Source organism: Bactrocera dorsalis, chromosome 6 (assembly GCF_023373825.1).
Source record: "Bactrocera dorsalis isolate Fly_Bdor chromosome 6, ASM2337382v1, whole genome shotgun sequence".
NCBI lineage: Eukaryota > Metazoa > Arthropoda > Insecta > Diptera > Tephritidae > Bactrocera > Bactrocera dorsalis.
In genome coordinates this window covers 20,878,402-20,938,451 of record NC_064308.1, presented here as the reverse complement: position 1 = coordinate 20,938,451, position 60,050 = coordinate 20,878,402, and the positions used below count along the sequence as shown (strand labels likewise).

Here is a 60,050-nt window from a genome sequence, read left to right as displayed (position 1 = left end):
ATAAAAATGGGGTGGGTTGGGGGACAATTTTACTTCGGTTTCGGATAGAAGAAGGTCCAAATTAAATTTCCGTACCAGAATTCTGGCGCGACAAATCCCGACAAATAATCAAAAACAATAATGTTATACTTTTTTTGTAAAAAATACTACATTCTTGCAAAGGCAACTAATAACATCAGTTTAAATGCTTAAATTTAAGAATAAATTGACTGTTATACGTCTTAATCATATGTACATACCTTTTACTTCCATATTCAATAAAAAATTTCCAAGTAAATCTCCACGCGCAGCCGTATCAACCAAGGGAAATTATGTAAATAATCGAGAACGCCGAGAACAGAGACACGCGTTACACTCAATGATTGGGTTCCGACTGGATCCGTGGCGAGAGAGAGGTAAAAAGCGGGTGGGGGAGGGGTGCGTAGGTTGGAGCGGTTATTGTAAATAGTAAAACATGCGGCGTAAATACCATTTGGCGAAATTTAGTAAAACCACTTATGACCGGTTTTTTGCGTCAAATACCCCTTAGTGTGACGGTGGAATTATTGACAATGTGTGTCGAAATCAATTGAACGAAAGGTGTGAACTTGAGCTTATAAATGGTGCGCATGTAGATTCTGCTTCAATGGTGGACTCATGTGACGTAGTGGGAAATATTGAAGCAGCTCTAGCGGATCTATTAGGTGATGGATCTCATAATGTAGAACAGCAGTTTTACGAGTATGTGAAATCAACCTGCCCACAGTCCATAAGCGCACAGACCACCAAGGAAAGTGCAAAAGGAAAACAACGACAGCTATCAGATGAAAATATTCCCATAGCGCCTCTATCCAGCAGGTTAAGAAGAGTAGAAGGTACCCCGTCTGAAAAACCTCTTCCGTTAGAAAATGAGGACACTGTGTTTAATTGATCGAAGGATTGTAGAAATGATCCAATACCTTTATTTCCGGAAGCAAACTACTTGTTTGAATTTTTTTTGATGACGATTTATTAGAGCATATCGTGCAATGTTCATCATTGTATGCCACAAAGAAATTTGAAAAGCCTGTGTTGAATATCAATATTCGTGGTGAGTTAGTAACTTTATTCACTTTTTCCTCTTGACTTTTAATACATATTTACATTTTTACAGAATTGCGTACATTCATTGGTATACTCTTAATAACCGGCTACAACACCGCTGCTAATGTGAAGATGCATTGGAACAGCTCAGAGGACTTACGCAACGAACTAATTGTACAAGCCATGCGTCGAGACCGTTTTAAAGAAATTTGTAGGTGCTTACATTTTGAACCTACCCTGGTTGCGCCTAATGATAATGAAGACAAATTTTGGAAGTTGAGACCTATGACAGACCATTTAATGGCCAATATATTGAAGCACTTCCATCCATGCCACCAACTGTCTTTCGATGAGAGTATGATTGAGTACTACGGGCGCCATGGATGCAAGCAGTTTCAAAAAGGCAAACCTATCCGTTTCGGCTACAAAGTTTGGTCTTTATGCACTCCGTCCGGATACCTAGTCAATTTCGACATATATGTACCAATGAAGAAATCTACGTTCAATACGAACGTATACGAACAGTGCTTTGGAAAGTGTGCAGCAACTCTCATAAACATTATAAATGATTTTGACGAAAACAACCTTTTTACAAGTTTTCCATTACTGACTTATCTGAAGACGATGGGGTACAATGGAACAGGAACGGTAAGAGAAAATCGAATTCCTTCCAGCTGCCCTTTGAAAACAAAAGTGGCAATGAAAAAGTTTAATAGATATTCATTCGAAACTGCTACAATAGAAAATATTGGAATAAAGCTCATTAAGTGGGTTGATAACTCTGTTGTGTGTGCCGCTTCAACTTGTTACGGTAGCTCGCCAATTTCATCAGCTTCGCGATACTGCAAAAAAGTTGGGAAAAAGATCGCCATTCCACGTCCATGCGTGAAACGGAGTATAATAAATACATGTGCGGTGTTGATAGCCTCGATCAAAACGTAAATATGTACCGAATAGCATACCGGGGAAAGATGTGGTGGTCTTCAATATTTACTTGGCTTATTGACGTTGCAGTATCCAATGCTTGGCATCTTCAATAGAGTTCGAAGAAGCTTTCGCAATTAGAGTTTAGACGTGAAATTGCAGTATTTTATTGCAAACATTACGGCGAACCGCCGGTTCAACCTGGTCCGAAACGACCCTGGCTGCACGATGGCGTATATAGAAACATCCGCTTTCATCACACTGATCATTTTATTGAACCAATCATAAATAGACGTAGCTGCTTAGGTGAAACTTGTAAAAGTGTTGTGAGAACTCGATGCATTAAACGCAATGTACTTATGTTTATGCGTCAAGTGCTTCGCTCAGTACCAGATTGACGACGAAAACCAAAAATAGATATGTTTTTTTTAACTATTTCAATAAAGTTCATTATTTTATTCACATTACTTGGCTTAATTAACTTATTTTCTTATAGCACATTACATTTTTAAGGTAAATGTAAACCTGTACCCTGTAGGTCCTAGCGTTACCATATGGTCACAGGTCATTGTACCGTTATCTGATAAAGTATGACCACAAAAATTAATTTTTTAATACTTTCTAACAACATTAACAAGCCCTCAAAATTTCATCTTCCTACTAAAAAAAAATAGTTATCGTCCCTGCTGGGTTAAGGGACAAATTGCAATTTTAGCATCAAAGTAAATCTTAGATATAATAACATTTGCTTATTGTCACACGACAGATTGTAAATAAAATGAAATAATAAAAAAAAATGTTTTCTTATATACAATATTCTGCTTAATTCTAGATATTATCTTACATTCTAGGAAGAGTATCTACAATCCACTTGAGATAGGACATACATATGTTACAAGTGGAAAAATTCACCTTACAATCTATGAATTACATTTTGGGGCCACCTAAGGCGGACAGTATTAGCAAAGTACATATAATGTTTCAATACGGACCATGTGGGTCGTAAGTGTCATGTTACATATTTATGACAGATAAAGAATATGTTCATGTAATTTGAACTGGTGGTATTAACTCCCCCACCTCAAAATTGAAGCGTCCCGATTCAAAGAGGAGTAGTGCTTGATCCTTTCCATCATTTGATCTATAGGTTGGGCTTGCTCTTGCATTGGAATTTGTTCAATGTTAATTTTAACCTGTGTGCTCCTATTTTTTTTATATTTACACATTATTAGTATTACTATTATGAGACTGGCAATTGTTATCAGGCTGTAATTTATCATTTTACTTTTTTTTGCTTCATATCTGAGTTTTGTTATTTCCTGAATAGTTTTAATGTTTTGAAAATGTATTTCTTCCATACTTAAATTCTTTGTGATTGTAATATTAATAACCTTAACTGGATTTAGTTATAATTTTATTGTGAGGGGCTTACGATGTCTATAGACTAATGCCGGTATTCTGCTTGTCACGATTGTCTCATGTCTCTAATTGAGACAATTGTAATTTAGTGACTCTGTTAGTCAGGATGTCTCATTTTGGTATTCTGGCAGATTCAGTCTCAAAAATATTCACCAAATTGTATGGTGAAAAGAAGGGCAGCAATCAGCTGTTTAGTTTAGCTGATTAGAGATGAGTGCAAGTGCAAAATCGTAATGCATTAAACGATTGCATGCAATTACTTTTTTTCATAAAATCAGCAGTAAAACTTCTTCTTAATAATTGCACAGTACAATTATTGAAAACTGATACTGAAATAGTTTATAATAAATGCTTATCATATGCATTTCATCTGAATCAATTGTTAAATAAATATGAAAAAATTTAACAACAGAGTTATCGATTAACACATGTGTTCATCCTTATATTTGATAATAATAGAAAAGGAAGGTAAGTAATTGTAAACAATATAAATTTCATTATTTTATGATAATTATAGTATAAGTATAATATATCTTTTTTAAAGATCAAAATAAAGTGTTGCGCACCGCGAAGGAGCAGATAGAGCTATCTCAACTTTGTGCGGGTTCACCCGGAGATAAAGCTGCATAAAAACGACCCATCGCGGCCGAAAAGAATGGAGCAGCTTTGGGCCGAACTCTCCGTGCAATCAAATGCCCGAAAAGGGCCCACTCGGAACCCCATAAAATGGAGAGAGGTAATTTTAACCATAGATATTGGCATATATATGTATTTATGTTCTTTGTTTTACAGAATCTGAGCCATTGGAAAAACCAAATAAGATCACTTTCAAGGAAAGTATCAACAATTGAGCTCTCTGAAACGGAGCAGAGAGCTTTCGATACGTTGGGGTCAATCGCTGTTGATGGGTTGGCTGATGTACCAGCCATTGGCACAGAGCTAAGAATAACAAGAAAGGCCAATACGAGTGTGCAGAATTTATAATTGTTTTTTCTTTTTCTAATTTAGGAAGAAGTAGTATTCACAGCTGCACCATCGCCCCTGAATACGACTTCGGATGCGTCCAATGACTGCACTACGTCATCGTCCCGTGGCAAAAAATTGACGACGGACGAAATGTTCCGAAATTATATGGATTTAATGAAAGGGAAAGCCGAGGAGGAAAGAGAGTTCCGGATTAAAACTTTAGATTCCATTAACAAACACACGGAGTCTATTAATAATTTAGGGGCAGCGATGGTGTCGCTTGCTCAGACTATTGTGAAAAACACAGAAGATTGTGCAAAAAAGTGAATATATATGTATTATTTTATTGTTATGTTTATTTATTTTTTAAATGAATTTTGAATTGAATTACATATTGGTACAATTTTAATTATCTAATGTGTTAATGCACCTTTGACGTGCTGCTCTGCCTCGAGTGTAGTACTCTCCCGAGTGGATTTCAGAGATTGCTCCCACATTTTCAGGAAGTGATCGATCTGGCAATATTTCGGTTTCATTTAGAAAAATGCCACGTTTTTGTAAGATATTGTACAAGTATAAACAAATAATGCAGCTTTGGATTGTTTGTACCGCAATGTACGTTCTATTGAAATGCAATGAAAGCGTGATTTTAAAACTCCAAATGCTTTTTCAATCGTGTTTCTTGCTCTTATGTGCCTAGTATTGAAATTTTGTTCATTTGGTGTTTCAGGGTTTGCCACCGGTGTAACAAGCCATGGCTCCAATGGATATTCCGAATCACCCAAAAGCCATTTAAAAGCTCCATCAGAGTGTTCTCTTATTAGATTTATCCCTGCTGGCGAAGTAGTCCATATACTAGAGTCATGACATGAGCCGGGAAATTTTGCATTCACGTGCCGGAAAATTAGTTCATCGTCACAAACCTATTGGAAAAATTAGTTATTAATTAGTTATTGAATATAATACTTACCGCTTCAACATTAATGCTATAATAACCTTTTCTGTTCATATAATCATGCGGTACAACTGTGTTTGACAAGGCAGAAGCAATTATGCCAACATGAGTGCAATCAATTGCTCCAATTACACCCTTTATTCCAAATTTCGAATAAAATATGGAATAAAATTGTTGTATATCGATTTATTTTCTTTTAAATTGGAATACAACTTAGCCAGTCTTAATTCTATTGTATTCTTCAACAGAATTAGGAAAACGCACTTCGCCGTGTTTACGCTCCACCACCATCACCGTGAAATATGGGGATGTTCGTGTCTCAATCACTGCGGCAATATTGCAGAGCATCATATTCGACGAAAAATTTGGCAACTTTTACAAATGTCAAGCGTTCGAACAACTCAAATATTGACATTTCAAAATGAGCTTGGTCAATATGGATGTTCCGCAATCAAAGGACCTTATGCAAAGAAAGTTTTTAAATTTATTTGCGACATACAAACGAATAAAGAAACGAAATGGGCAGACTGGGAGAGAGGCAACAAGCTGGGAGTTCTTTGAAGAGTTCGACGAGGTGTACGGTAGGCGGCATTCCATACAACCGCCAGCCAAAAACCTTCAAGGCTTCATAGTGGATAGCGCCGAAGTATGTGAATGGAGTGGGGACGAGAAGACTGTCGACTCTTACGAGAGTCAACTCGTAAACGAACGACGAAAGCGTTCGAAGACTGCCGCCAATGAAGCATTGGAATTTTGAAAGAATGAGGCTCTAAAAGAACAAGCACGTCATGAAGAAGTGCTACAATTTGAAAAAGAAAAATTGAATTTTGAAAAAGAAAAAATAAACGTAATGATGAAGCTGCGGGAAACTTTAGAAAAGTTAACCGAAAAGTAAAAAAAAAAACAATTTAATGTAAACCGGATCTCTAATTATAATTTTTTATTACTGTTGTGACCTGTACTTGAAGTAGTTGAAATGAAATAAAATATCACATGTACATATATTTATTTACTAACATTTTTATTTAAAAAATAAAAAATTTAAGAAACAAACAACATTTTTAAATTATTTCTTTTGATAATACCTTCGTTAGTATCATTTATGTTTTCATGCATTTCAGCATCGTTTTCATTAAATATTTCGAAATTTTCCAATGGATAATTGATTTCAGAATCATTAAAATTGTTCCGCATTATTAAATTATGCAAAATTACACAAGCTAATACTACTTTTGATACCTCTTCCATATTTTGAATATCAATATGATTTAAAATTTTGAACTTTCCCCTCAAAATCCCAAAAGCTTGTTCAATGAATACCCGAGTTGAACTTAAATAATAATTAAATTGTTTCTCCTCTCTCAACAGATGTCCATTATCTCTATAAGGCGCGATCAAATATTTTGAAAGAGGATAAGCTGAGTCAGCTAAAATTATAGCATCTTTTGCAAGTTGTATCTCTCCAGACGTAATTCCTTTGTATATCGGACAGTTTTTCCATACGTTGGCGTCATGGCAGCTCCCTGGGTAGCCGATAAAAACATCCAAGAAACGAAATGTGCTGTCGCATATGCCCTAAACATTGCAAATGTTTTATGTTTTTAAAATAGTTCTAGCTTAACCATCACCATATGTACATACCTGCATAATAATGGAATAGTTCCCCTTTCGGTCATAGTAGCTAATTGCATCCTTCTTCGGTGTGTTTATTTTAAAATGTGTCCCATCCAAACAGCCGACTACGAAAGGAAATGCATTCGGCCGGCTCGCTTGGAAACGCTCCATTATTGTTTGCTGTTGAGAAATTGATGGCCTACATATTTCATGCTTCAACTTACAAATTGCATTGATCGTTTTAAGAAAAATTTTGTGGGCATAATTCGCGATAAGTGACTCTGCTGTTACTAAGCTTCCACAAGGTAATATGCAAGGGCTGATCCATTGAATATTCCCCTCGTGACGTTATCCAAAAAGGCTCCAAGGCGCTCTTTAATTCCTACGAAGTATATACATATATATGTGTTTATTTAGGAGATTATTTAAATCAGAAAACTTACCGCAAATGTTTCACGAGACATCCGAAAATGTGACAAATATATGTCCGGAGGATAAAATGGAATTGTCTTGAGGAAGTTTTGCGATTTCCCTATCGTCCTCTTTTTTAAAATTTCAGTCAAAAGCCATTTCTTTTTACGCGCAAAACTTTCTTTCCTTTTTTGTTTGTATTTCAAAAGTAAAGCACTCTCACTCTCCACCATGCTATCAAGTGTTAAATTTATTAAAAAATTCATTTTTGAAACTTTTTAACTCCACTTGTTCAATTTACTTGCATGCCGCGCAAAATATTTGCAAAATATATGCATAAGTATCAGCTGAGCATCTGCAAAAAAACATCAGGGTTGCAATATTACCGCAGTTATTTGCTTGCTCGAACATCCCCTATGTCTTTCCCACGCAACACTGATGTGAGCCATTGCATAAAAAATATAAAACTGAAATAAACTAGAGAAATTTGATTGCATGAAAACATACTGTTTCTTTAAGGTTAAAATGTAACTCACCCGAATTTCAAATGGAATCGATGTTTGCTGCTGGTCATACGGCTTGAGTTGAATAATGAGATCCTAGCACAAAGATTTGGGAAATCGGAAGAACTTCCTGAATGTGTTCTTTTCGTATGAAAACGGATCTTTTTTGTTTCGCAAAACAGTCAGATTGCGCCTGCGAATGTAGTTAGAAGATATGCACCTTATTATCCATTATTGCAAAATTATAAATATTAATACATTACCTGTCCTCCCCCTCGCGTTTTTTCATCATAAGGTAAAATAGTCCAACTTCATCAGCCATTGTTTTGCTCTTGTTTTTCTATGATTTGCAAAGCATATAACAAGTTAGAGACTGATATTGCTCAATTAGAGATGAAACAAACTCGTCAGAATACCAAACAGTCACTAAATAGATTTCACCACAGATTCGTCTCTATTAGAGACTTGAGACTGCTTGCAGAATACCACCATAAGTTATCAATTTGAGCATTACAATTTTCAAATCGTATTAAATAATTACCGTTAATAGTAAAGTTGTTAAAATTACAGTTATGATAAATATGATTTGTATTCATTTCTTTGACTTTTGATTGGTAATTATACTTATATTTACAATTAATTTTATTGTGACTCCTAAATAAGTATTCGATGCATTCGTCTTTGTATTCTTCTATTTCTTTTTTTATGGCAGTCTTTTTATATGTGACATGATTTAGACATAAAATTTCTTTTTCTTGTATATTTAATTCTGCTTGATTTGTATTCGGTATAGGTTAAATGTATATTGATTGATATATCTCTTTGGTAAAACTAGGAATCTTCACTAAAATCACAATATTTTCGTTTTGAGTGATAATTACAGTTTTGATCTTACACAATTTTTCAAAAGTTATATTCAATTTTAAACTATCGTCATCTGAAATAATATCTCTACTTAAGAGATTATTTTGACTCGTCATTATGATCTCTTTTATTCTTACGATATTAGTCTCAATATACATTAAATTCCCTAACAGTTTGTTCGTCCACCGTTATTTTGCTATTTTATTTAATTCTGAGCTAACTGCGTTAATATTGTTACAAAAGTAGTATTAAGTTGTATTTGTATTGCTATATGCATCCCTTATTATGAACAATAGCTGTAGGTATATGGAATAGCATTTGTCTTGTTGTAGACATCTGGCGCCGCGGCTGTCTGCTTGTCGAAACAATAGACATCTGGCGCCGCAGCCGTCTGCTTGTCTACTTAAACAATTGCTGAGTCTGGCGCCACGGCTGTCTGCTTGTCTAAACAATAACTGCATTTGGCGCCGTATAACATTATGTTCTTGTAAGTTCCAGACGCAATATTCTAGAAGGACACGTCGGCATCAGCGAGAAGTGCGTGGCTATATAAGCCGTGGCAGCGCCAACGTAATAAACCAGTGCTAAGAGTAAACTGCTATAGTGTAGACGAGTTGTAAAATAAAGAGATTTTGTTGAAGTGAATTAAACGGTTTTATTTGTCAATCCAGAGATACGAACCTAGTAAAGTAAACTAGTAAGGAGTAAATTCGCAACAATATTCTGAAACAATTTCCTGTAGTGATTGTTAGTATTATCACTAATAGCTTTAATTTGGTAGTTAAATTTTTCATTAATGTTTTTCTGAACATTGATTTGTTCAATTGCATTGTGGGCATTGATTGTATTTATTTCTAATTTGCCTTCTATTTCTTGACGGTCTTCGTCGTCCATGACGCCATAAATATATTTACGACCTATTCCTATAATATAAACTTATCCCCTTTTCTCAATTCAATGATGCAGGGTGAGTGTATATATCTGAGTTCTAATATGCTTAATTTTAGCCATTACAAGCGGATTCGGTTCTTTTTCTTTGAGTGCCATCTAATCTAAATTGTCAACTATTTCTTTGTACATTGTTGTATTGATAAGATATGTAATTCTGTCGTATCTTTCTACTAACTTTACTTTTTCTAGGTTCAGAAGGGAATATCCATTCCCGTGATTGAGATCCATGATTTCGACTTGAGCTGTGATGAATGGAATCCCCGTATAAATTATGATGGTGTATAACATTGTGAACCTAAAGAAGTTTAAGATTTAATATTATCTTTATGAATTATTCTGTTTCTGTTTTGTATTTTAATTGTATTTCCTAAATCTTCTAGTACGACTTGATTTTTGTATTTGGGGTTTAATTTGTTTCTTTCCCCATAAATTTTTTCATATATAATATCTCCTTTTTGATAACTTTTTTGAAGCCTTTTCTTGTTATGATGCTCTAGCATTTTCTCTTGTGCATTTTGCAACACATTTCTCATATTTTCGTGGGGTTCTTTATTAAATGAAATGTTGCAAGGTTGTTTACCTGTTACGGAATGAATTGTTTTATTATACTGTTGAACTGCTCTCATAATTGATTCAAAGTTACTAATTAAGCTGTGTTCTTGCTTTAAACATCTGGAGATTTCAATAAGTGTTGAATGAACTCTTTCTATTTGGTGGTGTACAATAATAAATTTGTACTTTTATCCATTCCATTAAAGACTTGAACTGTATCCTACTTAAGCCTGGTTCATTAACCATAACTGTACTTTTAATATTTGGAAATGTCTGTAACAGTTCCAAAACTTTTTCTTCTAAATTTGATTTGTCTTCTATATGTTTTACGATTAGAAATTTGGAAAATGAATCTATACATGTAAGAAATTTAAGCTTTTGTGCGAAAAAATATGTGTATGGAGTTGTTCTCCCTCTTTTTTTGGTATTGGTGCTTCCCCTATTGGAATTAGTTTCGGATGTCTTTCATATTTATTACTATTACATATGCTAAAATTTTTTTGCATACTGTTTAAATTGTTTTATCATTAAAGGCCAATAATATTGCTGCCTAATTTGTGCCAAATTTTCCCTATAATTTCTATGCGCTAGTTAAGGAACATGTGTTACTTATCACATTTTTGTACCGAAAACATAAATTATCAACTGGTAACCTAAACAAACAATAACAACAGTCTCGCCTAGCATCATAAATGTAACAAACAAAATGCATGTGCGAAAATGTAAACTGCACCAAACTATCTCATTAGCAAGTAAGCAATCATTGTGCACTATCAATACAACAAACAATATATCTGTAAACAAACCTAAACAAATAATATAATCTGTATCTAACAAAATATCAACTAGTAATAAGTAAACATACTAGTTAGTATAAATAGAAGTAAGATTATGAAAAATAGGCAGTAAGAAATTATGAATAAAAAAGGCAACACGATAATAAGTGTACTGCCCAAATAAATATAATTTCTTTTACTCGCGACAAACAACAGTTTGTTAACTGGGGGCTCAATCGGTCTTAAAGCCATTTTTATCCTGTGGTAACGGATAAAATAAAATTTAAAAGCAAATTCCACGGGAAGTAGGACTTCCACACACAAGGTTCCGAAAAAGAGGACAGACGGCAGATCCTGAAACACTGGATAGCGGCAACCACAAAAAATAACATAAAAACAACGTCCTGAAAAAGCGAATCTCAAAAGTTCCTGAAAAATTGGAAGCAGCACGGACAAGTCTTAGACGAAAGATCATCAAACTGGAATCTCATAAAAAGAGACAGAAGCTTTTTAATTTGAATCGTCCTTTACTCAACACCAATCCAAAGATGTCTGCGCAGGAAATAGCAAGCCTCAAGGCTCAAATTGCGAGCTTAACTGCATCTGTAACAGAAAACCGAGAAAGGGTGGCTACCCTAGAACATGGGCTGCAATCGAATATAAGGACTATCAAACAGCTCGATGATTGCAAGCCAAATATCGCCTACGAATCGCAGATCAAGTCGTTACCAGATTTTAACCCTTTCAGCCCCAAAGGACTTTTTAAACGATGTCAAACATATATAGATGTTGCTTATAAGCAACTTTGGGGCTAAAGAGGTTAATCATGATCATGAAGTTGATCTATAAGATGTGTATTTTAAAGAAGTTTTTGTGTATTTGACTTTTTAAATGATGTCAAACATATATAGAAGTTGCTTATAAGCAACTTCGGGGCTGAAAGGGTTACGGGCAACAGAAATCAGTACAGATCCTGGAGGAAACGTGCGTGGACGCACATGGAAAACATAAAAGAATATGCCACAACCCCAACATATTACACTGCACTCTTGATACCGCATTCAAAAATTCAAGGAGAGGCAGCCGACATATTAATTAACCACAACACAAAGTTCCAGTTTTGCTCGATAATAAATCGACTGGACTACACTTATGCAGACCAGAGGCATTTATACGTGTTACTGGATGAGATGAAAAAAAATAATGTAAGAAAAATTTACGCTGGCAGAATTTCATTGTAAAGTCAGCGAGGCATTGAATCTTGCCCTAACTAAAATCGAGATGGACAGCTCCGATGAATTTCCAAAAATGCAACAATACGCGACCCACGACAGCCACAATCCAAAGGACTTAGAAACCGCCTACGCTATCGCTTGCACTATAAGCCATGAAAACGTGAATTGCCAATTTGATGCTATGCAGTACAACAACCAGAGACAGTACAACAACCAGAGACAATACAACAACATGCAGCATCAACCAAACAGAAGTTACCACAATGACCAGCGAAGATACAAGCCAAACGTGCAAGTGCAATATACCCAAAGTGCACCACCGCAGCAGTGCCAACCAATGGCGTTGATTCCTCACGCCAATACAGAGGACCCACCAACTTTAACGCCGCACATATACAAAACAACTATGACCGCCACATGCAAGGATTATCTCCAAACAACCCATTTCGAGGAGACCCACAGAAGAGGCACCAAAATCCTTCATCACGCAACTACGTCGCACCACAGAAGATACAACGTGTAAACCAAACATATGAAGAAGAACTAGACTCTCTTGCCCCACAACAAAGCGACGATGATTACAAGACAGGCTCTGTTTTTTTAGGTGAGTGAATGAATTGCCGTGTCTGCAACGCCACTGCAGGGATCCAGGCAAAGAAGTAAATATTCTTATCGACACCGGAGCAACAAACAATTATATAAGCACTAAATGTAATCTTGGTGAGTCTATTCCAACTAAACCTACCAAAGTGAAAACCCTTCATGGTTTCTCAATAACAAAATAAAAAAAAATAGTATCAGTCTTAGATAATTTGCTTACACTTTTTGAAACTGATGCATTAGAAGAATTTGATATGCTTCTAGGTGAACAGGGACTTAGAACACTAAAATCAGAGATTAATATTTTCGAGTACAAGCTCAGTTATAAATATAGGGCCAAGAAAGAAAGTGATACTTTGCAAAAATTAAATTATACAGTAAGCAATGATGAATATAGATCTGAAATTTAAAAAAGAATGCAACAAAATGAAGGTATTAACTAAATATTACCATTTACTACTACAGTACAAGCCACAATTAAGACGAAAACTGACGATCCTATTTGGACAAAACAATATCCGTACCCTATATCTGATAATGATTTTATTAACAAAGAAATAAATAAACTTTTAGAAAATGAAATAATCCAACCTAGTAAAAGTCCGTACAATTCACCCATTTGGACAGTTGCTAAAAAAGGTACTGATGAAAAAGGGAAACCTAAACGCAGAATAGTTGTAGACTTTCAAAAGCTAAATGCTCAAACTATTACAGATAGATATCCCATACCTGATGTAGGCATGACAACACAGAATCTTGGTAAAGCAAAATTATTTACAACTTTAGATTTAGAATCTAGATTTCATCAAATTCTTATTAAAGAATCTGACAGAGAAAAATCAGCTTTCAGCATAAATGGAGCCAAATATGAATTTCTTCGTATGCCTTTCGGACTGAAAAATTCTCCATCAATTTTTTTTTTCAATAGCTGACATCTTAAGACCATATATTGGAAAATTTGCCTATGTCTATATAAACGACGTTCTCATTTACTCTTCTTCTCCTGAAGAGCATATCGAGCACATACGTATAATTGTAAATGCACTTCATCAAGCTAACATGAAGATTTCCAATGAGACATCACACTTCTTTAAAGATTCCGTAGAGTATTTGGGACACATAATTAAATTTAATAAAATTACTGTTGATCCAGTAAAAATACAAATCATAAAAGATTTTCCCACGCCTACTTCACTAAAAGAACTCAGATCCTTTTTAGGTCTTGCAAGTTATTATAGAAAATTTATAAAAAATTTTGCAGCCATTGTCAAACCACTTACTACGTTTCTCAGAGGAGAAAACGGTGGCATATCAAAGACTCAAAGCGCAAAAATTGAAATTGCATTAGATGAACCTGCAATAGCAGCATTAAGTCGAATAAAAGAAGATTGCAAGCCCAGGTTGAACTCTTCCAACCAAATTTTAACAAACCTTTCGAATTAACCACAGACGCTAGTAATTACGCGATGTTCAAATATCATTGAACATGCTTACTTATCAGCAAGCCGAAATTGTACTAAATAGAAATATCTATTTATATATTAATATACATACATACATATGTATAGACATAATGCATTTACATGCAATGCACATCTACGAGTAATAATAATAAAAATGCATGGGACAAAAATCATAAATATACAGCAGAGATAACATTAAACACACACACGCACACTTACAATAAATTATACACTTGAAATCAACCCCATGTCAAGCAGCAATAATAATATGCTGCAATACATAAAAACATACACACATACACACATACAAATATATTTAGTTATTTAAGATAGATTTAAAAATTGTATATAAGCAAGAAAATACAAAATAAAAATCAGAATGAATAGATTCTCCCTCAATGTAAGACTTTCAATTCCCCCCACCAGCGGTAAGGATTGTTAGAAGCTATATTGAGGTATTAACATTTTTTGGTCCTTCGAGCCGGATGAAGAGCTCGGCCAAATTAAAAAGTCCTGTACTTACAAAACAGGCAAAATACAAAAAAGCCCTGTTCAAAATACAGGCAAAATAAAACAAAACTAATTGTAAGACGGGTGTATATTCCCGCATATTAGCAAGATAAAATAACTTTTACAAACACGCGATAGGAGCTGTATTATCGCAAAATAAAAAACCCATATCATTTATTTCACGAACACTTAGCCAAACCGAACTGAATTACTCTACAAACGAAAAAGAGTTACTCGCAATTGTGTGGGCTTTACAAAAGCTTCGAAATTACTTGTACGTCATAGCAGATTTCACTATATACACCGGTCGTCAATCTTTAATTTTTGCCATATCGGAAAAAAATACAAAATTAAAAAGATGGAAAAATTTCATCGAAGAATACGGCGCTAAAATCACTTACAAACCTGGTCAGCAGAACGTTGTTGCTGATGCACTTTCCCGCCAACAAATTAATAACACATCTAATTCTAATAATTCCCAACATTCAGCACAAAGCTCTCCTATGGAAAAAATTAAACGCGTAAAGCAACCATTAAATAGATTTAAAAATCAAATTATTATAAAACAATCAGACGCAAACCCCACCCAAGTATCATATCAAAATATATTTTCTAACAGTAGACATACAATTTTTTTTAACACTAAAACTGAGCTATTGGACAGATTAAAAAATGTAATCAAAACACAAGTTGTAAACGCTCTACAAATAGATGAACAAATATTATTTTTCGTTGAAAATGATATTATCAGTGTATTTCCCACTGTGTCTATTGTTCTAACTCATAAAACGGTTGAAGACATAACCGAAGTCGAAAAACAAAAACAAATCATAAATGGCACACATAGACGTGCACACAGAAATTACAAAAATAACGCACAGGAAATTTCGTTAAAATATTACTGGCCAAACATACGAGAGGCCTGTAAAAAAGAAGTACAAGACTGTGAAATCTGTCTCACAAACAAATATGAACGCCGACCAAACAAACAACCGATTGGTGCAGCACCAACACCAAATCAAGTAGGAGAATACATACACTTAGATTTATTCTATATGAGCGATAACATATACAGTGGCGGACAAAAGTCTACATACACCCCCTGTTTTCTTCGATGTGAGAGTAGAAAAACTTTTTAGAAAAATGTGTTGATACAGTTTTATTCTAATCTTCTTTCTAATAACAACAAACTTAAAAAATCCGTTAATTAATATAAAACTACAAATTTATGGAATAAAAACTCAAATATTGTGTTGACAAAAGTCTACATACAGTACAAAAATATCTTAGTTCAGTGCGAAAAACTTTACAAAATGCTAGTTATTAAGACGTTTTAGTATTTAGTTGGGTCCCCATTGGCATCTATAACTGCTTGAAGATGCCGTGGCATTGATTCTGCTAAATTTGTCAACGCTGCAGATGTAATGCTGTTCCAAGGTTCCAATATGCGCTCTTAGAGTATAGCAGAGCTAGAAACTTGGTGCTTTCTAATTCTACGCACCAAAATCTCCTAGACATGTTCAATAATATTCATATTTAGACTTTGAGGTGGTGTATTTAATTGCCTTGGAGTATAATAAAGCAACCAGTCCTTACCAATTTGGGCCGCATGCCTCGGATCGTTATCTTGTTGAAATATCCAACTGGAACCGAGCCCTAAATTATCCACCAAAGGCTTCAAATTATGTTCCAACAGAGACTTATACTTATAACCGTCCATTTCACCTTCAATAAAGTCCGAATTTCTAACTCCAGAGGCCGCAACAGCTCCCCAAACCATTACGCTGCCTCCACCGAGCTTCACAATTGATACTACGTTCTTCGGTTCAAGCGTGGCGTTAGTTTTCCTTCAAATTTTAGCCCCTTCTTCACTACCAAAAAGGGTGAATTTAGAATCATCTGTAAATGAGACTTTTTTCCAAAAATCCATTTCCTTTTCTTTGTGTTTTTTGGCGAACTTTAAACGAAGTTTCCGATTTTTTCAGAAATAAAAGGTTTCTTCCGTGGTGTTCTACTGTGGAATCCGTTATCGTTTAGAGTTTTTTTTTATTGTTCTTGGTTGGATACTTATTTGTGACGTACTTACTATGCGTTCGGCTATATTTGGAGCATTTACTTTTGGATTTTGGTCTACTTCGTTGAGAATCAGGCTGACGTCTCTACGAGATTGTTTTTTTGGGCGTCCACTGCGCGGTTTATTTTCGTTGGAACCATTATTTTTAAAGTTTTTTAGAATTGTCTGTACTGTTGCTCGACTCAAGTTTAAAATTTTAGAAATTTCACCATATGATTTTTTTTCTTTTCTTTCTTTTATCATCAAATTTCTTACATCAATTGATATTTCATTTCGCGGAGCCATTATAGCTATTGAAGGGCTTAAACCACAACTAAATTCAATAAATATCAAACAATAAACATATTGAAATAAAAGAAAAAGGCTAACGTTACCTTACTGTTAATATAACAATGTACAAAGTATGGGATTTGAACTGTATGTACACTTTTGTCAAAGCAATTTTTGAGTTTTTCTTCCATAAATTTGTTGTTTTATGTTAAATAATGAATTTTTTTAGTTAACTGTTATTATAATAAATATTAGAATAAAACTGTATAAATACATTTTTCTAAAAACTTTTTGTACTCTCATATCAATGGAAATAGGGGGTGTATGTAGACTTTTGTCCGCCACTGTACATTAGCTCAACGGACAAATACTCAAAATTTTGCCACTTCAGACAAATACCTTCAAGAAAAGATATATATGTAGGAGACTTGCTTTTGGATGTCTCCATATCACCCCACTACACACTTTTACACTTCACACTTCACAGTTTTACACTTTACACTTTATACTTCACTTTTTATTTTACGAGCACAGCGAGTTCTGTTCCAATCAAGATCACTTCTTGAACTGAGTCTGCGAGGACATTGCGCTTAATTATATACGCACCCCTTTATTGCTCTACAAGTACCTAACGGTTCCTGAGTTTCTTCACTCTGTTCGCAGAATACGATCAGACCTCACTCAGTAACAGTTTCTCTAGTCCTGTTACTATGCTTATTTGCGCATTTACATGCTATAGTACCGTATTACATGCGCCAATGTGTCGCCTACTTCAAATAACGTTGTGTCATACAGTCACCTACAAAATATTAGCACTACGACATACGTATTTACAGTGACATACAAAATACAAGCATAAGCGCTCCGACACGCCCTTCCTGACAAATCACACGTCCTCGTGTGTTTACTTTAAACCACAATATTCTAACACGTCAGTTGCTACTGCCTTTGCCACTTACCAACATTTCATTAACCTTTCTTCATATAAAATTTTAGGCTCCTAGACAAAGCCAAGCAATAGACAAAGAAGTAAATTCGTTTCTTGATAACATTTCATAAATTCTTTTCATTACATTTTCTTCACCATACTTTACAATTCATGCAAAATTAGTTATCTTTACCAACAGGTGTATTTCCTTTTACACCCACTTATTGACCCCCGCTATAACAAGTCCATCTGTTATACACAGTGCGGTCATTATATCCCCTCTTGGGATTTCAAGACACCAACTGTGCCATTTTTTTTAATCTTTATTTCTCACTTGGAAATCAGACGCATCTCCTCTTGAGTCGTCCAAATCAACTGCTTTACTTATTTGTCTATTTGGCATTGCTTTCAAAAATTCATTCGCATACTTATATTTTTTTTTCTTGCTTGTTAATGATTTAAAACATAACTCTCTCTGAACTTACAAGTTTTGTTTGGTGACCATTTTTTTTCCTTCTTTAGCAATTTTAGCAACAGGTGGTCTCTTATTTTACATTTTACTATTTTTGCCTAAATAAAGCGCCACGTTTGTCATAACGAGCATTAACTTCAATATTTTCCTTTGCTTGTTCTCTTAAAGATTTCCTATCAAATAAATTATCCACTTCTTCACCTATTGGTAGTAAGCCTAAGCCTTCTCTACCGATTAGCATTTCTAAAGATCTTGGTGACTCAATTGACCGTACAACTCACTGCCAATTGTACTTCGGTTAAGGCATTTGGCCACAATCGCTGACTGTTTTCATCTCCGGTCAGCATACTCTTTAGCATGCTCATTATACATCCTACCATGCACTTCTCACACCTGTAGCGATTAAATGTAGCTCTCACCCTCTCTATTTTTTTTTTTGTTTAAGAACAAAATTTACTGAATCCTGAACTAGCAAAGTAACGGCCCTGATCCGCTATAATTCGACTAGGCATACCAAACAAACACAAAGCGGCTTTAACGACTATAATAGAACTTTCAGTACCAATGTTTAATGTGTGATGAAAACAAACAAATTTTGTAATTGCGTCTACCAAAACAATTACGTACTCCTTTAAGTCATTTTTTCCACTCATTTTTGTTATGTCTATATGCACTGTGTGCCACGGAATGTTTATCTTTGGAATCGAATGTAATTCTGCCTGCATTTTTCCCACTGGTGGTTTAGCTAATTTACAAGTTATACAATTTTCGACAAACCTACGAACATACTTTGACACATCCTCAAACCAATAAAACCCATAGACTTTGTCCAATGTTTTCTCCCAACCTAAATGCATAATAGCTTCATGGACGTGATTAATCACTGCCCATCTAAATGCCCTAGAAATTACAGGCAAACATTTGGTTTTACCATTTCTTTGAATTTTTCTGTATAAAACTCCTTTTCTCAATTCACAGGTTTTATCTAAATTTTCTGGCAACTCATTATTTTTTTAGCTTAGCTAACAACTTGGCCAGCTCGGAATCACGTTGTTGTCGTGCCAATTATCAGTTACCTCAGTCAATTCGACTCGCTTTTCAACTACTTTTTCCACACTTTTAAATTTTTTAATCAAAGGATTCCTTGATAAAAAATCTACGTGTGCCATACGTTCTCTTTTTGTATATTGGATATCAAAAACAAATGACTGAAGAAAAGCCCACCACCGATGCACCCTCGGTGATAAGTCGGATTTTATACGGCTAGCTCTTAGTGAATTGCAGTAAGTAAATACTACAAATTTACGACCCTGTAAATAATGACGAAAATGCTTAATGGCATTGACGACACGACTGCCAAAGTCTCAAGTTCGTACGATTGATATTTCGATTCTGCAGGTGACGTACATTTACTAAAATATTCCACAACATGGGGCTTTTTGTCTATTCTATGTAACAATATTGCCCCATAGTCAATTGAGCTGGCATCTGTATGAAGTTCTATGGAATGTTGAGGGTCGAATATGGCTAGCACCGGCTCCTGACTTAATACAGATATTATTTTCGAGCGAATTCTTTCATGCTCCAACAGCCAAATAAAATCAGAGTTGATCTGTGTCTTTGAGGTAAGCGAATACAATGGCTTAAAGTCTCTAAAAATATTGGCACAAACTGCCGAAAATAAGAAGCTAGCCCTATAAATTGTCTCAGTTGCGTTACAGATTTTGGAGGCGGCAAATTTGTCTGCGACTGTGTTCTCGTTCAAAGCACGGTAATCCACACAAAGTCGATAACTACCATTTTTCTTTTTAACAAGCATCATCGGACTAGCGAAAGGTGAACAGCTGGGACGAATAACATTAAATTTCAGGAGCTCATCAATTTTATAACGTACATGCTCTTTCTCCTCTTCAGTAAGTCTCTATGGTCGGCGCTGCACTGTCTTTTGTGGATCTATTAACCTTATTTCCAAATGCCCTGTTGTTACACGAGTCTGTGGTATTCTCCCAATAAACCAATCAGAATAGCGTTTTAGAATGTTTTTTTTTAAGGCCCTCTTATCAGAGTTACTCAGGTCGCCATCGGAATCTACAAGCTTTTCATAATCAGTACAAGTTACGACATCAACTCTTTTACTTTTGTAAATACTGAATTTTTCAGCATCTATTGTTATACTCAAGTCCTGACTTAATATTTCACGACCAATCAAAACATCATATGCTAGATATTTATTCATTACAACGTGCAATAAAATCTCAAGACAATACTGTTCAATGACTATATTGGAAAGAATTTGTAAAGAACTACATATGGAGCCGTTACCTATTCTATTTAGTTTTACAATATTGTTAAATTGTATTCCTTTAAATTTGTCCGCAAAACTTTCTTTCACCAAGGAACACTCAGCTCCGGAGTCAAAGCAAAATGGAACGGACTCACCTGATAAATTAATTATACCCTTTGGCGGAGCTACAGTACAAATGTCCACACGCTTTTCATAATTCTGCTCATTCCCCCTGGTCCGGATTTTAGGACATGAAGTAGCGAAATGTCCCATTTCGCTGCACTTGAAGCATCGTATACTGGATCGATCTTTTACACCATTGCTGTTTCCCTTGTGAGTATATCCTTTTGCATTTGATAACCATTGAGATGCGCTGCCGTCTAGCGCCTTACTCAACGCCATCACAAGTGCGCCGCCTTCGAGAGTATTTCCCTTAAAAATAAGGTCCACAGTTGTACACCATGCAGAGGCATCCGCTCCAGCGCAATCGGGATTGAATTTTGGCAAAGTAACGTGGACAGGTCTTGCGTCTGTTATCGGTCTTGGTATCTGCATGGACTTGATTATGTCCATTAGATTCCGGTTCTGTACTTCCAACGATGCGAGGATTTAGCACGATTCTTGGCTTGCCGATCCCACTTCTGATGTAGGAGATTTGCTTTTGGATGTCTCCATATCACCCCACTACACACTTTTACACTTCACACTTCACAGTTTTACACTTTACACTTTATACTTCACTTTTTATTTTACGAGCACAGCGAGTTCTGTTCCAATCAAGATCACTTCTTGAACTGACTCTGCGAGGACATTGCGCTTAATTATATACGCACCCCTTTATTGCTCTACAAGTACCTAACGGTTCCTGAGTTTCTCCACTATGTTCACAGAATACGATCAGACCTCACTCATTAACAGTTTCTCTAGTCCTGTTACTATGCTTATTTGCGCATTTACATTCTATAGTACCGTATTACATGCGCCAATGTGTCGCCTACTTCAAATAACGTTGTGTCATACAGTCACCTACAAAATATTAGCACTACAACATACGTATTTACAGTGACATATATAATACAAGCATAAGCGCTCCGACATATACAAGAATGCCGACGAGATACTTTCACAAATATACCCAAACGCAAAGTTTCTAATGACTGATAACGAATTATCATTTACAAGCCTATGTGCACAACAAATTTACAAAAGGTTACAAATAGCGCACACCAAAACACCAGCGTTTCATTCTACTACAAACGGACAAAAAGAGCGTATCTACGCACAGCACAATAATTGAACTCGCGAAAATTTTGGCAGACCAGCACAATTCAGCACCTGAAGAACAGATATTTGAAGCCGTTCGGCAATACAATAAAACGATCCATTCGGTAACCAACGAGAAACCCGAGGACGTGTTCTTTAATCAAAAGGGGTATCCTGACATCCACGAACGTCTACAAGAACGAGTCTTACGTTATCAGAATCGCAATCGACAACAGCTGAATTATAGACAAGGTGATGTCATATTTGTGAAGACGCACTGGCGAAATAAAAACGTGAAAAAATACGCGAAACAAATTGTTAAAGAAGACAACGGAAGGACGGTAACGACAAATAGGGGACGTGTTATTCACAAAGATAACATAAGAGTACAGGCATGTACAGAATAATTTTTTTTCTTCATTACACTATCGCATTATGCGACAACATAATTGATTTAAAAAACAAAAAATATGTGCCTGTTGAAACTGACCCGGTTTACATTTACCAGAATAGCTCGTTTTTATACCCTGAACAGGGTATACTAAGTTTGTCACGAAGTTTGTAACACCCAGAAGGAAGGGTCGGAGACCCTATAAAGTGTATATATAAATGATCAATATGTCGAGCTGAGTCGATTTAGCCATGTCCGTCTGTCTGTCCGTCTGTCTGACTACGAACTAGTCCCTCAGTTTTTGAGATATCGTTTTGAAATTTTGCGAACGTCATTTTCTCTTCAAGAAGTTGCTCATTTGTCGGAACGGCCGATATCGGACCACTATAACATACAGTGGCTCACAGCTTATTTCATGCAATTAAATTTTTCAGTTTATATAGCCATAAAATAGAAAGTAAAACACTTAAGAAAAAAAGTTGATGAATATATATTCTACAATGTTTTACTAATATAGTAAGCTAAGTAAAGTTCTTGGAAGAACAATCTTACGTTTACAAAGACAAGAATTCCAGCTACCTTCCAGGAATTTTGCTCACAGCTTATTTCATGCACCCACTTGTCTATATTGTGGGGAAATCCCGTTGCTTGGGTTGCGGTACTAGGCATTTGTAAATCTTAGGGCTGGCATTCAGTAATAGTTTGAAGAAAATTTTAGTGTGTTTTTGAGTGTCGAGTACACCAGTGTACCAATTTGAGTAAAATGGGCCCCCGTACAACGATTGAGCAGCGAGAATTGGTCATTAACCATTTCAAAAATGGAAAATCACAGCGAAAAATTGCTGAGATTGTAAATTTAAGTAGTGCTACAGTGCAAAATATAATTGAGCGTTTCGTGCATGAAGGTCGAATTCAAAATAAAAGCCGAAACGCACCAAATAAAATTTTCAGTGAACGTGACGAGCGTTTAATTGTGCGTAAAATTAAAGAAAACCCGAGACTATCAGCTCCAAAGTTAACTACAGAGTGCTGAAACTGTGCGTCGGGTACTACGTGCGCATGACTTCAATGGCCGAGTAGCCCGAAAGAAGCCATTCATTAGCAAAAAGAACCAGCTAAGCCGAGTTACCTTTGCAAGGGAGCTGGAAACCAAGGACTTTAACTTCTGGAATAGTGTAATTTTTGCTGACGAGTCGAAATTCAACCTTTTCGGTTCAGATGGAATGGCTTACGTGTGGAGAAAACCCAATACAGAGCTTCAGAGATGTAACATTAGGCCAACTGTTAAACATGGTGGAGGCAGTGTTATGGTATGGGCGTGTATGTCTGCAGCCGGCGTTGGAAATTTGGTATTTATTGAGAGTATTATGGACAAAACATTGTACCTTAATATATTGAAAGAAAATTTAATCCAAAGTGCCGAGAAACTTGGGATCCGTCAAAATTTCCGATATTATCAGGACAACGATCCTAAGCACAAAGCGTCAATAGTACAGACCTGGCTAATATGGAATTGTCCACATTTAATGAATCCACCGGCCCAGTCACCTGATATGAACCCGATAGAGAATTTATGGTCTTTGTTAGAAAATAACATCCGTAAACACCGCATCAGTAATAAGGAACAGCTAAAAAGTGCTATTTTGGAAGAGTGGAACAAAATTGGAACAGAAATTACAAAAAAACTAGTTGAGTCCATGCCAGCTAGACTAAAAGCTGTATTAAAAGCTAACGGATATCATACTAAGTATTAAGTATTAATTTTAAACAAATTATTTATCTTATTTTTAATTAAAAGTACACTGCATGGAATAAGCTGTGATATGAAATTTGTTTACGTTTCTGGTTTTTTGTTTATAAGTTATTAAATAATAAATAAAAATAAAAAATGAAGTATCTTTTATAAACTACACATTCGTATTAACAACTAGGAGTTTGAATTATTTCGATATGTGTTTTCGTTGCATAACATTTCAATGTTGTAAATTCATTTGCATGAAATAAGCTGTGAGCCACTGTATGTATAGCTGCCATACAAACATTTGACAATATATATTCACGAAATTTAGTACAGATTATTTTCTAAGGCAACAATGTAATCTCCGAAAAAATTGCTCAGATCGGTTAACTATAGCATATAGCTGCCATACAAACTGAACGGTCGGAAGCAAGTTCTTGTAAAGAAAACTTTCACATTTGACAAGATATATACACAAAATTTGGTATAGATTATTTTCTAAGACAACAATGTAATTTTCGAAGGAACTGTTCAGATCGGTTAATTATAGCATATAGCTTCCATACAAACTGAACACATAGTTACTAACAGAAATGCACCTGTGAAGGGTATTTAGCTTCGGTGCAACCGAAGTTAACGTTTTTTCTTGTTATATCACATTTCAAATTTGTCCAACATCCGTGCACCTTACGAAGAGATAATGAAATCTTCATATAATTTAGAAAACCAGCCTGAAACAAAAATATTAGTAAATAAAATTGAAACTTTAAAAAATCAAGTCATTCCAAATATTTACAGGCCTAAAAGATCAATTAACTTTCTTGGTTCTGCGCTAAAATTTATAACTGGTACACCAGATCATGACGATCTTATAGAAATCAAAACGTTAATTAATATGCTAATAGAAAATAATAATAAACAAAATAGCATTAATTCACAGTTTGAGAGAATACTTGAAGCACTCGATCCTAAAGCAATAAATGAGAATTTAATTATAGCAGAAATTTATAATGAATTGCAAACAATTACAAACACTACTAATTTTGCGAAAAATAACAATTTTTACTCTAGCACACTTAATTTAAATGATGTGCATGAATTAATAAACCATGAGGAGTTGGATCTTCCCCTTATTAATATATTGGAATATTCTGACATCCATATTTGTTACTTAGAACAAGCTATAATTACAATTTACAAATATCCAATACTCGAAACTAAATGTAGACTGCATAATGTATACCCTTTAACACATAGGCATGGTAAAATAATTTTAGATCCTAAGATAGCAAAATGTAATAATTATCAAAGAATTTCAAAATGTAAGAATTATTTCAGTAGTACTACAAAAATTTTAAACGATAAATCAGCACAATGCGAAACAATTCATGAAAATAACGCTCCAATTCAAATTTTAGAAAACGGTCACATCTTGACAGATTATGAGCATTCTTGGAATGATATGCCTATATCTGGCCCTAAATTAATTCATTTTTCAGAATCCACAAACATAGATGGCATTACATATTGCAACCATTAACAACAACTCAGCGAAATCATACACAATCAGCACAGCGAAAAACTTGAAGTACTCCGCATTCTTTCCTCGAAATCAAATTACAAGTTCAGTAACTCGCTTATTACACGCAGCAACTTTTGTCTCGGCAACTCTTGGTTTATAGGCGAGGGGGCGACGAGGAGAGGAGAATCGCGCCGAGTTTCCAGTGTTCAGCAACTCGCTTTGTGTTCTCATTCGTAGCAGTTCGCTGCGACGTTTTTCGGCATTCGTGTTCTTTCTTTCGTAGTACATAGTTGCAATTAATTTGCAAATATGTATACAAATATACACAATATATAATTTAAATATTTTAGAAAATGGAGTATGACGAAAAAATCGAATTAATTAAAGATATTGTGAAATGTATGGAGAAAGCCATACAAATTGATTCAGACGATAGTGAAAAGGGTGACATATGTATGTGAAATTCTGTCATATAATCTTTGTTTTCATTTTGAATTATAAATAAAATGTATTTCTTACTTGTCAGAACTGATTAATATATGTGATAGAGTGGCCCAAATACCCATAAGGAAAAAGAAACGACAATGGGTTAAAGTAAAGTGAAAGAGAATGAGAAAAAAACTCGAACAGAGTTGCGCAACACAAGTTGCTCGTGTGAAGGTAATGGGCGACAGCAAAAGAGAATCGCCCGAGAATTAGCAACTTTTGTCGCCTCGTGTAATAATAGACTAATATACAGGAAATTTCAACGTTTTTAATTCCTGTCGAAGAAAATCCAGTGTAGTTCACACTTATTATCATTATAGCATTTCTTACCTTCACAGCTACTATTTATGGTTTAGTACACCTCTGCAAATATTGCTAAAATCTTAGAATGCTCAACAGACAACGACAAATCGACGGCTTATTTGCAATCGAACTGAACCGCCTACATCAACAGCAATTAGCAGCAAAGTAGCGAACTACTTTTAGATTCATATCGTCACCTGAAATGCAAAATAACGTAACATCACTTTTCGTAGGTTTACAGGAGAAGCAAAAAATGGTATAAAAAAAACCACTTGAGATATTGAAACAAAATTTTCAAATCTGAATTAACATGAAACTATAAGTATATTTTAGAAAAAAATAAAGAAAAAATTAAGCAAAACCTACTATAAAAAAAACGTATGATCAATCTAAATTTGTATTAAAATTAAAAATTTGAATTTTAATACTTTTTTTAATTTTAAATAAAAACAGTTGAAAGTTTTTCATATTTCATGTTATTTTTATCATTAACATGTACATAAGTACTAGAAAAAATTTAAATATTTCAAGCTAATTATTCAAAAGATATACTATCATAAAAGTAATAACAGTCTGCTGGAATTAAAGCTTTTAAGTCCTGCAGATGTTGCCATTTCTTCTTAGTTATTGTTAAACTTTGTAAAAGCAGTCTTTTATAAGAGTGTACAGCTGCTGGCGTATGCCGATGATATTGATATCATCGGCCTCAACACCCGCGCCGTTAGTTCTGCTTTCTCCAGGCTGGACAAGGAAGCAAAACGAATGGGTCTGGCAGTGAACGAGGGCAAGACGAAATATCTCCTGTCATCAAACAAACAGTCGTCGCACTCGCGATGGACGAAAACACTCCAGCTCTGAAAGTATTCGACGCAGTACCCGCCGCGGGAAGCAGAGGAAGAGGAAGACCTCTACTCCGTTGGAAGGAGCAAGTGGAGAAGGACCTGGCCTCGCTTGGAATATCCAATTGGCGCCACGTAGCGAAAAGAAGAAACGACTGGCGCGCGGTTGTTAACTCGGCTATAATCGCGTAAGCGGTGTCTACGCCAATTAAGAAGAAGAAAAGCAGAGACTGCTGAATTCCTAAAAAAGCACGGGTCTGATCACTTAGATCATGGAGTCGCTAAGCCGAACTCTGGCGGCTCCTTCTCTACCCATATACCGAGGGAGTTGTGGGTGGGAAGAAGCCGTTGGAGAAAAGGAACGGATGGGTCAAAGGTGGAGGGGTCTGCTGTCAGGAGCTTTCTATCAACTCCAGTAGATTTACTACTCCGGAGTGCAGCCTCCTTCAGAGAAGTGACCATCGACTCAGATAGCAGAGCGGCGATTCCAGCCTTGAACTCATTAACAATGAGAGAATTCAGAGCTGATCGAAGACCTAACCTCGCTATCAATAGCATCGAGTGTCTTTGTTATAAGGATGATATGAGCGCCAGACCACAGCGGAATTGCAAGAAACATGAGCTAGCACGAAGAGGCACCCTAGAACCGCTCTCGGTAGAATGGGAGCGGATCTGTGCTCCCGTATCTTATACTACTACTGAAAAGCTGGGCGTCGCGAAAGCTTGGCCAGCGCTGGGCCACAATTTTTACACACGCTGTCGTCACTGCCTTATTGGCTTCTACGCAGTAAGGCTGGGAATCCTACCAGACGCCATTTGCAGAAGCTGTATGGAAGACGATTAGGTGGAAACAACTCAACACTTCCTTCTTGGCTGTCTTGCGTTAGGGAGGTCAAGACTTAATCACTTGGGGGCGCATACCTTCAGATAATCCACCGAACTGGCGGGAAGCGTTTTGTTAATTTTTAAGTTCGAGCACAGGGGTTCTTCTTTTCTATGGCCTCACAAAGGGCTACATATATGTATATAGTAGTCGACGTCCGATCAACCATGTAGCCCAAACTAACCAAAGAACACTGAACTTAATCACTAAAAATAAACATAAACAATAAATGAAGGCTAACTTCGATATAAAAAAACAAACACTCTGTTATATTTACATACATGAGTGATGATACGTTATTTTGTTTAACGAAATCAAGCACTTGATGATACGTTTTTTTGAATTTTTAGTATAGCTTGGGTATTTTTGATCCCAGAAGCTTAAAATTTGTGACACATATGTAATATGATGTGATGATTCGTAATCAGTAAAAAACTTAATTTTGAATTTTTTGATGATACGTTATTTTACATTTCAGGTGACGATATATTCTTTTAAAATACCAATTATATTTCTGTCTGTCATATTCGATTAAAAAACGTTTATTATTAAAAGAAGAAATAGTCTCTAAGACAGTAATCATTGCTCCATTATCGATTACTATCTGTTGCTTAAAATGATTCAAAGTTTTTTTTGTTTCATGCATTTGGTACTCATCGCTAATTTCTGCGGAATGTTGGGTTTCTATTAGTGAATCACTTGAGTCACTCGACTCACATGAACTAGTTAAATTATTTAATACTTGTCTTGATAATGCGTCAGCAACTACATTTGTTGTTCCCGGTTTATAAATTATTTTTGGAGAAAACTCCTCAATAAAAGCTCGCCATCTTTTCATTTTAACATTTGAATTTTTTTTGGACATTGCAAATGCTAATGGTTGATGATCCGTATGAATTTCTAAATTTTTACTGCATAAAGATAATAGCGTAATGTCTTTAATGCCCAAACTATTGCGAATAATTCTTTTGCGTTTGTTGCGTAATTGTGTTCGGTAGAGTTTAGTGTCTTTGAAATAAATGTTATTGGTCTTCTTTTTTAGGATAAAACTGCACCTACAGCAACATTAGATGCGTCAGTAGTTAAAATTAATTTTTTCCCAAAGTTTGGTTGAGCTAATTCAACTTGTTCTTGTAACGCACTTTTTAGGGTTGCACAAGCAACAATTCCTTTTTGATTAAGATTAATAATTGTATTTTTGGACATATACTGCGATATTTTACCATTTTCTCCTTTTAAGTGTTTTGTTAGTGGTTTAGCTATTTCATAATTTTCTATAGTTCCCGTTAATCCTAAAACTCCTCTAAGTTGTCGTAACGTCTCGGGATCTGGGTAATTTTATATTGTTTCTACTTTTTTGGGATCAGTTTTTATAACTTTATGGGATACAACGTGTCCTAAAAACTCAACCTCGGTTTCTATAAATTTTGATTTTTCTGTAGATATTTTCATATGGGCTTTTTCGAGGGTTTGTACTATATATTTCAAATGAGATATATGTTCCTTTGGTTCCCAAACTTATTTTGTCTACCGCCCACTTTGAGAATAAATATTTTTTTAGCGCCCCCCTTTTTTCACCTATTTAAAAACCAATATAACTTCAAATTAATTATTGTGACCTATATACTCATATGCGTATTAACGGAGAATTCTAAACGAAACTTTTACTATAACCAGCAACTTGAAACCTGAGCGCAGTAGGTAACATACAGCGGCGATTAGGTCTCAAGTTAACTCTTACGGGCTCCACCTGCCAATAAAAATGATTATTGAAACACAACTTTATAGTTTAAAACAGAGAATCTTTTATTAAAAATAAAACTAAAATAATCGAACCATATATAAAAACTAATGTGAAGGATGAATCTGATGCTGTTTAATAAGTTTGTTAATATCAGGTTCTAATTTACTCAAGAACAGTAGCAAGTCGCCACGTTCGGTAACAAGCAAACGATTTCTATTTTTAGTAAGCAGTGTTGTCACAGCACTAAATCCACGTTCACACAAATATGACGAGGGGAATGCTATCAAGAATCGTTGAACGATTGACCACAATCCAGGGTACAATTGCGAGATCGATTTTTGTAGCCAAAATTCTTGCTAACCATTTTTGAACTTGATTTTTATTTCCTCGTTTGTTGTCAATTCTATAAGTTCTTCTTCCAGCTGAGGTGACATTGCTGTGTTGACATTTGAAAATTGATCCAACACCCAGTCTAGTATTTCCAAGTTCAAAATGTCCTGGTATCGTTCGGTAAAGTCAGTGTGGAGGTTTTCCAAATGTTGGCAGTAGGAAAACAATTCGTCGGTACTGCATGATACTGATAAATGTCCTGGTGTCGTTCGGTAAAGTCAGTGTGGAGGTTTTCCAAATGTTGGCAGTAGGAAAACAATTCGTCGGTACTGCATGATACTGATAAATTCGGAAAATTGTGAAACTTACGTCTGCCCAGATTCTTTTTGTGTAGAAGCAATTTGGCTGCGAAAGCAGAAACGACGTTTTTTGTTTTAATTAAATTTAGTTTATTGACTTGCAGTTGGAGATTCAACGACATGATTTGTACAGGTCTGTCATGTAAGCTATATGATTCTTTGATGTTATGAGCTTGTCTTGAAATTCTATATCTTTAGTTTCCAAGAGCTCTATAACAGAGTCAAACAGGTTGTAGAATCGCGTCAGACAATTGCCTCTTCATAGCCAACGAACTTCAGTATGAAACAACAAACGATTGAAATCCTCGTCATTAGTAACACAAAGCTGATGAAATAATCTATCTTTCAAAGAGCTGTTGCGGATTTTATTGACTGCTTTGATGACATATTGCACTGATTGAAATAGTTTTTCACTTAAGTTTCTAGCAACTATGCAATAACGCAATGTACACCAAGGACATCTGGAATTTTATTTTTTAAGTGCGCTATTAAGCCTTTATAGTACCCTATCATAGCCGGAGCGCCATCCGTAGCAATTGAAATAATATTTTTCAAAGGAATCTCTTTCTCATCGCAAAACTTTTCCAATATATTGAATATGGTTTCGCCTTTTGTATCGGTCTCTAAATTTCTAGCAAATAATAGTTCTTCACATATTTTCTCATCTTTAATAAACCTCACGTAAGACAACAACAATGCTTCATTAGTTGGTAAAGTGGACTCATCGAGCTGAATTGAGAATTGGCTTGTCCTCAGGTGATTGCGCAATGATTCTTCAATGTTTTCAGCCATTTCATCAATTTGTCTTTGCACAGAATTATTACTCAAAGGAATTTTTCGGATAATATCTGCGGCCGGTTTATAAAGCACGGTAGTTATTACTTCATTTATTGTTTGTAATATTAACTCTTCTCCGATGTTATGTGGTTTGCCTTTTTGAACAATTGACAAAGAGATATTGTACGAAGCTCGAAGTCCCTCGTCATCTTGCTTAGCAGCCGCAGAAAATAGTTTTGCTACGCTTGGCTGAGTATTATGCTTCTTCTCTAGGTCTTGAAAATATGCTACATTCTTTTCTCTCTTATCTGGATGCATTTTATCAAATGATCTTGCAGTCTTAAAGGCTTCATTGCTTCATTCGAAAATGTTTTTAGACATAGAAGACACAAAGGCGAGGATGGGTTTGTGGGATTTTCAATGAATCCGAATTTAATGCATACGGCACAGTATTGCCTTCTCTTCTTTTTTACTTCCGACATTGTTTTGTTTTGAGAAATACGTTTAACGTCGCGAGTAATGCAAAGGAGGCGTAAGTAATGCTCATCTATTGCGCGCAAAACCACAAATGAACATAAAATAAATATTACATTGTTTATATAGGAATGCTTAAGCACAATTATTATATAGTAGTCCAAAAATTTGAATTCTTATTTTTCCTAGAAATACATTTGTAAAAAAAAGATCTTTATCTTATGATTATATTATGATAGCAAATGTCCACATACGGATTTGGCAATGGCAATAGCAATACGTTTGACAGTTAGTATTCTATAAATTCCATCCTGTAGAAATGCCCCGTTATGAAACGAAGCGACCGATTGACATGATTTTCATTTTTTCTATATTCAATAAAATAGGACAGATAAATGAAAGACGCGGAGAGAAATATAGAACTAAACTCTAAGTAAAAAGTTGCGCGCTCTCTCCTTATGCGACATCCTAGCGATACAGACGTGGTAAGTGTTTGTCCAATTTGTTATTTTAAAAATACATTTATTATATGAAACCTTTTGTTTTATTTAATATTTCTGTGGAATAATTGCGCCGACCGTTTCCCTACGGCCAACCACATCTTTGGAACGAGCGAGCACTGGGCTCCACCCCCCGAAATTATCATTGGTCCTTCGAGCCGGATAACAGGTAAAAAGTTGATTTTTTATTTAAAGTGAAAGTGCATAATTTGCCCAATTTAGCAACACGCAAACATATTTTGGATTTGTGCTCTGCAAGCTATAAGGCAATAGATTGGTTAATTTGTGCATCATTTATGTACAAAACCCATTGTGTGAAGTGGAGACCAAAACTTATTTTTGGCACTCTACCCACAAAATCAATGCACAAGATTGCAGGTAGTATTGTACTTCATTTAAGTACAACAATAAATACACCTGGCAAATGCACTGAATATTTCACTTTGCATAAAAAAAAAACATAAAAACACACTGTTATTCGAATAAAATTATAAATTTCTTTGACGCACAAAATCGTCTGGAGCGTCAACAATCTCTCTCGGTTTTTTTGTTTTTCCTTGTGGTTAATTTGAGTCTAGTTGCTCAACTCTGCCTTTCCATATATTGCTCTAAGAGCAATAAAGGCAAGCAGCAATAACGCAGCTGCAGTTACGCGAGTGAACAAAAAAAAAACAAACTGCTTGTGAATTTTTATCTGTATTTGTATTTGGATTTAAATAAAGCAATTAGCACAAATCAATTTTGTTTGTGTACATAGTCACAAACTAAGCGTGCAAGTGGATTGGGACGATTACCCAGCAAGTACATTCTAATTAAATTCAAAAAATACTTTGAGAAAATAGTTTACTAAATTTATTCACGCTTCACTGAGAAACAACGCACTACTAATTTGTAGTCTGTCCGTGATTGGTTCTATAACTTTTGAACTTTTGCAACATATTTGCAAATATTTTTTATATTTTAATTTCAAGTTTAGATCCGATTTTGTGCAACATTTTTGCAGTTACGATTCAATTTTTTGAAAACAATGGAATCAATCAGAGCCCTTACCACAGCTGCAGACGCTCTACTGGAGTTTGAGGAGTCTTTTACTCCAACAGCAAACAATCAAAGTGCCTACTCTCTTGAAGTTCAGCAAGCTGAACTGAAATCTCTGTGGGTAGAGGTAAAGTCAGAGTACAAGTTGTGTTTGCCAAAAGTGGATCCTTCTGACACAAGCTCAATTGACGACCTCAAACTTAAATATACAAGCTGTTACCACGCTTATGTGTGTTGCGCGGCCTTGATGGGCGAACACATGCACAACCTCACGGCGTTCAACCAAAGCCCTACTTCCAATTCGACAGTTATTCAACCTGAACGATTACAACAAACTGTAGAACCCGTGAGGTATACCATCAATCTACCGCCATGTGATACCGAAATATTTCATGGCGATATTTTACAATGGCCCTCATTTAGGGATTTATTTGCCGCCATTTATGGGTATAACCCAAGGCTATCTCCGGTAGAAAAGTTATTCCATCTGAACCAAAAAACGCGAGGTGAAGCAAAAGATATCGTTTCCAAAGTGCCACTGACGAATGACGGATTCGTATTGGCTTGGAATAATTTGCTGAGCGGACGTGTGCTCCCGGCTCATATTGCCCGGGTTACAACCAGCGTCAATGGGCCAACTCATCGTCCAAAATGCGACACTGGGATATATAATATCCGGTGTCGTATAGTATCGGCACAATAAAGTGCACTGGCTGCCAACGCCTTTCCCATTTACCGCCTATCCAGGATCGAGTTAGAGTCGTCTCGCCGACCTCGGAAGGTGGTGACTTCGATGAAAATTGGCGGCGTGGCAATGACCGACTGAGATTCGATTCATCTCAGCGGCATTTCCCGGACCGAACCAGACTCGATTCGTCTTGTCGGCCACCCCATCTGCAAAGAAGACGTGGAAGAGGAAATGCAGGAGCCAGTTAGTTAAGTTAGTTTTAAGCAATTTATTGTAAACTGCATTTGCAGTAATACTGCAAGGCGGGGAGAATGTTGACGCCGCCCCCACTCAATTTCTTTTGCCACGTCTGTATCGACAGAGCAATCTTTTCTTTTCCTCTTTTTCGAAGTTTAATTCGCGCGCAACTAAACTTTAACTAAAAAGTTGCGCGCTTTCTTCTTTTGCGACAGCGCTGCGATACAGACGTGGTAAGTGTGTTTCCAATTTTTTATAATTAAATATAAGTATTATAAGAAACCTTTGTTTTTATTTAATATTTCTGTGGAATAATTGCGCCAACCGTTTCCCCACGGCCAACCTCTTTGGAACGAGCGAGCACCGTGCTCCACCACCCGAATTATCAATGAGCTTTATTTATTATTTTAATAGCATCCTCTCTTAGCAATGGAATGTTGATATCTTTCGTTTCATTATTATTATAGTTATACGTATCAGCAACTTGGTTAGAAATTTCAACATTATGTATTTTTAAAGTGTTGTGAGCATTTGCTTCATTAATTTTTTTATCCTTAGTATCATTTTTGCTAATATTATCATTGACGGGTGCCTCAGGAATTTTTTGCCCCAAGGGGTTTAGTATAATTAAATCATTTGGAAAATTTATTTTCTCTGTTTTATTATACCCATAAATCAATTTTCTATTCGGAATATCAATTGTCGCTCCGATTTTATTTAGGAAATTAATTCCAATTAAAAGATCGCTCTCTAAATTGTTAATTTCATAAAAACGTTCCTGTATACCAAACAGATTGATATTATGAAAATGTTTTATTATGGTCGAACAATGAATGGTTCTAACGTTCTTCTTAATTACTAAAATGTTTTTATTATTATAAATTCCAGCCCGTATATGTATATGAGCTGGTTGCACCCGTATCAATGAGAATTCTAAAGATTTGCCCAGTTTTTGTATTGGTTTTAATAACATACGGCAAATCGGAGTTTACCCTAAAAATGGTTTTCATTCGTTGAATTTTTGGTTGAGGTTGTGTGCTTATTTGTGCACTTTCAATTGACCTTTTTGGTATATTTGTTGGCTGATAACACAGGATCCCAAATTTGAATTTGTTTTTTGTTCCACGGATGCCACTATCCAATTTGTATGTGAAATGGCTCGCTGATTTCGAAAATCGAGTTAATTTTGTTTTTTTATGGATACGTTTTTGAGATATTTGCAATTTACCGTTATTCGACCAAAAAAGAAAGGTGTCTTCATTTAATCATGTATATCTATCTCACTGACCAGTTGAGCAATCTTACTGCATTATAGAAAATAAAAGTGAATGAAATTTCCTAAAAATATTGTCTACTCCATTTTTCCATAGGCCTTATAATTTCTGAGAAATTGATTAATCACTTCGTGTTTTTAAATTTTTTTATGAAAAAATTAAAAAAAAATAAACTTTGGCAAGGAAAAAATTTTAAAACAAAAGATATTTTTTAAATTTTTTTTTATTTTATATGAAGTCCTGTTTCTTTATAAAAAACTAAGCTACCAACGAACAAAATCCATGGATAAATAGGAAAGTTGTACATGATCAAATAAATATATCCAAATCGCGCAAAGTCAATGTATCCGTATATTCGTATGTAGTGTGTAAAGTAGGGGTGGGATATCTAGCTATGCGCTGAGAAATCAAGTTGTAATGAGTTTTTAGTGGAAAACGAGAGAAACGTTCTATCACAAGCGCAACTAAACGATTGGATTAGAGATTTGGAATTATCCAAGGAAAAAGCTGAGCTACATGCCTCTCGTTTGCAACAATTTCAATTCGTGTCACCCCATGTTAAGGTGACATATTATAGAAATCGTCACGAACCATTTGCCAAACACTATAGGAAGGAAGACAATGTATGCTATTGCAAAGACATTCCAGGATTATTCAAAGAGTTTGGTCAACCATATGATTCCGAGGAGTGGCGATTGTTCATAGACAGCAATGAAGGCCATATTACTGCGTAATGGCAACAAAAAGCCCTCGATCCCGATCGCGCATGCAGTAAACACGAAGGAAACATACGAGGTAATGGAGAAATTGTTAAACTTCATCAAATATGAAGAGCATGATTGGAAAAAACGTGCCAATCTTAAAGTTCGTGGAATGTTATGCGGTCTACAAAGTGGCTACACAAAACACTGCTGCTTTTTCTGCAAATGGGATAGCCGAGCTCGTAAAGACCACTATTGCATTAAGGATTGGCTGGAAAGAGTTGAATTTACAATTGGTGTGGATAATATCAAATACGTCCCACTTGTAATGAAGGAAAAAATCATTCTTCCGCCATTGTACATCAAGCTCGGCCTCATTTAAAAATTTTCTTAAGGCGTTGGACAAAGAAGGCAAAGCATTCAATTATTTGCAAAATTTTTTCCCAAATATTTCCCAGGCCAAGATAAAAGAAGGTATATTTGTTGGACCCCAAATAAAAAAGTTGATAAATAATGACCAATTCAAAGGACTATTGTCACCAGTTGAGGCATATACCTGTTACTCCTAACAAGTGGTTGGTTTCTTTGAACATGATTGGGTTTATTTGTTAATTGGATTGATTGATACACTTCCATAGGTTTTGGGTGATTGGCATACCTTTGGTATGAATTATTATTTGTTTGTGGGTACCTTAAGTTATTCTGAAAATTCGAATGTCTTCGGTTAGCTTGAGGCTGGTTTCGTGAACCAATTTCATGGTTGTTAGTAAATTGCAAAGCAAATTGCGATCGTATTTGATTTGAATGAAGTTCTTGTGCTTTAGCAAGAGCATTTGGCAAATCGGTAGGTGTTAATGTAAATAGTATTTGGTTTAGAGGGTAATTTAAACCAGTTATAAAAGTTCTTAACGCGGTTTCCCGATTCTTCATATTTAATTGTTTTGTAATATCTGAATTGGTGCCGTGAGTCATTATAGTTTTATTTATTAGTAATGTCAATTCCTGATTGACTTCATTATAATAATCAATTAAGGATGTCGATCCTTGTCTCATAACGCTCATCTCTTGATCAATTACGTGAATTGGTTGTCTGTCGGCGTAAGCAAACTCTAATTTTGCAAATATTGCTTCTAAATTCAAAACTGTGCCATGATTAGTTAACATACCATTGGCATTACCTACAATCTTATTTCGGAGGATAGTTAGTGCTCCAAAATACCTTCTACTATCTTCAATATATAGGCTCATCGAATTCTTTGCAGCTTCTCTCCAGCTGACATAAGATTAACCGGAGAATTCTGGCAAAGACTTTATTATGTCTAAATTTTCGTCACATGTTATGGAATCATTAATTCCTTGAGTTTCATACTCAGTTACATGTGCCGCATCTGTTAGAGTTTTAATTCTATTACTCAACTGAGATAGCAGTTCTTAAATTTGAGGTTTGTCTAGCTATTAATCTAGCTATATCGTCTACAGTAAAATTATTGACTGTCATTTTGAAAAATTGTAAAATTATCTTGTTCGCTTAAAAATTCTTTATTCCTATCGCCTCTTTTTTATAATCGTTATTTTTCGGGTTTGCCTTTTTTTATATATTTGTGAGTTTCATGAAGCAATAAATTTCTTTTTGCATAAATCTATTGTAATAACTTGCTATTAAAAATATTTAAATGGCATATATTTTGTTGCCTGTCTGTATTTAAATATTTGTTTTGATCTTTTCTGGGAAAAGATACACTTTTATTCTGGAGGGTCTGGAGTTCAGAATCGCAGAACTGAGTTTATATTATAAACCGGGGGCGGTAGTGAATCGCGGTTTTAAAAATATTTTATTATTTGGCTTGTCGAGCATTCATTTAAAAATTTTAAGATTTAATTTAATATAATTTGTATATATTTGATATACAATTTTTTATTTTTATTTTTAAACACGGACAGTTGTGAGTGGCATGATTATTATTTTTATAATACTCACAGTAAATATAGGCCTTGCTTACAACTAATTTTATGTTATTGCTGCTACTGCTGCTGTTGTTACCGTTGCTGTTGCTACTGTTGCGGCTATTGTTGCCTTTGTTGCTGCTGTTGCTTTTTGAGTAGATTTTTGGCGGTTGGTTGTGCGATGGTCGTCGTTGGCGGCCGTGTGTAAGGTTTAGATGAAATAAGATGTTTTTGGCGAAATTTTTGATTTACAGAAATTTTTTGATTCTTTTGTTTTTTATGGGGGGTTATCAGCGTTGTTTTATGTGGATGTCTTATGGATCCACACACTTTCTCTTATTTCTTTGAAATTTTCACAAATGTTCACTTTCAGTTTTTTTTCTTCAATTCAAAATTTGAAATCACTTTATATTTGCTGTTGTAGTTTTTTGTTTTAATTTTTTTTTTTTTTTTTTTTTGTTGTAACGTGTACGTTTGCTTGTTGTTCGCCCGTAATCTGTTTATACGTGGCGCGTTCGATTGGCAATTGGTTGCACAAACACACACTCGAAATTTTTTCAATATTTTTCTATATCTCTCTTTTTGGACATATAGTTTTTTCAACCTTTTTTACTTTGCCGTTAAATGCTTAGCGCGTTTCAGATTGCTACCGTACGCTTTGAGTAACACACTAGTATTTTTATATTTCTTTTCTCGCGAGTTCCGATACTTGTTTGCGTTTGGTTGTTTTTTTTTTTGGTTTTGGTCCAACAGGAGTTTACGTGTCTCCTGGCCGGATCGCCAATTAATATCTCCGTCGAGTTCTCGTGGGCAACTACGGGCAACAGCCTCGATTTCTTTATTATGTTTTCTTATATACAATATTTTGCTTAAGTCTAGATGCAAATATTGATCTTACATTCTATGAAATATATCTACAATCCACTTGAGATAGGACACATGTTACAAGTGGAAAGATTCATCTTAAAATCTATAAATTACATTTTAGGACCACCTAAGACGGAGAGTATTAGCAAAGTGCATATAATATTTCAATACGGACCATGTGGGTCGTAAGTGTAATGTTACATACAATTTATGACAGATAAAGAATATGTTCATGTAATATAAACTGGTGGTATTAACTTACATGCGGCACCACCATACGGAGGACTCACGTTCCTGGCGTCACCGCAATCCTACACTGAACCGGAGGCGCCAGCGTAGCCGCAACCGCGCCGTTCAACAGGCCTCAGCAACGTGATAGCAACGTTACAACGGCTTCAGAGGCTACTAGGCTAATTACTCGCCTATGGTGGCCAGGATGTATAAATGAGCATCGTCCCCCAACCTCAACACACACACCACATTAGCACACCACTGACACGCAACCTTCGCCACACTCACCACATTACGCATACAACCCACATGCTACACTACTCACGAGAGCAGCACACACCGACCTACACACACGTCCACCAACCACAGTTACACCATCCTATTCAGCGCAAACGAGGATAAAGAAGGACCAATGAACAGATTCCGATCAGTTTGTTCTACGACACTACCATCGATCGGTCACACGTTCGCCTATGCCGCTTCGATCTGCCGCCATCCTTTCGAGAAATTATTAAATAGTCAATCTCAAACCTTCAAAAACCGTGTATTTATTAAATTTTTAAAATAAAATCTCTGTTGGAGACAAACCCTTTTTTTCGGTATTGCACTTTTTTTGATTTGTGGTGAAGTGGAAAAAGAAATAAAAGGTGAGTGCACTTTTCTAACACTTTTTTTCAATAAAGTTTGGATTTCTTGATTGACAAAATTGTTCGCTGATATTGAATATGGGTATTGTTTTAACTATATGGGTTTTTCATAGGGTTACCGTATTCCCTCATTTGTCAGGGAATTCCCAGATTTTGACCTTCGGCACTGATTTCCTGATTTTCGTGAAAATGCACTGATTCCCTGGTTTCCTCCTGAATCGGCGATTTTTTTTAAATTATTATTTACTTTTTGAGCGAGTGCGTAAAGAGTATATCAGACGAGTTTTTCGCGCAATCTGTTAATAACCAGCTGTGTCAATTCTTCAATGCTAATAAGAATTCTGGGTCGTTTTCCGAAATCATGATAATAATACAGTATTTGTTGTCTATCCATGTTTACAACGCAAATTGCGAGCGTATTTTTTCCTTAGTTAATGCACAGTGGAGTAACGAGCGTAACTGCCTCTCAGTTGTACTTGTTCAATATCTATATATATAAAAGAAAGTGACGTTAGTTACTACGCTTATAACTGGAGAACGCCTGGACCGATTTCGGTGATTACCACCAATTCGGACAGGTCTCCCCCAAACAAGGAGAATACTTAAGAAAATTCTGGAAAATTTTCCGAAAAAAAAATTATGAAGAAAATAAATTTTCAAATACGATTATAAAAAGGAAATAAAAACCAACATGATTTTAAATGCTGTATTGCCAGTAGATGGCGTTGTGTGCATCAACTTTTGACAGCTGCATGCATATGCACAGTTGGCAACCCACGCAAGATGCAATGACATATGTGACTTGAGTTTAGTAACATAAATATCGGCATTTTCTCAAGCTTTTATCGGCTTTCGTTAGTTATTGTAATTCAATTTGATTTAATACATTATCTATATATATATATATAAAAGAAAGTGATGTTAGTTACTACGCTTATAACTGGAGAACACCTGAACCGATTTCGGTGATTAGCACCAATTCGGACAGGTCTCCGCCCAAACAAGGAGAATACTTAAGAAAATTCTAGAATATTTTCCGAAAAAAAATATGAAGAAAATAAATCTATATAAATAAAAATGGATCGCCAAAATGTATGTACGCTCATAACTTTCATACGACTGATCCAAATTTGATGATTCTTTTTTTATAATTTTCGTTGAGGTTCAGGGATGGTTTCTGCGGAGAAAAAATTCGAATAATTACCGGAAAACCTCTGAAACCAGCACTTTTCTTTTTCTCATACAAACGAATAAATGTTTGTGGGTTACTAACGCTAAGAGAACGGCTGAACCAATATTGATGAAATTTTAAGGGGTTGTTCGTCGTGGATCGGGAAAGGTTTAGAAATAAAGAACCTGTATGCCTTTCATGAGGAAAAGTCGGAAAATTGAAAAATTCCAAAAAGTTAACTTTTACCATAAAAATGTTATTATTCAATTTTTTTGTTTTGTTTTTCAATTATTTAAATTTTTCAAATTTGGCGTTTGCTTCAAAAATTTTTTAAACTTATTCCGTGAAAATGTTATGTGTTTTTCACACAAAGTGATCAATTATCATCAACATACATTAGCAGCCCAAGCCACATGAACGAGTACTCCCAGGATGCGATGATATACGTGCGGTATTAAGGGTCGCGATCAATCAGAAAGCGATCGTCACGATGTCATAGCAAGACTTTTCAACAGCTTCGATGGACATTATCTTGAAGCAACGCATATATGGTGCTGTTAGATGCTAGATGTACTCTGTTGAGTGGCAAAAGAGAGGTTTGCCGCACGCACACATTCTTCTTTGGATGGTGGAAGGTGGTTACACCAGATCAAATTGATAAAATCATTCAATAATGCGGCAATTCCTGATGCAAAGAAAGATCCAGTATTATATGAAGTGGTGGAAACCAATATGGTTCATGGACCTTTCGGACACTACAATCCCTTTTCGGGTTGTATGTCTGACAATAAATGCACGAAACAGTATCCACGCGCTTTTCTTTCGGAAACACAAACTGGAAATGATGGATATCAACTCTATCGACGTGGCCAGATAACAGAACCTTCAGCATTCAACTTAGAAGAGTGAATATCGAAGTTGGCAACACATGGATCGTACTATATTCACCATTATTGTCTAATTCATATTCAAAACTCATATCAGTGTTTAGTATTGCAGTTTGGTGAAATCGATAAAATACGTTTGTAAGTACGTCACCAAAGGAAGCAACATGGCGATTATTGGTCTTAAACGATAGGTCGATACGTGAACTGTAATAAAGCGCTTTGTAGGATATTTACTTTTGCAATTCATGAAAGTTTTCCGACTGTTGTGCGTCTCACAGTTAATTTGGAGAATGGGCAAAAGGTGTATTTCAACCCAGAGAATACAGTATAGCCAGTGGAAACATCGACAGCAACAAAATTAACATTGTCGAGTTTTTTCTCAACTTTCGTCAGTGAACCGTTTGTGAGAACATTGCTCTATTTGGAAATATATTGATATTATACATGGAATGCATCGTCGAAGAAATAGTTACGCAGAAAGCAAGGCCAACCAGTAGATTGACATCCAGGTGTCTAATGCATTAGGACGAATTTACACAATCCACCCGAAAAACGACGATTGTTTCTACCTTCGGTTGCTATTGATTAATGTACGCGGTTCAACTTTATTTGAGTCATTGCTTACTGTGAATGGTATATGGGAATATGTGCAAGTTTTGGAGAAGTAAGCCAGCAATTACATTTGCTGGAACACGTTAATCACTGGAATGAAAATGAAGTACACATACTTTTCGATATAAACATCGACATTGCCAAAGACATTTTACATCCTCTTCGCTAAAAATTGGAAATGGTACAATTTCGGTTGATACTTCCGGTGGCTCGATATCAATTCACGAAAGATGAACTTATCACAAATGTTGGGACATTGGCTAAATTATCGTAACTACGATTGCTTAAGTGCACGCGCAATGTTAGCTGCCAAAAATACCGATGTTGTTGACTTAAGTCAACAACAAAGTCAACAAAGTCAAATTACGGGAGACTTGCGCTCATACAAATCGATCGATCGTCTTGACAATAAAGACGACGCCGTGAATTATCCAGTGGTATTTCTAAATTCTTTGGACAGGCTTGGTATGCCACCGCATCATTTGCGACTCAAAGTAGGATCCGTCGTTATTATGTTTTGCAATCTTCATGCGCCGAATACAAGGGGGAGATTGCTTGATTCTACGAATTCCTTTGAGTTCTAACGATTCTCCATTTCAGTTCAAACGTATTCCGGCATAAATAAGGAAATGCTATGTTTTTCACACGTCCGTGGCGTGCTCACGAGTTTGAAAACCATCTTTTCTGTACACCGGAACAGAAACCAAAAAACGTTGTTTATAAAGCTGCGTTAGATTGAAAAAAAAAAAAAATGAAATGATAAATTTAACTTTCTTTTCATTTCAAAATACATAATTTCACGCAGGATAACAGCTGCGGGGTCAGCTAGTAACTTTATAGAAATGAATTGTAAGGATTTTCATAAGTATTTGTCTTGCGATAAAAATTTATTTTTACGCAACAAATGCAACGGGACTGATTTTGACTGAGACCCTAGTTTTTTCATCTTCGGTTCTTATTTCCGCATTGATATCTATTCTAAATGGTAAGTCCATCTTTATGTTTTCATGAGTTTAATTTATAATTTTGATAACGTCTTCACTAAGCAATAGGAAGTTAGTATTTTTAATTTCGTTATTATTATTTTTCTTTCAATTATTTATTTTTAAAATATGAGTACCTCGTTTTTAAGAGTATATTTTTTAATTCCATTGGTGGTAATGTCATCGGCTGGCGTCTTAGGATTTTCTTGTCCCAAATAGTTTAAAATTTGTATTTTTGTATTCTTAATATATTTGGTGTTTTACCATTCTTTGTTTGTTTTATTTTGCTGGTAAAAACTTCGGCAGGGGTCTTAAGACTTCTTTGATCCAAGTTGTTTAAGTGAGGTGTGAGAGCGCCTTTAATTTATTTTTTTATTTTTTTTATTAGCGATCTTGAACGGCGTCAACAAATCCATCAGTTCACATATATTTTTGGGTCTCATTGTTGAAAGTGAGTTAGTGAAGAGACGTGTTTTTCTGGTGCTCCGTTTATGGCACCAAGTTCGGTAGGAAATAATTCAAAATTAGTTCCTAAGCGCGCGGAAATACACACAGTGTCCGCAACAACTCAACGAAAACAGAAATTGAAGCATCAAAAAGCTATTAAAGCGGTGAGTGTTAAAACACTTAATAAATATCTAGTTATTTGGGAGAAGATTCGCACAAAAGGGAAATCGCGAAGAGCGCATTTTCTTAGCTCTCCCTTTACATACCTACTTGGATCCCACAACCCACAATCCACACAAAGAGGAATTCTTGGGGATTACACCTTGAGGAATTTACGAGGAACAGCTGCACTAGTGGACTGCTATAGGAATAGCTGAGGAAATGTCAGCTAAACCTAAAGCAGCACATACCATTACTGGTACTAAGGAGGATCATAGTCCGTTCACAAGGAGCAATAAAACCCCCCGATCACCTGATCGACAATGCGCTCAGATGTTAAAAGTTGCTACAACAACTACTTAAGAAGTGACTCCAACAAACACTGTCTCGCACGATGTGACCGAATTAAATAGCGTCACAATGCCAACTAAAAAGGCTAGCGCAGCCGATCTGCCAATACAAGGCACCACTAGCAGCGAAAATGCAATAAGTGTGAGCGAAGGAGAGAGCGCACTTATTGAGCTGGGCATACTGATAGAAGAGCTGATCGCGCTCACCCATGGCCAAAAACAAAGGCATGTTAACCAACACATGCGTAACATAATTGATAAGATCTCGCAACTGCAAAAACAAGCAGTAGCAGAGGTTAGAGAGTCGGCTACCCACCCAATCGCCCAGGCGAAAAGTACTCTCACTGAAGAACCAATGGGGGAGGAGCAGACCCTACAACAAAACAAACGGTCATGCATCAATTCGCCAAAAACACGAGCAAGAACAAGTTTAATTGGTCAGTTCAAACAATCAAAAATAAGTTCTCAAGTGTTTGAAGCCATGGCAAAGCCGCCAACAAGAATATTAAGTACACAGCTAGCGAAAGGGCCTGATAATAAGGCAACAACAAATAATCCAATGGAGGAACAGTGGAATGTAGTAGCAAAGAAAGCCAACCAGAAAGCAGCAAAATTACCAAAAACAAAACCACAAGCGATATTAATTTCAAAAAGTGGGGACCTTTCCTATGCGGAAATTCTAAGGAAAATCAAGTCCGACTCAGCGCTCAGCGGATTCGGAAATAACGTCACTAAGATACGTAAAACGCAAAATGGTGAAATGTTGCTACAACTAAGCGGAACTGCGTTCCCAACCGACTCCCAGGAGAACATGAAGAAGTGTCTAGGTGATCAAGCCCACATTAAACTGCTGACCCAGGAGACCCTACTGGAGTGCAAAGACATTGATGAGGTTATAAGCAAGGAAGAAGTTCTTTACGCCCTGCGGAGAGAGTTAGGTAACACTGAACTGACGATCTCAACAATTAAGAACTTAAGAAAGTCCTATGGAGACACCCAAACAGCCCTCATTAAACTCCCAGTTGAGGCAGCTAGACGGCTTCTACTGACTAGAAGGCTGAAAGTTGGATGGGTAAATTGCCGTATTCGAGAATACAGACAACCACAGCGGTTTTTTAAATGTCTCGATTATGGACACACTGCAAAAACCTGCACAAATGAGGACAGGTCCAGGCTCTGTAGAAGATGTGGCGAAGGGGAGCACCAGGCAAAGGACTGCAACAACAAGCCAAAATGTTTGCTCTGCTTGAAAGCCGGGACAAAAGAAATTGAGCACTTTACAGGAAGCGTCAGTGCCCAATATACAAGAAAGCAGCTCAACAGATCACATGAGGTTCTTACAACTTAATGCAAACCATTGCCAAGCTGCACACGACTTATTAAAACAGTCAGTTGTCGAAAAGAAAATTGATGTGGTTCTACTAAGCGAACCATACAAAATCGGACAAGGCGTAACCTGGATAAGTGACGCTCGAAATAAAGCGGTTATATGGAAATGTAACCCTAACTATGCGCAACTGGAAGCACCCTTCTCTTCAGATGGTTTTGTCCGAACAACATCTAATAATATTAATATATATAGCTGCTACTTACCCCCTAGCCTCAACAACGAGGAATATCGTCGTATCATCGACAACCTAGTGGCCGATGCCAGATGCAAAACGAAAGTTATAATAGCTGGTGACTTTAATGCCTGGGCTATCGAGTGGGGATGCAAAAAAACCAACAGCAGAGGTAAAACCTTACTAGAAGCTTTTGCTTCTCTTGATCTGGAGCTTTTAAACGCTGGCAACCAATGCACATTTAACAAAGGTGGCCGACAATCTGTGATAGACCTAACGTTCGTACACTCGAGCTTAGTTCGCAAATCTCACTGGGAAATTAGTGATCATTACACTTTTAGCGATCACTATGCAATTATATTCGAAATAAATACCGCACACGAACAACAGCGTTTACCGACCCTAAAAAGAAGTAACTGGCGACCCACAACGTTCGACCCAGACCTTTTTGAAGAAGTCTTCAAGCTAACTTCTCCTCCCGACAATCTGTTGTCGGCTAACAAAGCTGCTCACTCGATTATGAGCTGTATTAAGAGTGCATGCGATGCTTCCATGTCTAAGTTATCTCGACGCAAAAACCATTCCCCAGTGTATTGGTGGAATGAGACGATCGCCAGGTTACGTAAAGAATGCCAGCAAGCAAGGCGATTATACCAAAGGTCACGAGGTACACCTGTATACACCACTCTCCAAAAACACTTTAAGGAGAAAAGAAAACTACTAAAACAAGCAATTAAAAAAAGCAAACAGGAATGCTTCCTTAAACTGTGCGACGATGTCGAAAACAACGCTTGGGGACTCGCTTAAAAAACGGTGATGGGGAAACGCCGCACTGGCGGGCAAATGCCAACCTCCCCCTCAACAATTGAGAGAATTGTCTCGGTCCTCTTCCCTATCCAACCCTCACTCCATCAGGAGATCGTGAGAGTACCACAAACCCAGGTTATCCCGGCTGTTTCGAATGAAAAAGTCCGAGAAGCATGCAAACGGTTAAATCCATCTAAAGTCCCGGGACCAGATGGAATTCCGAATATAGTGTTAAAAACAGCGATTGATAGAAACGTAGACCCCTTCCGAACTATGTATAATACATGCATCCAGGAAGGCCGCTTTCCCACCATATGGAAAAGGCAAAACCTGATACTATTGCCGAAACCTAACAAACCTATGACCGAACCGTCCCACTTCGGGCCCCTTTGCATGTTAGACTCCGCTGGAAAGATCCTGGAGCGGATCATACACCAATGGCTAAATAAGGCAATCGACGATGCCGGTGGGTTATCACCCAACCAATTCGGATTCAGGAAGGCAAGATCCACAATTGCAGCTGTAAATTTAGCAAAGACCCTGGCTGAACGAGCTATAAGGGGGAAAAGATGGAAAGGAGGCACAATACAGTACTGTGTGGTTGTAACCCTGGATGTAAGGAATGCCTTTAACTCGGCATCCTGGCACAGTATATTGAGCGCACTAAAAAGCTTCTCCGTGCCTCTATACCTTTATAATATAATAGTAAGCTATTTCGAGGATAGAACTTTGAACTACAACACAAGTGAAGGCTCTAAAAAATATAAAGTCTCTAGTGGAGTACCCCAAGGATCTGTTCTTGGGCCGCTACTATGGAACGTCATGTACGATGGAGTACTGCGACTAAAAGTACCCAAAAACGTGCATATTATTGGGTTCGCAGACGATATCGCTGTTGTGGTTATAGCAAAACATATACACGATATAGTTTCGATAACCAACAGAACAATACAATTAATAAGCGATTGGCTCGAAACTAACGGACTGAACCTAGCGGAGAGCAAGACCGAAGCGGTACTCATTACTGGCAGAAAACTCCGTGAAGTTGCCACGTTCAATATAAAGGGTGTAAGCATCACGACAAAACCGGCAATTAAATACTTGGGAATCATGCTTGATGCAAGGATGTCCTTTAAGGAACACTTAGCGTACACAGGCGAAAAAGCTACAAAAGTGTGCAGAGCCTTGACCCGGTTAATGCTCAATACTCGTGGGCCAAAGCAAAATAGAAGACGACTATTAGCTGGTGTACTAAAGTCAGTCGCGCTGAACGGCGTCCAGGTATGGGGAAAAGCTCTGGAAATAAAATCATATCGCCGTGGCCTTTTTTCGATATATGCCACTTGCGCGCTAAGAGTATGTTCTGCGTTCCGCACAGTATCGGAAGATGCTGCTCTAGTTATTGCAGGCTTACACCCTTTAGACCTTCTGGCCAAGGAGATTCAATGCTGTATAAATGACAGGTTACCGCACAATACATTAAAACAAATAGCAAGGGCAGAGACAGTAGATCAATGGCAAAAACGCTGGGAGGAAAGCGGAAACGGGCGGTGGACATTCCGACTGATCCCCAATGTCAAACCATGGTTAAATAGACAACACGGTGAGGTAGATTTCCACCTAACTCAAATTCTCACAGGACATGGTTGCTTCAAAGCATATTTAAAACGATTCGGGCACGAAAATAACGACACATGTGATTATTGCGGAGGCGATACCGTCGAAAATGTGGAACACACATTCTTCTATTGCCCAAAATATAATCAGGAGAGGCAACGCTTAAAAAATGCGTTTGGTGTAGACCCAACTCCCGATAACTTGGTGAGCCAAATGGTCGAATCGGTAGAGAAGTGGAAAGCTGCTTGCGAAGTAGCAGCCAGGGTTATGAAATCCCAACGTGCCAGCGAACAGCGGGGGAGAAGAGAGCTGTTAAATGTAACGGTCAACCACGACCCAAACACACTAACATTGACGTGAGGGTTATCAGACCAACAGAGGTGGGGCCAAGTAAATGCAACTTGTAACTGAATGCATTTTGACCATCACGTACGCATGAGTGTCACTCAACCATCCTCCCGACGTAATACTTGACGGTGGTACCGGGGGGAATGGGGAACGGTACAGGACGGTAGGAGGTTTAGTTTGGATTAAAGTTCCACACTGACTGGGGTCCAGGCTTTCGATGCTTTCTCCTCGTAAAAAAAAAAAAAAAAAAAAAAACATATTTTTGGATGACGAGTTAGTGACGTGACGTGTTTTTTTTTGGTGCTCCGTTTATGGCATCAAATACGTTAGGAAAAAATCCTAAATTAATTCCTAAGTGCGCGGAAACACACACAGTGTCCACATCAGCTCAAGCTAATCAAAAAACTGAGCATAATAAAGCTACAAACGCGGTGAGTGTTAAAACACTTAAAAAATATTTATTTATTTGGGAGAAGGCTAGCACAAAAGGGAAATTGCGAAGAGCGCACCTTCTTAGCTTTCCCTTTGATACCTGTCTAGATCCCACAATCCACAACCCACACAAAGGGAAATTCCTGGGCATCTCACGCTGAGAAATTTTTGAGCAACATCTACACTAGCGGACTGCTGTAGGAATAGCTGAGAAATGTCAGCTAAACCTAAAGCAGCACATGCCATCTCTGGTAACAAGGAGGATTGTAGCCCGTTTACAAGGAGCAACAAGACCCCCCGATCGCCTGATCGACAAAGCGCCCAGACAATTAAAGTTATTACACCAACTTTAAAAGAGGTGACCCCATCAAATACGGCAACGCACGATGTGACTCCATCAAATAACATCACAATGGCCACTAATCAAGCCAGCGCAGCCGACCTACCAACACAAGGCACCACTAGAAACGAAGATGCAATAAGTGCGAGCGAAGGAGAGAGCGCGCTTGCTGCTCTAGGCATACTTATTGAAGAGTTAATCGCGCTCACCCATGGCCAAAAACAAAGGCATGTAAACCAGCATATGCGAAACATATATGACAAAATTTCGCAATTGCAAAAACAAGTAGTAGCAGAGGTTAGAGAGTCGGCAATCCACCCGACCGCCCAGGCAAAAGAGGTCGCATTACACTCAGCGAAGAACCAATGACGGAGGAGCAGACTCAACAACAAAGTAAGCGATCTTGTATCAATTCGCCAAAAACCCGAGCAAGAACAAGCCTAATTGGTCAGTTCAAGCGATCAGAAATAACGAATGATATTTCTACTAAGCAAATGTTTGAAGCCACTGCAAAGTTGCCAGCAATAAATCAATTAGGCACGCAGCCAACGAAAGGGTCCATTAATAAAGCAACAACAACAAAGCCAATGGAGGAACAGTGGAATATAGTAGCTAAGAAAGGCAACCAGAAGACAACAAAATTGCCAAAGACAAAACCCCAAGCGATTTTAATATCAAAAAATGGGGACCTTTCTTATGCGGAGATGCTACGGAAAATAAAGTCCGACTCAACACTCAGCGGATTCGGAAATATCGTGACAAAGATACGCAAAACGCAAAGGGGTGAAATGCTACTACAATTGAGCGGAGCAGTGATTCCAACCGACTCTAAGGTGACTATGGAAAAATGTCTTGGGGATCAAGCCCACGTTAAACTTCTGAACCAGGAGACTCTACTGGAGTGCAAAGACCTTGATGAAGTCACAAGCAAGGAAGAAGTTCTTTATGCCCTGCAGAGAGAACTAGGAATCCCTGAATTGACGATCTCGTCAATCAAGAGCTTAAGAAAGTCTTATGAAGACACCCAAACAGCACTTATTAAACTCCCAGTTGAAGCAGCTAGACAGCTTCTAGTGACTAGAAAGCTGAAAGTTGGATGGGTAAGCTGCCGTATACGAGAATATAGGCAACCACAGCGATGCTTCAAATGTCTCGATTATGGACACACTGCCAAAACATGCTCAAATGAGGACAGGTCCAGACTCTGCAGGAGATGTGGCGAAGGGGCAAATGACTGCAATAACAAACCAAAATGTTTGCTCTGCTTGAAAGCCGGGACAAAAGAAATTGAGCACTTTACAGGAAGCGTCAGTGCCCAATATACAAGAAAGCAGCTCAACAGATCACATGAGGTTCTTACAACTTAATGCAAACCATTGCCAAGCTGCACACGACTTATTAAAACAGTCAGTTGTCGAAAAGAAAATTGATGTGGTTCTACTAAGCGAACCATACAAAATCGGACAAGGCGTAACATGGATAAGCGACACGCGAAAGAAAGCGGCTATATGGAAATGTAATCCCAACTTTGCGCAGCTGGAATCGCCTTTCTCTTCAGATGGTTTTGTCTGTACAACGATCAATGAATTTAATATATACAGCTGCTACTTCAAAGATTAAAGCCCACCGTCAACAAACTGATTGGACCTTATCAGTGTGGCTTCAGACCTGGTAAATCAACAACCGACCAGATATTCACCATGCGCCAAATCTTGGAAAAGACCCGTGAAAGGAGAATCGACACTCACCACCTATTCGTCGATTTCAAAGCTGCTTTCGACAGCACGAAAAGGAGCTGCCTTTATGCCGCGATGTCTGAATTTGGTATCCCCGCAAAACTAATACGGCTGTGTAAACTGACGTTGAGCAACACGAAAAGCTCCGTCAGGATCGGGAAGGACCTCTCCGAGCCGTTCGATACCAAACGAGGTTTCAGACAAGGTGATTCCCTATCGTGCGACTTTTTCAACCTGCTTCTGGAGAAAATAGTTCGAGCTGCAGAACTCAACAGAGAAGGTACCATCTTCTATAAGAGTGTACAACTGCTGGCGTATGCCGATGATATTGATATCATAGGCCTCAACACCCGCGCCGTTAGTTCTGCTTTCTCCAGACTGGACAAGGAAGCAAAAGAAATGGGTCTGGCAGTGAACGAGGGCAAGACGAAATATCTCCTGTCATCAAACAAACAGTCGTCGCACTCGCGACTTGGCACTCACGTCACTGTTGACAGTAATAACTTTGAAGTTGTAGATAATTTCGTCTATCTTGGAACCAGCGTAAACACCACCAACAACGTCAGCCTAGAAATCCAACGCAGGATAACTCTTGCCAACAGGTGCTACTTCGGACTAAGTAGGCAATTGAGAAGCAAAGTCCTCTCTCGACAAACAAAAACCAAACTCTATAAGTCACTCATAATTCCCGTCCTGCTATATGGTGCAGAGGCCTGGACGATGTCAACAACAGATGAGTCGACGTTGCGAGTTTTCGAGAGAAAAGTTCTGCGAAAGATTTATGGTCCTTTGCGCGTTGGCCACGGCGAATATCGCATTCGATGGAACGATGAGTTGTACGAGATATACGACGACATTGACATAGTTCAGCGAATTAAAAGACAGCGGCTACGCTGGCTAGGTCATGTTGTCCGGATGGGTGAAAACACTCCAGCTCTGAAAGTATTCGACGCAGTACCCGCCGCGGGAAGCAGAGGAAGAGGAAGACCTCCACTCCGGTGGAAGGACCAAGTGGAGAAGGACCTGGCCTCGCTTGGAATATCCAATTGGCGCCACGTAGCGAAAAGAAGAAACGACTGGCGCGCTGTTGTTGACTCGGCTATAATCGCATAAGCGGTGTCTACGCCAATTAAGAAGAAGAAGCTGCTACTTACCTCCTAGCCTTAGCGACGAGGAATACAGGCGTATTATCGACAACCTAGTGGTCGATGCCAGAGGCAAAACCAAAGTGATAATAGCTGGTGATTTTAATGCCTGGGCTAACGAATGGGGATGCAAAAGAACCAACAGCAGAGGAAAAACCTTACTAGAAGCCTTTGCTTCTCTTGATCTGGAGGTTTTAAACGTAGGCAACCAATGCACTTTGTTCACTCGAGTTTAGTCCGCAGATCTTACTGGAAAATCAGCAACCATTACACTTTTAGCGATCACTACGCAATTATTTTCGAAATAAATGCTACACACACACGACAGGGTTCATCGACCCAAAAGAAAAGTAACTGGCGACTCAAAACATTCGACCCAGACCTCTTTGAAGAAGCCTTCAGACCAACTACCCTTCCCGACAATCTGTTGTCGGCTAACAAAGCTGCTCGATCTATTATGAGTTGTATTAAGAGTGCATGCGACGCTTCAATGTCCAAGCTATCTCGGCGCAAACACCGCCATCCAGTACATTGGTGGAGCGAGACAATCGCAAAATTACGTAAGGAATGCCAGCAAGCAAGACTCTCGTACCAAAGGTCACGTGGTACATCGGAATACACCACCCTCCAAAAACACTTCAAGGAGAAAAGAAAATTTCTAAAACATGCAATCAAAAAAAGTAAGCAGGAATGTTTCCTTAAACTGTGGGACGATGTTGAGAACAACGCTTGGGGACTTGCCTACAAAACGGTAATGGGAAAACTCCGAACGGGCGGACAAATACCAACCTCCCCTGCAATAATTGAGAGAATAGTTTCCGTACTCTTCCCTTCCCGACCCCCACTCCATCAAGAGATCATGAGAGTTCCACAAAGACAGAATATACCGGCTGTTTCGAATGAAGAAGTCCGAGAAGCATGCAAACGATTAAACCCATCTAAAGCCCCGGGACCAGATGGAATACCGAATGTAGCGCTAAAAACGGCGATTGCCAGAAACATAGCCCCTTTTCGAACAATGTATAATATATGCATCCAAGAACGCCGCTTTCCCACCATTTGGAAAAAACAATATCTTATATTACTGCCGAAACCCAATAAATCTGTACTGTACTTGGGCCGCTACTCTGGAACATCATGTACGATGGAGGACTGCGACTGAAGGTACCTAAAAACGTACACATCATTGGGTTCGCAGACGACATCGCTGTTGTGGTTACAGCAAAGCACATACACGATATAGTTACGATTACCAACAGGACAATAACGTTAATAAGCGAATGGCTAGAAACTAACGGACTGAACCTAGCGGAGAGCAAGACCGAGGTGGTTCTCATTACTGGCAGAAAAGTTCGGGAAGTTGCCACGTTTAGCATAAAGGGTGTAAGCATCACTACACAACCGGCAATTAAATACTTGGGTATTATTCTTGATGCAAGGATGTCCTTTAAGGAGCACTTAGCGCACACATGCGTAAAAGCCACAAAAGTGTGCAGAGCCCTAACCCGGTTAATGCTAAATACCCGCGGGCCAAAGCAAAATAGAAGGCGGCTATTAGCTGGTGTATTAAAGTCAGTCGCGCTGTACGGCGCCCAGATATGGGGAATAGCTCTCGATATAAAATCTTATCGGCGTGGCCTCTCTTCAATATATGCCACCTGCGCGTTGAGAGTATGCTCTGCATTCCGCACAGTATCGGAAGATGCTGCACTCATAATTTCGGGCCTACACCCATTAGACCTCTTGGCCAAAGAAATCCAATGTCTTACAAATGACAGGTTATCGCATAATACACTAAATGAAATTCCAAGGACAGAGACGGTGAATCACTGGCAAAAACGCTGGGAGGAAAGCGAAAACGGGCGGTGGACATTCCGACTGATCCCAAACGTCGAACCATGGCTAAACAGACCGCACGGCGAGGTAGATTTCCATCTAACCCAAATCCTCACAGGACATGGTTGCTTCAAAGCATACCTAAAACGATTCGGACATGAAGATAACGACAAATGCGATCATTGCGGAGGCGATACCGTCGAAAATGTAGAACACTCATTTTTCTATTGCCCGAAATATAGTCATGAGAGGCAGGTTGGGCGACGAACACAGTACAAGGGGGGTTATTAGACCAACAGAGGTGGGGCCAAGTAAATGCAACTTGTAACTGACTGTATTTTGACCATCACGTACGCTTGAGTGTCACTCAACCATCCTCCCGACGTAATACTTGACGGTGGTACCGGGGGGAACGGTACAGGACGGTAGGAGGTTTAGTTCGGATTAAAGTTCCACACTGACATGGGGTCCAGGCTTCCGATGCTTCCTCCTCGTAAAAAAAAAAAAAAATACATATATTTTTGGTATAATTTCGAGATCTGGCCGCTCCAGTCATTCCAATTGCGAAACGTCAAAACCTAGCCAATCCAGTCAACTGTCAAAGTTCGGTTGCCCGGTTTTGGTATGTGGTTTTATAATATAACAAAAATCAGAGTTTACCAATGATATTTATTTTCAGAATTTTTGGTGAAAGCTGTGTGCTTACTTGTGCACTTTCATTTTGCCCATTTGGTTTATTTGTTGGTTGGTAATTGGCTTGCCAACTATACCTGTTACTCCTAGCCTGTGCTTGGTTTGTTTGCATATGACTGTGGTTATTTAGTATTTTAAATGATTGATACACGACCATTGCTTTTGGACGATTGGGATATTTTTGGTTTGAATTAGGGAATTATTTGAAATTTCAAATTATTCTGAAAATTTCGATTAAATTTTTGTTTTCGATAATCAATTTTTTGATTCTTTTTAGAGAAATGTAAAGCGACTTGTGATCTCATTTGATTTGACTGAAGTTCTAGCGCTTTAAAAAGAGCGTAAAAAGTATTTGATTTAAAGGGTAATTTAAACCAGTTATGAATTTGTTCCGCATACGTGAAATCTAACCCAGAATGTATGGCCTTTATGGTTTGTCAAAATGTCGTTGGCATTGCCAATATTGCCAGTATTGTCAGGGCTCCAAAATATCTCCTACTCCCTTTTATATAAAGACCCATAGACTTTCGCAGCTTCCCTCCAGCTGACGTATGACTTTCCCGAGAATTCCGGTAAAGATTTTACAATTTTTAAATTTTAATTACATATAATGGAGTCTTTAAATGTCTGTGTTTCTTATTCTGCTACCTGCTAAGCAATTGTGAGGTTTTTTGTATCTGGTTATTTAGCTGAATTATTTCAACTCTTAAGTTTTTTATTTGAGTCGCTACCAAACGAGCTTTTAAAAATCGTAAAATTATGTTGTCCACTTAAAAAAAATCTCCATTTCCTTTTTCATACATATGTGTATGGTCTATATTTAATATCATAATTAAATGTATCTTGTTTTCTCTCTTCTTAAAAATGGACTTTCGTGAGTTTCATGATTATTATTAATACAATACTTCCAGTAAAAAAAACTCTTCGTACTTAATACTCGTAATAGAGAAATTATGTGTCATGAAATTATAAATAGAATAGTTACTTACAACTAGTTCTTGTTCTTGCTGTTATTAAAGTTATTGTTATTGTTGTTCAAGTCTTTATTGTCACCGTTATTTAATATAAATCAAAAATTATTTATTTATGACATATTTTTATTAATAGATGATTTATAAGATGTCAAATTAAAGAGTACGTAAGAAGGATGGAGTCATGTGTAGAAGTTCACGCAAGTGAGGAAAGTTCCCTGATCGCCATTCACTTGGGAGTGGCCAGAAACGATTCTTTTACATATGACTCAAGCAGCTCACGACTTCCGGTCTTTGACCAAGTATCCTCTGGGTAGCCTAAGAACATCCGTCTGAAGGCGAGCTAAAGTGAGAAGGCGAAATATCCCCTACTTAGGGTTGTGCGCTGGGTTTGGGACCCGCCACGTAAAAAAACACCCCCAATGAAAAAGCAAACACAGCCTCGGATGAGAGACTCCCCTTTTGATGACGACCATGGCAAACGAAATAAGGACTATGATTTGAGGGCATGCACCTGGAATGTCCGGCCCCTTAATTGGGAAGGTGCCGCTGCCCAGCTGGTAGATGTCCTCGTAAAGATAAAGGCTGACATCACCGCCGTCCAAGAAATGCGATGGACGGGACAAGGACAGAGACAAGTAGGTCCTTGTGACATTTACTACAGTGGCCATATAAAGGAGCGCAAGTTTGGTGTTGGATTCGTGGTGGGAGAGAGACTCCGTCGCCGAGTACTATCATTCACTCCGGAGAATGAACGTCTAGCCACAATCCGCATCAAAGCGAGGTTCTTCAACATATCGCTGATTTGCGCCCACGCCCCGACGGAAGAGAAGGACGATGTGACCAAAGATGCTTTTTAGGAGTGCTTGGAGCGCACTTATGAGAGATGCCCCCGCCACGATGTCAAAATCGTGCTTGGCGACTTCAACGCCAGGGTGGGCAACGAAGGTATCTTTGGTACTACGGTCGGTAAATTCAGCCTCCACGAGGAAACATCCCCAAATGGGTTGAGGCTGATCGACTTCGCCGGGGCCCGAAATATGGTTATCTGTAGTACTAGATTCCAGCATAAGAAGATACATCAAGCTACCTGGCTGTCTCCGGATCGAAAAACCACCAACCAGATCGATCATGTTGTGATAGACGGAAGACACGTCTCCAGTGTTTTAGATGTGCGTGCGCTCCGAGGTCCTAACATCGACTCGGACCACTATATTGTTGCAGCCAAAATTCGCACCCGCCTCTGTGCAGCAAAAAACGCACGCCAACAAACACAAGGAAGGTTCGACGTCGAGAAGCTGCAATCGCAACAGACAGCTGAACGATTTTCTACTCGGCTTGCACTCCTGCTCTCTGAGAGCACTCGTCAACAACTCGGTATAAGGGAACTGTGGAACGGCATTTCAAACTCCTTACGTACAGCTGCAACCGAAACCATTGGTTTTCGGAAAGTGCAAAAGAACAGCTGGTACGACGAGGAGTGCCGTGTCGCAGCGGAGAGAAAACAGGCTGCCTACCTCGCAACGTTACGATCGACCACAACACGTGCGGGATGGGATAGATACCGAGAGTTGAAGAGGGAAGCGAGACGCATTTGCAGACAGAAGAAAAAAGAGGCCGAAATGCGTGAGTACGAACAGCTTGATAAGCTGGCCGACAGGGGTAATGCTCGAAAATTCTACGAGAAAATGCGGCGGCTTACAGAAGGTTTCAAGACCGGAGCATACTCCTGTAGAACCCCCAAAGGTGATCTAGCCACCGATGCCCAGAGCATACTTAGATTATGGAGGGAACACTTCTCCAGCCTGCTGAATGGCAGTGAAAGCACAACACCAGGAGAAGGCGAACCCGATTCCCCAATCGATGACGATGGAGCAGACGTTCCATTGCCCGGCCATGACGAAGTTCGAATAGCAGTTGCCCGCCTGAAGAACAACAAAGCGGCAGGGGCCGACGGATTGCCGGCCGAGCTATTCAAACACGGCGGCGAAGAACTGATAAGGAGCATGCATCAACTTCTTTGCAAAATATGGTCGGATGAGAGCATGCCCAACGATTGGAATTTAAGTGTGCTATGCCCAATCCATAAAAAAGGAGACCCCACAATCTGCGCCAACTACCGTGGGATTAGCCTCCTCAACATCGCGTACAAGGTTCTATCGAGCGTATTGTGTGAAAGATTAAAGCCCACCGTCAACAAACTGATTGGACCTTATCAGTGTGGCTTCAGACCTGGTAAATCAACAACCGACCAGATATTCACCATGCGCCAAATCTTGGAAAAGACCCGGGAAAGGAGAATCGACACTCACCACCTATTCGTCGATTTCAAAGCTGCTTTCGACAGCACGAAAAGGAGCTGCCTTTATGCCGCGATGTCTGAATTTGGTATCCCCGCAAAACTAATACGGCTGTGTAAACTGACGTTGAGCAACACGAAAAGCTCCGTCAGGATCAGGAAGGACCTCTCCGAGCCGTTCGATACCAAACGAGGTTTCAGACAAGGCGACTCCTAATCGTGCGACTTCTTCAATCTGCTGCTGGAGAAAATTATTCGAGCTGCAGAACTTAATCGAGCAGGTACAATCTTTTATAAGAGTGTACAGCTGCTGACGTATGCCGATGATATTGATATCATCGGTCTCAACACCCGCGCCGTTAGTTCTGCTTTCTCCAGACTGAACAAGCAAGCAACACAAATGGGTCTGGCAGTGAACGAGGGCAAGACGAAATATCTCCTGTCATCAAACAAACAGTCGTCGCACTCGCGACTTGGCTCCCACGTCACTGTTGACAGTCATAACTTTGAAGTTGTAGATAATTTCGTCTATTTAGGAACCAGTATTAACACCACCAACAATGTCAGCCTAGAAATCCAACGCAGAATTACTCTTGCCAACAGGTGCTACTTCGGACTGAGTAGGCAATTGAAAAGTAAAGTCCTCTCTCGACGAACAAAAGCCAAACTCTATAAGTCGCTCATAATTCCCGTCCTGCTATATGGTGCAGAGGCTTGGACGATGACAACAACCGATGAGTCGACGTTGCGAGTTTTCGAGAGAAAAGTTCTGCGAAAGATTTATGGTCCTTTGCGCGTTGGCCACGGCGAATATCGCATTCGATGGAACGATGAGCTGTACGAGATATACGACGACATTGACATAGTTCAGCGAATTAAAAGACAGCGGCTACGCTGGCTAGGTCATGTTGTCCGGATGGATGAAAACACTCCAGCTCTGAAAGTATTCGACGCAGTACCCGCCGCGGGAAGCAGAGGAAGAGGAAGACCTCAACTCGGTTGGAAGGACCAAGTGGAGAAGGACCTGGCTTCGCTTGGAATATCCAATTGGAGCCACGTAGCGAAAAGAAGAAACGACTGGCGCGCTGTTGTTGACTCGGCTATAATCGCGTAAGCGGTGTCTACGCCAGTAAAGAAGAAGAAGAATAGATCTTCAGCAAATAGAAATTGAACTTCTAAAAATTCGTGAACACATCATTAAAGATCCTAAAACAAGTTATCTCTTTCATACTCTAACTCACGAAATAGTACAATCACCCACTGCATTAAATACACTCACTTTGCAAGACCGCCAAACTAGATCAATGGATCAGCCTGGAAATATGTTGCAGGAAATCCAGATCATGATGATCTACAAAACAATCTGAATAGCCTTAATACAAACAATAACAACCAGGTCATTATAAATAAACAACTACAGAATAGAATTAATGATTTAACTACAATTTCAAATGTGTTAAAAAATACAATCAAGAAAGACAATTTGTTTAATAATGAAATAATAATGAAATAAGTTTCCAAAATCAAGTAAGACTAACAAAAGAAGAAATAATAAATGTCAAATATGCAACACAATGGGCGAAACA

At 37.8% G+C, this 60,050-nt stretch overlaps 2 protein-coding genes across 6 annotated transcripts; one reads left to right on the top strand and one right to left on the bottom strand.

Moving 5' to 3' along the window:
• The first annotated feature begins 3,290 nt into the window (after nt 1-3,290).
• On the top strand, nt 3,291-6,306 carry LOC125779547 (uncharacterized). Of its 2 annotated transcripts, XM_049460913.1 has the most exons (4): nt 4,045-4,141; nt 4,198-4,242; nt 4,418-4,694; nt 5,575-6,306. In XM_049460913.1, exons 1-4 carry the CDS (start codon nt 4,132-4,134, stop codon nt 5,885-5,887), a joined length of 645 nt encoding a protein of 214 aa, XP_049316870.1. In that variant the 5' UTR covers nt 4,045-4,131; the 3' UTR covers nt 5,888-6,306. The 2 variants fall into 2 exon arrangements, 1 of the variants encoding a protein (XP_049316870.1); XR_007423296.1 differs by lacking the exon at nt 5,575-6,306 and adding an exon at nt 3,291-3,873 and having other exon boundaries at nt 3,950-4,141; nt 4,198-4,761.
• Nucleotides 6,307-6,322: 16 nt separating this feature from the next.
• On the bottom strand, nt 6,323-22,342 carry LOC125779545 (uncharacterized). Of its 4 annotated transcripts, XR_007423294.1 has the most exons (7): nt 21,737-22,342; nt 17,549-17,825; nt 8,118-9,964; nt 7,888-8,047; nt 7,384-7,828; nt 6,968-7,322; nt 6,323-6,901 (listed from the first exon to the last, which is right to left on the bottom strand). XR_007423294.1 is itself a non-coding variant. In XM_049460912.1 (2 exons), exons 1-2 carry the CDS (start codon nt 7,109-7,111, stop codon nt 6,368-6,370), a joined length of 678 nt encoding a protein of 225 aa, XP_049316869.1. In that variant the 5' UTR covers nt 7,112-7,284; the 3' UTR covers nt 6,323-6,367. The 4 variants fall into 4 exon arrangements, 1 of the variants encoding a protein (XP_049316869.1); XR_007423293.1 differs by lacking the exon at nt 21,737-22,342 and having other exon boundaries at nt 17,549-19,693; XR_007423295.1 differs by lacking the exons at nt 17,549-17,825; nt 21,737-22,342 and adding an exon at nt 14,264-17,499.
• Between the last annotated feature and the right edge of the window lie 37,708 nt (nt 22,343-60,050).

Coding starts and splice junctions, on each gene's coding strand:
- LOC125779547 (XM_049460913.1), top strand. Junction 4,243..4,417: donor TAAGATCACTTTCAAGGAAA/GTATCAACAATT, acceptor TAATTTAGGAAG/AAGTAGTATTCACAGCTGCA. Junction 4,695..5,574: donor ACAGAAGATTGTGCAAAAAA/GTGAATATATAT, acceptor ATTCTTCAACAG/AATTAGGAAAACGCACTTCG.
- LOC125779545 (XM_049460912.1), bottom strand. CDS start 7,111: ATGGAGCGTTTCCAAGCGAGCCGGCCGAATGCATTTCCTTTCGTAGTC. Junction 6,902..6,967: donor ACTATTCCATTATTATGCAG/GTATGTACATAT, acceptor TGCAATGTTTAG/GGCATATGCGACAGCACATT.